At 37.8% G+C, this 61372-nt stretch overlaps 3 protein-coding genes across 8 annotated transcripts; all 3 read right to left on the minus strand.

The window, feature by feature from the left end:
* Positions 1-1779: 1779 nt before the first annotated feature.
* Positions 1780-22035, minus strand: LOC129922929 (uncharacterized). Of its 2 annotated transcripts, none has more exons than XM_056011172.1 (6): positions 21898-22035; positions 16924-17086; positions 15005-15143; positions 10530-10667; positions 6644-6710; positions 1780-2691 (listed from the first exon to the last, which is right to left on the minus strand). In XM_056011172.1, the coding sequence occupies exons 2-6, from the start codon at positions 17020-17022 to the stop codon at positions 2589-2591; spliced, it is 546 nt and encodes a 181-aa protein (XP_055867147.1). In that variant the 5' UTR covers positions 17023-17086; positions 21898-22035; the 3' UTR covers positions 1780-2588. The 2 variants fall into 2 exon arrangements, with proteins under 2 accessions (XP_055867147.1, XP_055867146.1); XM_056011171.1 differs by having other exon boundaries at positions 16924-17126; positions 21898-22025.
* A 4531-nt stretch (positions 22036-26566) lies between these two features.
* LOC106067198 (uncharacterized) lies at positions 26567-46449 on the minus strand. 3 transcript variants are annotated; one of them, XM_056011652.1, is made up of 8 exons: positions 46285-46449; positions 45823-45899; positions 41225-41344; positions 40516-40597; positions 37992-38129; positions 37042-37123; positions 35108-35214; positions 26567-27293 (listed from the first exon to the last, which is right to left on the minus strand). In XM_056011652.1, exons 3-8 carry the CDS (start codon positions 41324-41326, stop codon positions 27214-27216), a joined length of 591 nt encoding a protein of 196 aa, XP_055867627.1. In that variant the 5' UTR covers positions 41327-41344; positions 45823-45899; positions 46285-46449; the 3' UTR covers positions 26567-27213. The 3 variants fall into 3 exon arrangements, with proteins under 3 accessions (XP_055867627.1, XP_055867628.1, XP_055867629.1); XM_056011653.1 differs by lacking the exon at positions 45823-45899; XM_056011654.1 differs by lacking the exons at positions 45823-45899; positions 46285-46449 and having other exon boundaries at positions 41221-41344.
* Positions 46450-48788: 2339 nt separating this feature from the next.
* LOC129922861 (uncharacterized) lies at positions 48789-59188 on the minus strand. Of its 3 annotated transcripts, none has more exons than XM_056010735.1 (7): positions 59033-59188; positions 56632-56743; positions 55794-55872; positions 54213-54350; positions 53075-53147; positions 52073-52227; positions 48789-48912 (listed from the first exon to the last, which is right to left on the minus strand). In XM_056010735.1, exons 2-6 carry the CDS (start codon positions 56737-56739, stop codon positions 52122-52124), a joined length of 504 nt encoding a protein of 167 aa, XP_055866710.1. In that variant the 5' UTR covers positions 56740-56743; positions 59033-59188; the 3' UTR covers positions 48789-48912; positions 52073-52121. The 3 variants fall into 3 exon arrangements, with proteins under 3 accessions (XP_055866710.1, XP_055866709.1, XP_055866707.1); XM_056010734.1 differs by having other exon boundaries at positions 52096-52227; positions 56632-56757; XM_056010732.1 differs by having other exon boundaries at positions 56632-56757; positions 59033-59186.
* Between the last annotated feature and the right edge of the window lie 2184 nt (positions 59189-61372).

The raw sequence follows: 61372 nt of genomic DNA on the forward strand, positions 1-61372 counted from the left end.
CACGTGGCTAAATGTTGTTTGTTTACGATTGGTGAATGAGGTCCATTGATGAAACTACACTTAATATAAGCTTTCTTGTTGTTTTTGTTGTTGTTTTATTTTATATATTTTGCTTGTTTAAAAAATAAGTTTATTTAAGTTAAATTTGTCTATAATGTAATGAAAGAAGTAACGAAGAAGTTATTGAAGTTTTTTTAAACTTTTTGTAAGTTACAGCGATTCAGTTGTCTACCAGCAGTTTGGTGCTAAAAGTGAAAATACTAGTGTCAGAAGAAGAAAAAAAAAGAAAAATGTATCCCATCAGTTTGAAAAGTGAAAGAATTTTACAACATTTCGTTGTTAGAAGAATCTTAAAACTAATACTAAATCAGCATCTTTGGACTCAGGAGAAACAAAAACACGTTATTACACTCTGGCATCCTGCAGTCTACCGACCGCTTCTCTTGCATCATTCACAGTACATAGCCAGCAACCAATCTCTAACGTCTTCGCACTGTCACCATAGAAACACACACACAGAGAGACATCATAACTTAAAATAATTAGAATTTTGATGATGACAATTTATCTATAAATCCTACCTCAGTCCAGCCCAGCCCCACACACACACACACAGTGCAAACCACTCTGATAAGTATTAAACTCTTGTTCAATTGAAAAACATAAAAGAGGAAGCTTTAGGTCTAGATGATAGCCCTGAAAAGAGAACATGACAAGATCTGCTAAAGTGCAGCTAAAGGAACCACTACACGGGTACATTGGAGGCAATGGCCTTGAGAATTCGCAAGTCAATTTTATTATTTCCGTTTCCGTTTCGAGAAAAGCCTAGAAAGGTAAATCTCTCATGTTCGTTATATCATCTGTTCGTTTATTTTGATTCTTGGGTCTAACTCGGACTTTTCTGGAGCTTCTTTAACAACATACAAGCAGAGAAGACAATGACATTGGCTATCGACTATGTAATGATGTAAAGCTATTCTCTCTACGTGCAAGAATATTGCAACTTTTTATTTTCTATGTATACTAAGTTAGTAAAATGAGTAATACAAAAAAAAGGTGACAAAACGTAATAAGGGGATTAAGTCCATATTTACATCACATTTCTCATTGAGTAGCATTTTCCTTTATTCTCGATATCAAACAGAGTAATTAATCACTTATAATTAACAAATTAATGGGTAAAAATTTTTATAGATCCATATCTTGTCAGGTACATTGAATAATGGCGCAAGTTTCAACTTGATCTCAGTCTGGTAAGTGGAAAACTTTTGTACTAGGTAGACAGACAAGCTTTGAGCCAGGTAGACAGACAAGCTTTGTACCAGGTAGACAGACAAGCTTTGTACCAGGTAAACAGATAAGCTTTGTACCAGGTAGACAGACAAGCTTTGTACCAGACGGACAGACAAGCTTTGTACCAGGTAAACAGACAAGCTTTGTACCAGACAGACAGACAAGCTTTGTACCAGGTAAACAGACAAGCTTTGTACCAGGTAGACAGACAAGCTTTGTACCAGGTAGACAGACAAGCTTTGTACCAGGTAAACAGATAAGCTTTGTACCAGGTAGACAGATATGCTTTGTACCAGGTAGACAGACAAGCTTTGTACCAGGTAAACAGACAAGCTTTGTACAAGACAGACAAACAAGCTTTGTTCCAGGTAGACAGATACAATTTGTACCAGACAGATAAGCTTTGTACCAGGTAGACAGGCAAGCTTTGTACCAGGTAGACAGACAAGCTTTGTAAAAAGTACAAGGAAAAAAAAACAACAACTGTTTCTACTGTTATGCATTTTATTTTCACTATGACAAAATTACATTGTTATATTTTATCATCACAGAAAATATGTTCATGTTTGTTATAGCAATACAATATAAGAAGTAAACATTTGGTTAAGTGCAGTATGAGAAGTAAACAATATCATTAAGTATTGTAAAGCCCTGTGGAACGCTTGTTAGACTTCCAAAAAAAACTAACCACTTATAGAACTAACCATTGAAGTATCATGAGTACACATTGACGCTAATAGCCTGAAAGTACAATTAGCGTACAAGTTAACTCTTTCTCTCCTAACTGAAAACACCAACGTTGATTTGACCCATTGAAGTAAATTAATTTTTAATTAATTAATTAATTTTTTATTTTATAAACTTTAATTAGTGTTTGATATAAAGTACATGCATTCTTATATAATTATATATCTAATATAACATTCCATAATTATATACAATAAAAAGTTATTGAAGTTTAATCATAACAGGGAAGCGAAACACTAATGCGTAAAATGAATAATTCAGCCTGAACGAAGAAATAATTACGGAGAGAAAGAGTTAATTTGTTTTAAGTTTAAATAGTAAACATTCAATCCATTTTGTCAATCAAGTTTTGTGATTTGTTCATTCCTAGCAATTGCAATAACTCCTTAAAGATTATTGTCCTTGAACTCGTAAGGTCAAACGAAACCATTACTTTGGTACACACTGATTCTTTAAAAGCATATGATAAACATTTGAGATAGAAACTGCAAAATACAACATACATGCGCTCAATGTGTAGATAAAGGTCTCTGCAGGCATGCAGAACTTTAAAAGCCCGGGTAGTCGTACGGATCTATAGTAAAGCTTAGTCCAGATAATGCAAACATTGATAGGAAAGAAGTCAATAGAAAGTAGTAGCCGGAGACAATGCTGTAAGAAGAAAAACATTGAAAACAATTTTAGAAAGAAACACAATACCTCCTTTATACAACTTATAGAGCGATAAGTTTTCTCTAATTAATGTTAGATAAAAGAACAATAAAAGATTTTTTACACAAATTCTTCTCATCTCCCCCCCCCCAGAAAGAAACATACTAAAGAGAATTTATAGATGTACTCAACTTTAGAATATTCCAAAGATAGACCTTTGTCTATGATCTAGACCAGTGTTTCTCAAACTGTGTGCCGCGGCACACGAAGATTTGCAGGTGTGCCGCGGGAGTTTTTAGAACGCCACAAGTGCAGCGTTACACAGGTCTGCCTACTATTAATTTTTTTTTTACATTGCGATGACATCCCCATTTGCAATGATCAGTAATAGAAGTGGAGCGCTCCATAGTGACAGAAAGGGTTGTTAGCTCTTCAGGTTATGGCGTCCACTATACAAATATTATTATAAATGTAGGCCGCCTTAGCAGACTCACGTCAGTTCTTGAATTGGTAACGATAATAATGTGATAGTAAATGTTATTGTTTAGTCAGGCCCGTCCTTTCATTGTAACCCAGTAACAAACATTGCTGGCATGTTGAAAGAATGTGCTAATAAACAGATAGGGGGCGGGGTAATTGAATGCCTTTTAGGCCTATATATATGGACGATCTAACTTGAATAAAGCAGCAGTTAAACTTTAAACAGACAAGAAATGGTTTGTTAGTCTCTACTAGCCTACTATTACAAATAATAAGCGATGTGTTTCATGTAAATTGTTTAGGTGAATTTTAATAATAACAAATTATCAATAAGCATTATTCATTGTTATCCATGGAGAAATACGTTAGCAAGAATGAAACTGCGCAAGCGTTAAATGAAATGCAAGGAACCAAACGAAGGTACAAAGAAGATTACATCGGATATGGTTTCATATCTTCTGGACCTGAAGATTCTCCATTGCCATTCTGTCTGATCTGCAATGCAACTCTGTCGAATGAGGCGCTTGTTCCAAGCAAATTGAAGAGACACTTGGAAACGAAACATCCAGCTGTAAAAGTGCAACCGAGGAAATACTTCGAAAACATCAGGGCTCAACAAAATAAAAAAGCTAAGAAACTTACGAACTACCTAAAGCTGCAAGAAAAGGGATTGATTGCAAGTTATAAGGTTGCTCATGTATTAGCAAAACCTAAGAAAGCACACACAGAGGCTGAATCAGTCATTGCACCAGCTTTAGCAATAGTTGTTGAAACTATCCTTGGACCCGATGCCGCCGAAAAAGTTAAAAAAGTTCCTTTGTCAAATGATACTATCTCGCGCAGAATTGAAGACTTATCGTCAGATTTACAAGATCAAACATGCCAACACTTCGATGTGACTGACGATGAAGTGTCTCTGCTGTGGTCTCTTCAAGTTGATGAATCCACTGACGTTAGCGGCAAGCCCAGCTGCTAGCTTTTATTCGGTTCATAAAGGATGAAAAATGTGTCAACGAATTCTTATTTTGCAAAGACTTACCAACTACGACCAAAGGCGAAGATATTTTCAAAGTGGTGAACGAAAACATTTTGCTATTCAAACTACAGTGAAAAAACTATGTCAGCGTTTGCACCGATGGCTGTCTTTCCATGCAGGGAAATAGAAAAGAAAATCCAAATGTATTAGTTGTTCACTGCATGATCCACAGAGAAGCTCTTTCCTTCAAATCTTTGCCGAAAGATTTTATGTTCTGGATCAAGTGATTGTAGTTGTAAACTTTATCAAATGTCGACCGGTTGCATCCCGACTTTTCTCTCAGCTCTGTGAAGCAATGGATTCAGACTACAAATGCCTCCTGTATCATACCAACGTTCGTTGGCTCTCCAGGGGAAAAGTGTTAAAGCGTGTCGTCCAACTCAAGGCCGAGTTGATGTCATTCTTGGAGGCTGAAAAAAAAGACTTTGGATTTTCTATTCATGACGAGATCTGGTGGGTTAAGGTGACATTTCTCTCTGATTTATTTGATAAATTCATTGAATTTAAGTCTTCAAGGACCATCGGAAACCATCATCACTGCATCCTCAAAACTGAAGTCATTTGGGGAAAATTGTCTTTGTGGCATAGTATGATCCTAAAAGGAGTCTTCGACTGCTTTCCTACTTACAATGAATGAGCTTCAAATGAAGAAATCACCTCCGAAATTCTGGACACTTTGACACACCTGCAGTCAGCATTGCAGCATTACTTTCCAACAGTTGGAAGTAATGAATATGGATGGGTCAGCTATCCATTTGGAAACAATGAAGCTACAAATCTGACAACTGAAGAAGCAGAGCAGCTCATAGATTTAAAAAACGATGCAGTTCTTAAGTCAAGTTTTGCCGAGAAAAGCCTGGATGTTTTTTTGGATTTTAATCAACAAGTTATATCCTGCAATCAGTTTAAAAGCAATCAAAATAATTCTTCCATTAGCATCTTCATGGTTTTGTAAGTTTGGATTTTCAGCACTGACTGAAATCAAGTCTAAGAAAAGAGAGAGACTTCTTACAATAGACGATGAAATGCAAGTTTGTTTGTCGGCTCTGGAGCCTCGATTAGATCGAATTTGATCTCAAAAACAGGCACACCTTTCACATTAAATGTAATACTTAAAAACATTTAAAATCTTTTTTCTTTTTTATTATAAAACAACTGTTTCTCTTCGTGGTGTGCCGCGAAATTTTTGTAGTTTTTTTACTGTGCCGCCAGACAAAAAAGTTTGAGAAACACTGATCTAGACTTAGAAGGCGATGCGCTAAATTTTCCTCAATATTAAATTTCATAAATCTACTCAGCTTTTAAATGAATGCGGAAATACCCGAAGACGTTTAGTCCGTTCAAGAAAAAAATAGTTTCTAGTTCTCTATACAAATTTAAACTTATTTCTTTTTATAATGTGAAAAATTATAACGGTCAAACCAGAGTTTTGCCAGTGTAGCCAACGAGCTAGTATTTTTTACCAACGAAACGGTATGCATCTAATGTGAAAAGACGCATTTACAGCCGTGTGTTTAACTAAGCTAGATACTTCATTGTACTTATTATATCTTGACTTTTTTCTAGACTCCATCTCGTCATTGAGACTAAACGTTTTCTTCATCTTTGAATCTTCTACAGTCAGTCTATTGAACCATTATCATCGCCTAAGATGTATACCTCTTCATGCTTGAACAACGGACTTCATGATAGGAAATATGCGTGTGCTATTCAGCAGTGCTAATACCAAGGCCAAGAGGCATGGGTGCTGAGCGGTAAAGCGCTAGGCTTCCGAACTGGGGACCGGGGTTTGAATCCTGGTCAAGACTGGGATTTCTAATTTTGGTATCTTCGGGCGCCTTTGAGTCCACCCAGCTCTAATCATTACATGACATTAGTTGGGGAAAAGTAAAGGCGGTTGGTTGTGTGCTGGCCACATAACCGTAGTCCACAAAAAGAGATGTCCTTTACTTCATCTGCCCTATAGACCAAAAGGTTTGAAAGGGGAACTTTACTTTTTTTATTTACCAGGGCTGGCCTTAAATCGTATGCCGCCGAAGCCCCGCACTTTCATAGGACCCAATTTGGAACAAGTTTGGCAAATCTTGCTATTGACCGTGATATGTAGAAAACTGAACTTTGATGATATAATGTATGACCTCACTACATGAAAGACTCGTAAAACTTGAACATGATTTTGTAATTAGTAGAGAATAAATAAAATATAAAGACAAATTTATTTTCTAATACAAAATCAAAACTTTCAAGTATTATCCTTATCCCTACTCAGACTGGGCCCAGCGAAATCCGTTTCGCATTTGTTAAAGGCCGGCCCTGGCTAATACGCAATCAATATTCAGTAGTGTTAATACTCAATCTTTATTTAGCAGTGCAGCACGCAACTAAGTGAGTGTAAACCTATAACTAAAAGGATAATAAAGTGTAAGATGAACTCACTGTGTAAACTCACTGAGTGGAGAGACTTTAGTTGGAAAGAGGATCAGAACAGTCGTGCCTAATACCCCTAAAAATGATTTTTAAGAAAACTTTGTGAACATCGAGACTTCAAAAAACGAGACACAAGAACAAATATTTTAAACAATTTTTTTTTATGATTGTTAGTTCAAAGTTTGTTGTTGTTGTTTTTTTTTACTGGGTATTGATGAGGCTGAAAATAAACTTGCGAGTTTCAAATATATATTTAGTGATGGGCAAAAATAACTAAAAAGTTGCCAACTTTTAGTTTAACTAAAAAAAAATTAGTTAAGGCCAAAGTTTAATTTTTTTTTAAAGTCTAGTTAAAACCCTAGTTTAATTTTTTTTTTTTTTTTTTTTTTTTTTTTAGTTACAAACTAAAAAGTTTAATTACAAATTTTACAAACTTTTTTAACATACATATCAATAAATATTTAGATCGATGTAATTTGGAGAACATATATAATGAATAATGGAGAGGAGAATAAACTAGAGGGTGCACAGGTCACTAGAAAGCCTTTTGACCTTTACCCTATAATGGTCGCTATTCCCGCCATTCAAGGTATTTGAAAGGCGAGAAAAATAATCGTGTTCATTATATTTCTAACAAGTTTCGCTGCTTGATAAATTCTGATAGTTCCTTGCTTCTATAGATCTACATTTTGCTGCTTTTTATTAAACACCAGTGTGTTGCTGTATAGCTGCAGGCAAAGAATTTTGCTTTACTATAGATCTAAAAGAAATGTTCACTCTTTTTATTTTAAAACTTTTTTTAGTCTAGTGACGTCTAGACTTGTCTATTAGTATTAGCCTATTACTACTATTAGATATATAGTCATAATAATCTATATTTAATTATTTTAGTCTTAAGTAGAGTCTAGCTTTTAGTAGTCTTAGTCTTCGATCTAGATTCTAGATGTAAATTTAAAATTATAAGTCAATAATATAGATCTATTAATTAAAATCTATATTACTTTTCTTTATTAGACTAGATCTATTAGGTTAGAGATTCTACTTTTCTAGAATTAGAGTCTAGATTAGATCTAGATATATCTAGATTACTTATTATACTAACACCTAAGTGTTCTAAGATGCATAGATGATAGACATATAATGACTATAACTAATAATAGTCGTCACTATACTAGATTTCTAGATCTAATACTAAATTAACTAAATCTAGACTAGATCTACATCTACTTCTATTATAATTATACTTATATGTACTTAGATCTACTAGATCTAGTATTATCTACTAGAGTATATATAGAATTATAAATCTAAATACCCATATCTAGTTATAATCATAATTATAATATAATCTAAAATCTCTAGATCTTGAGTAACTAAGATATCTACAAGACTATATCTAGATTTTAGATCTAGTAGTAGTAGTAGTAACTAGTATTTCTTAGATTATTTTTAGATTAAAATATTAATTATTTGATCTAGGTCTAGTAGCTAGATCTATTTCTAGATCCAGATTATATTTCTGATCTTTTCGTTTGTAGAAGATATTAGATCCACAATATTCTAGAATCTAGAGTTAGTTAGAGAGTCAACATGCATTACTTCTAAAGGTAACTTATATTAGAACTTTTACTTCTAATTTCTTTCTATAATAGTATTATTCTAGTGATTCTATTAAGATCTACATCTAACCCATAAAGACATTTAAATCTTTTTTCATGTGCACAAATAAATGTTTATTACATTTTGCTAAAGAGATTGGTTGTGCATTATATTTTTCATGTTCCGTCCTTAAAAAAAGGTCAAAATAGTTAGTAAAAGTTTAACTAAAGTTTATTAGTTTAGTTTAACCATTTTTTTTTTCAATTTGTGATTAACTAAAAGTTTAATTACTTTTTTTTAGTTCAAACTTAGTTTTAGTTTAACTAAAAAAAATTAATTTAGTTCCCATCACTATATATATTGTGGGATGCTTGGTCGAGAGTCTAAGTACACGAACTTGGCTAGGCCTGGATACCCCACTCGATCAGAGATGTGTTTACTGAGCACCTAAAGACAGCACGGAAAACCTTCTCTTAGATACCCCCTCCCATTGGTCCACAAATGAGCTTGCTATAAGCATGAAAGTAGAGCTATTTTAAAGCTATAATTTATTTATTTTATATATATATATATATATATATATATATATATATATATATATATATATATATATATATATATATATATATATTGTTATGACATGATTAGGAAGTAGTTAGGAATTAGTTATTTTTTTCCGGAATAGGGTAAAGTTTTAATTAGCGACAAGTGACGTGACAGATCTTTAAAAAAGAAGAACGCTCTAAACGACGCTAGAAGGAGGACGCTTGTTGTAGAGTAGTAGACTTGAGTACGACATTATTGACATCGGACGATTCCCGTTTTGAGTATTAAACATATTTGTAGAACAACATATCAGCGTCGACTACATATTTGATTGTTTCGGCCTTTCGCCGGTGTTACTGAAGTGTTGAGTTCAGCGTTACATACAGTCAGATCTACACTAGACAGATTGTCAAGAATCAACACCGCGCAGAGGTCTTAACAATATATATATATATATATATATATATATATATATATATATATATATATATATATATATATATATATATATATATATATATATATATATATATATATATATATATATATATATAAAATTTTATCAACCCGATTCCACAAAGTAATAAGTGCGTATCACAAACCCGTGAAATCTTTAATGGTCTTTCGCTCAATAAATGGCTTTACATGCCAGAGATAGTCTAATCGGCATATCAGTCGAGAAATAAATGTAATAGACATATGCTAAAAGATATACTAAGTAGTTTTACGCTCAATAGATTGAATCAATGGACTTATACTCAACAGATAGATTATATGGACTCAAATACAACGGGTAAGTTCAATGTTTAACTGATCAGGGGATAAATTCAATGGCCTTACACTTAAGGGATAAATTCAATGGCCTTACTCTCGAGTGATAAATTTAATAGCATTTTACTGGAATGTAACAATAAACTGACACTCAAGTGATAAATTAAATGGCCTTTCACTAGAATGAGATTGAATTGCCTTAAGGGATAAATTCAATGGATTTACACTGGATAGAAAACAAATGGCCTTACACTCATGGAATAAATTCAATGGCTTTACACTCGATAGAAATTGAATGGCCTTACAATCAACGTCTCAAGTAATAAATTCAATGGCTTTACGCTGGATATAAATTTAACAGCCTTGCACTAGATAGATAAATTCAATTCTCATACAACCAAATAAAACTTTTCCAGCAAACAAATGAAACAAAATCAAAGCTCTAAGATTAACCCAGGGCCTGACTCTACAACCAGAGACATGAAACAAAATCAAAGCTCTAAGATTAACCCAGGGCCTGACTCTACAACCAGAGACATGAAACAAAATCAAAGCTCTAAGATTAACCCAGGGCCTGACTCTACAACCAGAGACATGAAACAAAATCAATGCTCTAAGATTAACCCAGGGCCTGACTCTACAACCAGAGACATGAAACAAAATCAAAGCTCTAAGATTAACCCAGGGCCTGACTCTACAACCAGAGACATGAAACAAAATCAAAGCTCTAAGATTAACCCAGGGCCTGACTCTACAACCAGAGACATGAAACAAAATCAATGCTCTAAGATTAACCCAGGGCCTGACTCTACAACCAGAGACATGAAACAAAATCAATGCTCTAAGATTAACCCAGGGCCTGACTCTACAACCAGAGACATGAAACAAAATCAAAGCTCTAAGATTAACCCAGGGACTGACTCTACAACCAGAGACATGAAACAAAAAAAAAGAAAAGTCAGAGATTTCCAGAGCTTACCTGGCACAGCGTAGCCTATAACGAAAAGTTCGAAGCGTCTAAACGTATCAAGGCACAGCGCCAGCAAATTTAGCAAAATGACGATTAGGACAATCCCACTTAATATCAGCATAAATACAAAGCATAATGTTCGCCATTCTGAAATGTATATGGCAATAATGATCCGGCATGTAAATGAAGAGTTCAGTTAATAGGTGTTAGAAATTTTTGTTTTGTTATGGTAATGTCGTCTTAGAATATTTTTTTCATTAATTCTACTTTTTTTATTTAGTCTGTGGAGGTTTCCCATGGGTGTGAGACCCTAGGACCGTAAATATCGCGTGTCTCACTGCTAATTATTCTTGCCAAAACATTAAAAGTCATTTCACACAGAGAGATACAAAGATAAGTCTCTTCTGTTTTATAATAGTAATTATATATCGCTATTTTCATTAAGAACGGAGGCGCGGTGGCTGAGCGATAAAGCGCTAGGTTTCTGAACTGGGGGTCCCAAGTTTGAATCCTGGTGAAAATTAGGATATTTTAGTTTCGGGATCTATGGACGCCTCTGAGTCCAATTAGCTCAAATGGTTACCTGGCATTAGTTGGGGAAACGTAAAGACGGTTGGTCGTTGTGCTGGCCAAATGACACCCTCGTTAACCGTAGTGCACATAAACAGATGACGTTTACATCATCTTCCTTATAGACCACAAGGTCTGAAAGCGAAACTTTACTTTTTTTCTTTTATCACTAAGAACATGTGTCTAACTTAGCATCATATGTAACAATATATGATTATAGCAGTAGCCAACAGACTATACGCTTTGCCACACTCAAACATCACATGTAACAATATATGATTATAGCAGTAGCTAACAGACTATACGCTTTGCCACACTCAAACATCACATGTAACAATATATGATTATAGCAGTAGCTAACAGACTATACGCTTTGCCACACTCAAACATCACATGTAACAATATATTGTTACGAATCTCACTATCCAGGCTCTCTGCAAACTGCACCATACACCACCAACTTAAAGAACTTGACAACTCAGGGCTCCAAAGTAACGTAAAGGTTTAATGTCCATAAATAACAGCCAATACTGTACAATTGGCAGCACGTAGAACAGAACAAATAGCTCTGCGATAACAAATATCTCTCCGATAACACCGTTCCGCCGTATCAAGTCTTGCACTGGCCTCTCCGTCTCGTTCCGGGCTTGCACTGGGTTCAACAGTTCAGGACTGACTTCACACACTTGGGCTTGTTGTGTCGGACTCGATCACAGACCAAGATCAAGACGCCGTTCGTCTCAACTGTACTTGATAGTACTCCGCACTGAACCGTCGTAATGCTCCGTACAGAACCACACCGCTGAACTGTGCTGTAGTCGACCGTGTTCTGAACTCTTGTCGTGAACCTCCTTTCTGAACCTCTGCCGTCAACCTTCTGTCGTGAACCGTCTTGACTGCGATAACTCCGCTCTTATATATGGTCCCTACTGGCCTTCTCGAACCGGACAGAACGCCGCTCGACGTTTCTAGGTGGTCAGATGACTACAACTCTCGTGACGCTTCTGAGCTCTGTTCACGACGTCGATCCTTCCCGGACCGCCGTCGATCCTTCCCGAACCGCCGTGTTGACACTCGTCTCGGCTGACCGTCTAACTCGTCACGGTTGACCGCTCGTCTAGCGCTGGCCTGGGGCGATTTGCGTCGACTGACTACACTCACACCACTACCCCCATCTGTGCCACCACCAGGTTTATAACAATATGATTATAGCAGTAGCCAACAGACTATACGCTTTGCCACACTTAAACATCAGATGTAACAATATATGATTATAGCAGTAGCCAACAGACTATACGCTTTGCCACACTCAAACATCACATGTAACAATATATGATTATAGCAGTAGCCAACAGACTATACGCTTTGCCATACTCAAACATCACATGTAACAATATATGATTATAGCAGTAGCCAACAGACTATACGCTTTGCCACACTCAAACATCACATGTAACAATATATGATTATAGCAGTAGCCAACAGACTATACGCTTTGCCACACTCAAACATCAGATGTGAAGTTTACATCAGAAAGTTAGATTGATTTAATTGCTAGGTGTACAAAAAAATTTCTTGTTTCTTTTTTACAAAGCTTATGACAACTCACGCTCTTCTGTCGGTCTGTCTGTCAGTCTGTCTGTCGATAAAACAATGTACACGTTATTGCTCCAACACTCCAAACTTCGCATAGTTATCCATGGTCCAAGACAATACACACATCGATTAAATAAATAAACAAATTCGTTAATTAATTAGTGGTAATTAATTTATTTTGTTTAATTTAGAAAAGGGAAGAATAAGCCTTGCAATATTAAGATATATGCCAGTGATTGTGCGATTCTTTCCCTTGTATACACTTTGCGCTTTTTTTTTGTTTTAATATTTTTTAAAATACCTTGCCTGATGTTTTTTTGTGATCGGTCTGTATCAAGCTAATGAGGGTGGTAGCCTTAGGTTAAGTTCTTCGAATTGGGAAGTAAGAAATCATTAAAGCACACCTAAAGTCACGTTTGCTTGCTGACAACGTTATACCTTGTTAGCTATCTGGCCACATTATGATCCAGCTTCATAGTAGAGAAAGCTTGAAAAGCTCAAATGTTGTCTTTTGAAATTCCGAGGAAAAAATAAACATGCGGTAGTGCGCAATGCCCCTTAAGTCAGAAGCATTCGGCATCCCAGGTATGTCGTAACTGAAATCATGAGGCACGGCTTCCTCTTTCTCCTTAGTGAGGCACTGTAATTCAAAGTCAGGTCTGAGGCATGTAAAGTGTGTCTCCACTGTATACTCAAGTGAATGTACGTGCACCTGCTGAGTATGGAAGAAAGGCTCTTTAACCATGTTCCATTCGTCACACCGTTTTTAGCGAGGGTAGTGACGGCCCTGCCACGGATCGTGCCGGTACTTCATAGGCACATGGAGCGTCCCTTCTTAGGCTCGGCCTCCTGCCTTCAATAAGAGAATGAGCTTCTGACGATGGCTTAAGTAGTCGTTTCTCATGGAAGTGGGAGTGATTACAGGATCATCTAGTAGATGGAGGCCTCCAGAAAGAAGCCTTCACCGAGTCAAGTTGGTCATTAAATGGAATGATCGTCAATTGACACTTCTGTGAAACGGACCAAGGCCAATCGTTATTGTAGACATTAACACAAACGCTCAAAGTGGTAACGTGTGGTCAGTGAAAACCAATAGCTTGGTGTCACGTCACAGGTCTGTGTTCAGGCTTACTATCACAATTGGTCTCGACTGGACAATGGGCTATAACAGTATCTTAGGGAGCGGGGGGGGGGGGGGGTGGGCATATAAATTTACGACGTCACGGAGGATTTCTCCGCAAAAAAAATCTTCAAGACCAATAGGACTTGGCCAGGCCTGCCCCGCTGCTCGTAGTTTGAAGATTACTGGGCTATAACATTTTGTTTAGAACTGGGTAGCTTTTATCACGGGAGGCCAGGTCAGTGTGTCTCATGTTTTCGACATGAGAACCTCGTTACTTTTCTGACATTCTTTGGACGATGTAGAAGGTAAACAGAAAGACCAACTAGCTTTATGCTCCTGGGGTCATATATCAGTTCCGGATTGGGCGAAACGCGTAATGCATCATTTTGTCAACAGAGATGACCTCTACTATACTATTTGAAGACTGAGATGCCCTCTACTAATTAGCAACTGCGATGCCCTCTGCTAGTTGCCAACAGCGATACCTTCTACTACTTGAAGACTGATATGCCCTCTACTACTTGAAGACTGATATGCCCTCTACTACTTGACAAGAAAGATGCCCTCTACTACTTTATAAGAAAGATGCCCTCTACTAATTGACAAATGTGATGCCCTCTACTAATCAACATTTGCGATGCCCTCTACAAATTGACAACTGCGATGCCCTCTGCTACTTGACAAGAGACATGCCTTCTACTACTCGAAGACTGAGATGCCCTCTACTACTTGACAAGAAAGATGCCCTCTGCTACTTGCCAACAGAGATGCCCTCTACTAATTGACAAGAAAGATGCCCTCTGTTACTTGCCAACAGAGATGCCCTCTACTAATTGACTTTTGTGATGCCCTCTACTACTTGACAAGAAAGATGCCCTCTGCTACTTGCCAACAGAGATGCCCTCTACTAATTGACAAGAAAGATGCCCTCTGTTACTTGCCAACAGAGATGCCCTCTACTAATTGACTTTTGTGATGCCCTCTACTAATTGACAACTGCGATGCGCTCTGCTACTTGACAAGAGAGATGCCTTCTACTACCCTCTGTTAATTGGTAACCAGGATGCCCTCTGCTACTTGACAACCTGGATGCCCTTTTACTAGTTAACAACAGCAATGCACTCTCTTACTAAACAAGTGAGATACCTTGTGCTAATTGACAACTTAAGTTGAAACAATAGACTAGACAACATACCTGACATGTTGGAATCGTGGGCACATCGCCACTTGTTTTCTTTCGATAATGGTATATTTAATGAAGAACAGTCAAAGCTCACTGACATGTAGATAGTATTATTATCTTTCCAAGGATTTATGCTGACATAAAAATCAGGCTTGAAAAGAAACAGAGAAACAAACATTATTTTAAAATTTAAAAATGCCCTATTTTTAAATATACATATTGTTTTAAGAAGAGTTTGTGTTTTCATCAAAACTCAGAAGCGATTCTCCACTAAGTCCGCTTTTTTTTTTGGGGGGGGGGGTAAACAATGCCAGTAGAAATACAGGCTTTCAAATAAAGAGAATTTCCTTCAGCTCAAAGAAAGCTAATTTTTAAAAGAAAATCTTTATCAGATTGAAAGGCAAAAATTCACAGAAAGCGTAAATTTCTGGTCTTGTTCCAAAAACTCAAAATGGGTTTATGTTCATGAAACATAGAGGCTGCATGGTACTTAAGTAAACTGGAGATATAAAGAGTTATTACACATCGTCAATGGAACCAACATCACGATTGTCACATTTGGCAATTGAAAACGAAATTCTAACAGAGATTATCTTGAAAATATGACTACTTTATTTCTCTTGGTCAGAAAAGGAACAAAGAAAGGTAAATATAGTGTGAGTTGTTTCTGTATGGCTTTTTGGTTGTTGAGTTTATGAATATATCTTGTTTCTAGATTTTGTACCATTTAAACCAAGTGATCAAAGCTCTCGACAAACTCAGCAACATTATGTTCAAGTTACTTCAGTTCTCTAAGTCGAAATTAAAAAAAAAAACATATTTTCTAATACTGTTTTTTTTTTTTGGGGGGGGTTAAACTCTTGGATTCTAAAACCCTGTGATCCTGTGCTCAAATCTCGTTGAAGACTGAGATATCGGTTTCCAGAATTTATATGGCGCCCCAGAGTCCACCCAACTCTAATTGGTACCTGACTTTAGTTGGGGAAAGTAAATACGGTTGGTCTTTGTGCTTGCCATATGACACCCTGCTCGTCAACGGTGGCGACAGAAACAGATGACCTTAACATCATCTGCCCTATAGATCGCAAGGTCTGAAAAGGAATCTTTTAATACTGTCTTTAACTTGTTTAATTATACAATTCAATTTAATTAACCAATATTTGAGAATTGTCATTCAGTGTTTAAAGATTATTTTATTTGTATTTTTTCACAATTGTAACATGTAACAATCAAAGTCATGGCGACATTCTTCTATGCTTGATCCTCTTGGATGCTAACTACAGAACTGGAGAGGACGATTGTAAGGAAGTGCTATAGAAATATCTTAGGTATTACCTCTATAGACCGCATCACAAATGAGTAGACTCGAAACAGTATCACAATAGCAATTAGAACCCACGATGACCAGCTCACCACTGTCAAAAACGCAAACTTGCACTGTACGGCCATCTTACTCTGGGCTCGCAAAAACCCTCCTTCGGTGAACAGTACCAGTAAAAAAAGAAGAAAAGGCAGACAGAGAAAGCGATGGAAAGACAATATCGAATAATGTCATTGAAACAGATTCTATTTAAGGCAAAAGACAGAGGGGAATGGAGAAAGACGGTTGACAGATCATGCGTGGTGCCCTTAAGGATATTTTGAACTTTATTTCTTCCACTTTCCATTATCGGATCAAGATGAAACATGAATCTATAAATAAATTAACAAATTAATTAAACAAATAGTGTTATTTAATTAAATTTGTTTGATATCAAAATAGGAAATAAATCTTACCGTATTGATATATATGGCTTAAAAGTGGATTTTTTTCCAGATAGATGGGCTTTGTTGTTTTTATTTTTTGTATGTATAGTTATATTTGATGTGTTTTTACTCACGATAGCAAGCAGAGAAAAGAAGCCTATACACTAGATCGATTGGATACTCACAGGATAAGTTTTGGTAATTGGTACGATCCACCCCATTGCCAGCGATATGATAACTAGGCCGATTAAAAACATGTTCAATAAGGTAGCGTATAGACTCATCCTTATGTGGCTTTTGTGGCTTATCTGAAACAAGTAGACACCTGATCCATACTTTGTGATTTATCTGAAACATGTAGACATCTAATCAATACTTGGTGGTTTATCTGAAAAAAGGAACCTCTTATCAATACTTGGTGATCTATATATATATATATAACAAGTAAACATTAGTTCAATACTTGGTAGTTTATCTGTAACAAGTAGACATCTGATTAATACTTAGTAGTTTTTCTGAAACACGTAGACATCTAATCAATACTTGATGGTGAAAGTGCAAAAGTGTCTGGTGATTACAGATGCTCATTCTGTTAGCTCTAACAGAAGGCAGGAGAGCCGCTGGTCTTCCACAGGGAATACGGAGAAATGTGACATGCAGCTACTCAAAATCGACACTAACAGCTGAGAAAAGTGGCACTGGATAGATTCACAAAGAGAGAAAGCAGAAAGGAACGGCACCGTATTGCAGATGTCATTCACACTGAACTAGACAGAAGAGAGAAAGTGCAACAGCATCTGGTAATTACAAAAGCCTAATCTGTGACCCGCAGCTCTGTATCAAGGATTTGCCTCTTTTGCAGAGATTTAGTGAGGGAGGTATGATGCCCCGGTCGCCACACTCAGAGGGTCGCCAAAAGATTTCAAAGTCAAGTATGATTTTCTTGAAATTTTCAATGAAAAACAAAACTAACCAGAAACATGTTAAATAAGATGTAATTATCTTATTCGCTTCTGTATCAGTCTTAGAAATTATCGTTATGCTAATTGTAATTTTATAAGAGGCTTCAACTCGCGTTAAATCGAATGTATTCACCAGTGTTGGATACAATGTGCTGCGTTCTTTTTATCACAATTTGTCAAAAGGGATCATGTTTTCAATGAAAAATCTTTTTTTTTAATCAAAATCAGATTATAGATTACAATTTAGTGAGTAAATTGTTACAACATAGTTCAATAAAATAATTAGATAGACAAATTTTAAATAAGTCTTGTCGCTACATCTAGATCTACAATCGACATAGAATAATGCAAGAGCTCCTTTTTTGTGTGTGTTGTTTTTTTTTAGATTTTCAGGCCATCGTTTCTTTAACCGGGATGCTCCCCTCCCCTAATCCCCAGGGTGCTGACGAAGTTGGTTATATTTTATTCAAGAACACAAAAACTATCTAAAGTTTAAATTTCTTGTGAGTGACTTCACATCGTTCAGTTGACACCTCCGTGCATTCCATAGAACACAGACACAAAAGACCTTTCTGAATAAGAGTTAAATCTTTCGATCTAACCCTTTGCGAACGTCCATGCTCGCGTGTGCGTGTGTGTGTATCTTATTATTGCTGCCCGACTAGTTATGGGAGATTTCAATCATCTTTCGTTAGCTTAACTCTTGCTAACATATATTTAATATATTAATTGTCCCACACGGCACGATAAAACCTTGGACATGTGTTATAGCAACATAAAAATGGCCTACACATCTCGATCGTTATTTCCCCTCGGAGAGTCGGACCTCACAATGATCCATCTTACATCCACGTACAAACCGGTTTTAAAAACAACAAAACCTAAAGTACAGTCCATCCAGTCATGGTCTGACGACAATGTGTTACAGCTACAAAGTAGTCTGTGGCAAACAGATTGGGACATGTTTGTAAACAACTGCCCAGACAGATGAACTTACCACAACTGTTAATTTTTACATCCAGTTCTGGGAAAACATGATTGTACCAAAGAAGAAAATTAAACATTCAGTAGAAATAGACCCTGGATGACCAACATTAAAAATTAACATTCTGTCGTCATCGAGAAGTACATAGTAGTCTATTTATAAAGCGCTGGTTATGAGTGTCTGTTTTTTTCGTGTGTGAATGTCGTTCCTATGTGCATCCATATTGTGCATCTATAGTGGTATTGTACAGTAGTTACGCTGAGGTTGTCAATTGTACTCAAACCGAATTTCCATTTGATTGGATCAATAAAAGTTATCTTATCTTATCTTATTACGTATCAACCCATCCCGAGCTCTCTACATTTAACTTTGTCCTTTCTTGCTTAGAGTAAAGTGTGGTATGGACCAATAGATAATGAATTTCGGAAGCTTACAATGCAGGACAACGCTTGGTCCCGTTGCTTACTCGCTGGATAAGGGAGGGGATGTGTGAATATGTTTTTCTATTTGGGAGGGGGGTGGAGTAAGCTACTATTAAAAGTTTCAGAATTATTGTTTTAGTTTTAATCTTGATTTTCAACGTGAGAAAAAGATTTATGTTTCAAGATATATTTATAACAAATATTGCAACTCTTGGATTTTACTTGTCTACAGTAACTTCTATTTCATTGAAACATTAATTGTACACTAAATAAGAACAATCCTTTTTTTTTTGTTTCATGATTCTTAGTTGAATTCAGATATGTAATCAGGCATATAGAAGTGTACACTACTGTATGGTAGTGAATCATGGACCACCTACGCAAAGCAAGAGAGAAAACTGAACTCATTCCATTTGCGATGTCTCCGTAGGATCTTGACAATCACTTGGAAAGAAAAAGTGTGCAATACTGAGATCCTTGCACGAACAGGTATTCCCAGCATCTTTACAGCCCTCAGACAATGCCGCTTGCTCTGGCTTGGACAAGTTCTCCGAATGGAGGACAAACGCATGGACAACTCGCGACTGGCTCAAGAAAAAACTGGTCGCCCCACCTCCGTTACATAGATGTAATAAAACGGGACCTCAAATTAGTGAACATCCATACTGACCATTGGGAAGACATAACTCTAGACCGTACCAGATGGAGAGAGACAGTGACCAAGAAAGCTATGGATAGAGAAAGAACATGGGCCTCAGCCCTGGAAGAAAAACGGACAATGCGAAAAATGGCCAGCTCGTCTACCACCAAAGCAAAAGCCACCTTAACCTGCGATATTTGTGGACGGGAGTGTCTCTCCAAAATAGGGCTCCACAGCCACAAGAGGAAGTGTGCGAGATGAACCATATTCTCTTTATGACCGAAGGAGGCCAGTGATGAGAAGTGTAATATTATCATAGTAGTGTGATCTACAGTGTATTACTGAAATATGATTTTTTTTCTTCTTAAATTGAAGATGCAACTTGAGAGTGCATTTCACTATATCTCCAAAAAAAAGATTCTTTGACTAAAACATTTCTGTTGGTAAAAACAATATCTACATACCTTAAACCATTTGTTCTCGGCGAGAAATAATAGGAATCAAAAGAAAAATTCCGAATGTTTATGTCCCTTGATTTCTGACAGTGAACTCCAGAAGATAAATAAACTCATTTTGAGATTGTGGTGATAGGTATGACTAGTTAGTGGCGTTTCCATGACTATAAAGGTATGAATAAGGATCAAACGTAACTACAAGTTGAGACAATGTTTTCACCATTTGTAGCCCACCAGCTAGAGTCTATACATTTCTTTTACTTTGATATAGAGGAAGATTCTGTATAATCATATACCATAAGCCAGTTAATATCTTATCTTATATAATACAGACGTTACTTCAAAATATATGACAAACGCACTGTACTTTTCATTCATCTAGTAATGCATGTTAACCAATAACCTAAATTCTGCCAAGTCACTGGTTTTCCTGGCTAGCTCAGGCAACCAATTCCATGCTATAATAGCGCTAGGGAAGAAGGAGCCTTTGTACAAATTTGTCCTAGCATATCTTTGTGTCTTTCTGAGTATTTTATTAAATTTTGTTTTGTATTTGAAGATTATGGTTCAGTGTTTTATGTATAATTTCTCCTTTACTTTTAAGTCTTCTGTCCCAATATTAATTGCAAGACCATCTGAATTTTTTTTTTTATCGATTTGAAAAAAGTGAACCACAAATAAATACAACGGAGCTTCAGTGTTCTTTTTTTGCATGAAAAATAGTCTAGTATTTTTTAGAAGCAAAATTATTGTAGATATTTTAATTAGGTAATACATTCTACGCTCATTGGAAAAAAAAGGGGGGGGCAACAAAGTCCCGGGCGCCAACTATGTTCACTATGTCTCTGCTCTTTTGTGACGCGAGAAATTGCAAAGGGAAAAGATTATCTCTCGAGACGTAAAATGCCACAAAAAGGGGGGAGGGAATTAAGTTGGGCGACTGTATATTGTATCAAATCTAAATAGTGACAAGATAAATGGGTTCACAGACAAACGATTTAAAATTAAATTGATTCATCCGACAAATGGTTCACACGATCCGTGGCAGTGATTCCGCCGGACAAAATAGATCTAGATCATAGACTTATATATACTACTCTAGAATGGACATGGAGATTTTTTAGCACTACAAAAAATTTGAAAATGTTTTTAGAAAGTTGGATCAAAGCGTTGTTTTGTATATATATATATCAGTCGCGGATAAGAATTTATTTCCGGTTTCCAGTCTAGTATAATATTATAATCATAGACATAAATAAATATAGACTGGCCAATTAAAGAGTTTTATGAAACGAAAATTTGTGACTAGCAATTTTGTGTACTTTATTATAAAGCATTTATGAGCAGTATAAAAGTTAAGTATTCATATCTATACACACCCATATATATTGTAAATAAGGAGGCAACTAGTTTTGTTTAATCTCTAAGAATGAAGATCATGCAACTTTTCATATTTCGGAAATCCGAATACAATAGATATACATGTTTTCAAGTTACATGAAGTTACTTCCTTTTTCCAGTCTATATTTATTTATGTCTATGATTATAATAAATAAGTCAATGTCTAGATCTTTATAAGCCAGAAGTTTGATTGGTTAATAACTTAATAGAGGCTATTTGAGTTGACTGCTTTTGAAAACATTCCATTGGTAGCAGAGAGCCTAGACAGATGAATACATCTAATGAGAAACAGACCTGCAAACCCTTTAATTCTGAAGCAAAAGAAAGTCTTCCTGTTGTCTAGACTAAAGATTCTACATCTATTTCGAAGTACTTGACAGTTTATTGTGTTTACATTTGGTTGTGCTTTGTTCGTGCACGTGATGAACTTGTTGAACACTTACTGATTTGCACAACTTCAGCTACGCATCTTTAGGCCATAGCCGAGTTGCCAAGCGCAAGGCTTCCGAACCTGGAGTCTCGGGTTCGAAACTCGGTGAAGGATGCGATTTTTAATTTCGTCGAGTTTTTTAGGGCGCTCTCCTGAGTCCTCTCAACTCGAATGGGTACGTGACTTTGGTTAGGGAAAGTAAAAGGCGGTTGGTAGTGGTGCTGGCCACGTGACACCCTGCTCGTTAACTGTTGAGCAAAGAAACAGATGACCTTAACATCATCTGCCGGTCTGAAAGGGGAACTTTACTGGGTTACTATAGCACTAGATCTAATATAAAAACTCATGTCTTTAGTAAATGTATATAATAAACGCAAGGGCCCTGATTGATATACTGACTGACTCACCTATCATTACATCTCCCAATTGCCGTAGACAAAAATTACGAAAATTTAAGCTGTTCATGATTGGAACTATAGCGGTTAAATTAACCTAAAAAGGTTGTTTTTTTTTGCACACTTGAATTTTAATAATTCGATCTGCACAAAAGTTGAAATAACCTCGATACTAAGACGCTTTTAACACCTGATTAAAAAATGATTACTCTTGCCCTGGATGTGGCAAAATATAAAGGTCACAGCTGCGTCTACGCAGTCACAGGAAATACTGCAATACTGCATTTCTCATTTATCTTCGGACTCGAAGACAAGCCTTATTATGATTTTAAAAAAATGGACGGGGTAGCGAGCGATAGAGAGCTGACAGGCATGAAGTGGGAGTGTTGGAGAGGTCGATTGAAAGGGAACTGTTTCAATTAAAAGTAGCATATGCTGCGCCGGCTACGCCCGTTGATTTATTTCTAGGCTCTATATCGTTTATTATGACCGGAACGCCCCCTTCTCTTCTCTTTTTTTTTATTAAACAGTATACATTTTAACGATCAACTTAACATATTATTTAGCCCGCCTCTGTTACAATGAGATTTTCGGGCCCGCTCTCACTTTCCTTTTCTCTCTCTCTCTCTCTCTCTCTCTCTCTCTCTCTGGAGATTTTGTGATTTTTTACCTGTGCATCGTAATTTCTCCCACATAGACTTCTGACTTGATTTGGTGAGACCCACTTTACAATGCGCTCCCACCGCCCCGACACTTACACGCACTCATATTTTGGGCCCGTTCATTTTAATAGCACTTTTACTTATCCTTCCCCCCCCCCCTCTTTGCCAACAACAAAAAGTGAGTCCTTATTACACATTTAAAAAATAATAATAATTCTTCAAATTGTGTAAGATGCAAGTTTTAAAAATACGATCAAAACTGCTCGCCTCCAGCAACAAATTAGTTTCCTTCCTACGGAAATACGACTCCGATGCAACCCCTCTAAACCTACACAATGCTGATGTCAATGTCGGTTTGGACGACGTAGGGCATGAGATTCGCCAATGGGAGGAAAAAACAATCCACGGAAAATTTCCGGCTTCATTACACGGGGACAACATCGACAAGGCTGCTTCCTTAACATGGCTCAAAGCAGGTCATCTCTACCCTGAAACAGAAGGCTTTGTTACAGCAATACAGGACAGAGTAATCAGGACAAAAAATTACGAGAAGCATATCCTGAAACTCAATGTTGTCGACAAATGCCGAAAATGTGGAAATGTGGGCGAGTCGATTGAACACATTATGGCAGGATGTCCAGCCCTATCAGAATCAGCCTACATGGGTCGCCATAACCAAGTTGCAAAGTTAATACACCAACACCTGGCTTTGACGTACAAATTGATCGGTAAGGACACTCCCCCTTATTATAAATACTCTCCGCAAGAGGTTCTCGAGTCTACTGAACATCTGCTGTACTGGGATAGGCCTATTCTGACCCACAAAACGGTAGATTTCAATCGCCCGGATCTGTTGTTCATCGATAAAAAAGAAAAAAACCGCTACCATTATCGATATCGCTGTACCACTGTCTCATAATTTAAGAAAAACTGAGATAGAAAAACAAAGAAAATATGGGAACCTAGGCTTGGAGATTAAGCGTCTATGGAAATTGTCCAAAATAACAATATACCCCATTGTTATATCAACCGAGGGGATAATAACAACTGACCTCACAGACACCTTCAAGGCCCTTAACATTCCTAGGAACATCTTCGTTGCCTGTCAGAGGGCGGTACTGCTGCAGACCTGCCACATCACCAGAAAATTCCTCAGTGGAAACTGTTAAAGGGACTACGATGAATTTTGTTTCTCTTTAGCGAAACTCGACCCTGGCAGCGCCAGAGAATGACTACTCGTTCATTTCTAACAAAATAATAATCTTTTTTATCCGTAAGGAAATTTGTCTTACAATTTGTGCATTCCAACAAAAAAAAAACATTATAACTATAAGAAACCAAAGTGTACATTCACACCAGACTCACTCATAATTTACATGTGACAAAGTTTATACCAGATTGTTCTTATTTAATGATTTGATTGTCAGGGGAACAAAAGAGTGTTTGTGTCTGTTTGTCTTTGCTATCAGTGTCTTGTATCTCTTTTGTGATGGTAAAATCACAAAATCCTGACACAAAGGGTGATTCTTTATTTCGAGGATCTTGTTAGCTTTTTTATAGATGTTTGTCTCAAACAACTGCCCAAATGGGGTTTGTTTTTTGCCAATGATTTTGCCAGCAGCATTTAGGCTTCTATTAAGTTTATTTTTATTTTTAATGCTCAGATTGCCATACCAGGCAGTGATATTGAAACTTAAAATATTGCAGATGTGAGCGTGATAAAACATAGCCAAGCCCTTTTCGCTAACATTAAACGAGGACAGTTTTCTTAGTAATCGTAATCTTTGCTGCCCTTTTATGCTGATATAATCAGTATTTGCAGTAAAATTTAGTTTATTGTCTAGATAGTACCAAGGTATTTAAAGGTTTGCACAATTTCAATAGTCTCTCCAGCTACAGAAACAATATCATTTTCCTTCTTGTCCCTACGAAAATCGATTATCATTTCTTTGTTGTTTTTTTTTACATTTAATAATAAAAAATTGTCTTTACAGTATTCTTCAATGTGTTCTAATTCTTTGAAATACTCATTTACGTCTGAGCTCTCTGAGAGCAGGGCAAGAAGAGCCGCATCATCAGCGAATTTTGTGAAGGAGCAACAAGAACTATCGGATTGAAAATCATTGGTGTACAAAATGAAACACAATGGCGATGTCACAGCCCCCTGAGGCGCCCCTGTGTTTACTATGCGTTCATTAGCTATAACATTGTTTACCCTAACCCTCTGAGCTCTCTGGGTCAAAAATTCATTAGCCCATAGTATTATGTATGGACTAATCTGCAACGCTTTCATCTTTTCAATGAGTAAATGAAGTTGTATAGTGTTAAAAGCTGATGAGAAATCAATAAAGAACAATCTTACATAAGTGTTCGGTAAGTCCAGATGTTTGTAGACACAGTTTAAAATATTTAGGATGGCATCGTCTACACCTTTACCCTTTTGGTAAGCAAATTGTAAAGGGTCTAACTTATTACAAAGATCATTCAGAAGAAACATTTTAACCAATTTTTCTAAACATTTAGACACAATGGAAGTAAATGAAACAGGTCTATAGTCATTCATTTCCTTCGGTATGGAAACCTTTGGCACAGGTACAATTATAGATGACTTCCACACAGGTGGTATCTCATGGTTTAGTAATGAAGTAGAAAAAATATCTTGGAAAGGTTCAGTTAGTTGTTCAGCACATTCTTTTAAGATTCGCCCTTTTATTCCATCAGGCCCACCAGCTTTCATTTGGGTTGACGTTTTTGAAAATGTTACCAACTTGCTCTCTAGTAATCGCTAATTCTAAACAGTTGTTAACATTGACATCCTCAAGGGCTTTGAGTTTTAGATAATTAAAATCTTTCGTGTCGAAGCGACAATAGAAATCATTTAACTCGTTGGCCAATGTTTTTTCGTCTCTTGTAGCAAGATTATTTTTAATTTTGACTTGTGCTCCTGCCATTTTGTTCATAATGCCCCTTGTCTACATTTCTCTTGGTATTTTGTTCTCTACACAAAAGAAATATCAATTTGGTTTAATTAATTGTAAACGCTTATTTAACCCATTTGGAATGTAGCGAAATGACAATATATCGAGATTTACCTTTTCAATGCTATTAGAATTAGTTGTTGTATGTTTGTTTGCTTGCTTTTACAGTGTTAAAAAGTACCATTCCCTGCTCTCTCTTTCTCTCTCTCTCTCTCTCTCTGTCTTTCTCTTTTTCAGACAGACAGACAGACAGACAGAAAGACAGATAGATAGATAGATAGATAGATAGATAGATAGATAGATAGATGGATGGATGGATGGATGGATGGACGGACGGACGGACGGACAGACAGACAGACAGACAGACAGACAGACAGATAGATAGATAGATAGATAGATAGATAGATAGATAGATAGATAGATAGATAGATAGATAGATAGATAGATAGATAGATAGATAGTGTAAGAAAGTTTAGAAATATGAAGGAATAATTGTTTCCATAATAAAAATGTTTATTCATCAAACTTTAGTAGGTGAAATCACGTTTCCAAATTTTTAATTTTCTTAAATTATGCAATAATCTGCTCACTACTGTAAAACCAAAAAAAAGACTAAAATTCTATTTCAGGGTCCTAAGAGCTTAGAAATAATTTCGTCCAGGAAATAAGCGATGGGAAGACAACTTATTTAAAGGAATGGACGGGCCTGTCATTGAGGGACATTCTGTCCAAGACAAAAGACAGAGAGGAATGGAGAAGTGTGGTCAACAGATCTTTTGTGATGCCCCAACGGTCCAACAGACTAAGCCATAGGTGGAGGTGAAGGTGAATCTGTGTTTACCCTTAAATCAAGGATCAGACAAAACATAGATTTCATTTGAGGAAAAACACACAAAAAAAAATTAGCTCAACCAGCAAATTGGATATTTTGTTATCACTACTAATTTGTTACATTCAATTCAATCAAACAGCAATGTCGGAACAATGAAAAATGAAACACAGTCAGCAAAATCCACGATTCTCTGCTGTGTTTGAACCAAGCGGAGGATTTACAGAAAGATTGTAAGGGCGACAATAAAACATGGTCCCAAGGTGGCTACACAGCCATATCACGTGCTTAGTTGTAGCTTGATGTAAAACAAAGATTATAAATCTTCTAGATCTGTTTGCTGTTGATCGATGTTACTAGTCATAGTCGTAATCTCTATCTCACTTGGAGGTGGGTCTGAAAAATTATATTTTCAAACAATATTAGTACTACTCCACGTGTCACGATGTAACTTCACTTCGTAGAATGCAGTTAGTACCTACGTGTTACGGTGTTACTAAATTACATGTTACGGTGTTACTAGATTGCATGTTACGTGTTACTAGATTGCGTGTAACGGTGTTACTAAATTGCTTGTTACGGTGTTACTAGATTACATGTTACGGTGTTACTAGATTGCATGTTACGGTGTTACTAGATTGCATGTTACAGTGTCACTAGATTGCGTGTTACGGTGTTACTAGATTGCATGTTACGGTGTTACTAGATTGCGTGCTACGGTGTTACTAGATTTCATGATACGGTGTTACTAGATTGCATGTTACGGTGTTACTAGATTGCATAATACAGTGTCTCTAGATTGCGTGTTACGGTGTTACTAGATTGCGTGTTACTGTGTTACTAGATTGCATGTTACAGTGTCACTAGATTGCATGTTACGGTGTCACTAGATTGCATGTTACGGTGTTACTAGATTGCATGTTACGGTGTCACAAGATTGCGTGTTACTGTGTTACTAGATTGCATGTTACGGTGTTGCTAGATTGCATGTTACGGTGTACTAGATTGCAAGTTACGGTGTTACTAGATTGCATGTTACGGTGTTACTAGATTGTATGTTACAGTGTTACTAGATTGCATGTTACGGTGTTACTAGATTGCATGTTACAGTGTCACTAGATTGCATGTTGCGGTGTTACTAGATTGCTTGTTACGGTGTTACTAGATTGCATGTTACGGTGTTACTAGATTGCGTGTTACGTGTTACTAGATTGCGTGTTACGGTGTTACTAGATTGCGTGTTACTGTGTTACGTGTTACTAGATTGCGTGTTACGGTGTTACTAGATTGCGTGTTACTGTGTTACTAGATTGCGTGTTACGTGTTACTAGATTGCGTGTTACGGTGTTACTAGATTGCATGTTACGGTGTTGCTAGATTGCATGTTACGATGTTATTAGGTTGCATGTTACAGTGTTACTAGATTGCATGTTACAGTGTCACTAGATTGCATGTTACGGTGTTACTAGATTGCATATTACAGTGTTACTAGATTGCATGTTACGGTGTTACTAAATTGCATGTTACGGTGTTACTAGATTGCATGTTACAGTGTCACTAGATTGCATGTTACGGTGTCACTAGATTGCATGTTACGGTGTTACTAGATTGCATGTTACGGTGTTACTAGATTGCATGTTACGGTGTTACTAGATTGCATGTTACGGTGTTACTAATTTGCATGTTACGGTGTTACTAGTTTGCATGTTACGGTGTTACTAGATTGCGTGTTACGGTGTTACTAGATTGCGTGTTACGGTGTTACTAGATTGCGTGTTACTGTGCTACATCAATACGTGTCACGCCTTTACTAAACTTTTTGTCACGGTGCTACTTCACAGCATTTCACGAGGCTACTTTACTACTTGTCACGTTGTTTACATACTACGTGTCACGTTGTTTACATACTACGTGTCACGGAGTAAAATTTTACAGTTTATCAAGGTGTAGCTAGACTAAATGTCACGCTGTTACTGCACTCCTTGCTGAGGTGTTATCAGACCATGTTTTGCTGTTACCAGATTTGGTTCACGAATTTAATTAAAAAAAAACAACTACGTGTTACAGTTTTTCTAGTTTTCGTGTCACGCTGTTCCTAGATGACGTGGACACATAGACCACGTTTCACTGTGTTACTAGACTATGTGTCACGGTGTTACAAGACTATATGTTACGGTGTTACTTATCAATGTGTCTCTGCTTTGATATCCTACTTTTCATTATGGTTCTACAATATTTTAAACTCCGACATACTTTCCAGCTGTCTCCCTTATCTTTACAAGAACAATAAATAATACTACTTAAAGCTATTAAGGGCAGTTAGGAAAAAAGTCTCAAGGCGATATGATAACATAACAGACACGAGAATCACAAACTAATTTAAAATAGTTTGGAACAAATAGGTCTTAATGTTCTTCGTGAATTAAGTGTAGCATGTTTTTTTTTTGCCTGAGCTCAAAGGGAGTGAGTTCCAAACCTTTGGTCCATACACTGAGAAAGCCCACAAATCAAATATTTTGAGGGAGAAACGTGACATGACTAGAAGCTGAGTCTATGGAGCAGCGCATGGCTCTCTGGGGGGACAAATCTAGAAGCTATGAGTCTATGGAGCAGCGCATGGCTCTCTGGGGGACAAGTCTAGAAGCTATGAGTCTATGGAGCAGCGCATGGCTCTCTGGGGGGACAAATCTAGAAGCTTTGAGTCTATGGAGCAGGAATGGCTCTCTGGGGGGACAAATCTAGAAGCTTTGAGTCTATGGAGCAGGAATGGCTCTCTGGGGGGACAAATCTAGAAGCTATGAGTCTATGGAGCAGGAATGGCTCTCTGGGGGGACAAATCTAGAAGCTATGAGTCTATGGAGCAGGAATGGCTCTCTGGGGGGACAAATCTAGAAGCTATGAGTCTATGGAGCAGCGCATTGCTCTCTAGGGGACAAGTCTAGAAGCTATGAGTCTATGGAGCAGCGCATGGCTCTCTGGGAGGACAAATCTAGAAGCTATGAGTCTATGGAGCAGCGCATGGCTCTCTGGGGGGACAAATCTAGAAGCTATGAGTCTATGGAGCAGCACATGGCTCTCTAGGGGGACAAATCTAGAAGCTATGAGTCTATGGAGCAGCGCATGGCTCTCTGGGGGACAAGTCTAGAAGCTATGAGTCTATGGAGCAGCGCATGGCTCTCTGGGGGACAAGTCTAGAAGCTATGAGTCTATGGAGCAGCGCATGGCTCTCTGGTGGGACAAATCTAGAAGCTTTGAGTCTATGGAGCAGGAATGGCTCTCTGGTGGGACAAATCTAGAAGCTTTGAGTCTATGGAGCAGGAATGGCTCTATGGGGGGACAAATCTAGAAGCTTTGAGTCTATGGAGCAGCGCATGGCTCTCTGGGGGACAAGTCTAGAAGCTATGAGTCTATGAAGCAGGAATGGCTCTCTGGGGGGACAAATCTAGAAGCTATGAGTCTATGGAGCAGCGCATGGCTCTCTGGGGGACAAATCTAGAAACTATGAGTCTATGGAGCAGTGCATGGCTCTCTGGGGGACAAGTCTAGAAGCTTTGAGTCTATGGAGCAGGAATGGCTCTCTGGGGGGACAAATCTAGAAGCTATGAGTCTATGGAGCAGGAATGGCTCTCTAGGGGGACAAATCTAGAAGCTATGAGTCTATGGAGCAGCGCATGGCTCTCTGGGGGACAAGTCTAGAAGCTATGAGTCTATGGAGCAGCGCATGGCTGTCTGGGGGGACAAATCTAGAAGCTTTGAGTCTATGGAGCAGCGCATGGCTCTCTAGGGGAACAAATCTAGAAGCTATGAGTCTATGGAGCAGCGCATGGCTCTCTAGGGGGACACATCTAGAAGCTATGAGTCTATGGAGCAGCGCATGGCTCTCTGTGGGGACAAATCTAGAAGCTATGAGTCTATGGAGCAGCGCATGGCTCTCTAGGGGAACAAATCTAGAAGCTTTGAGTCTATGGAGCAGGAATGGCTCTCTGGGGGGACAAATCTAGAAGCTATGAGTCTATGGAGCAGCGCATGGCTCTCTGGGGGACAAATCTAGAAGCTATGAGTCTATGGAGCAGCGCATGGCTCTCTGGGGGACAAGTCTAGAAGCTATGAGTCTATGGAGCAGCGCATGGCTCTCTGGGGGGACAAATCTAGAAGCTTTGAGTCTATGGAGCAGGAATGGCTCTCTGGGGGGACAAATCTAGAAGCTTTGAGTCTATGGAGCAGGAATGGCTCTCTGGGGGGACAAATCTAGAAGCTATGAGTCTATGGAGCAGGAATGGCTCTCTGGGGGGTTAAATCTAGAAGCTATGAGTCTATGGAGCAGGAATGGCTCTCTGGGGGGACAAATCTAGAAGCTATGAGTCTATGGAGCAGCGCATGGCTCTCTAGGGGACAAGTCTAGAAGCTATGAGTCTATGGAGCAGCGCATGGCTCTCTGGGAGGACAAATCTAGAAGCTATGAGTCTATGGAGCAGCGCATGGCTCTCTGGGGGGACAAATCTAGAAGCTATGAGTCTATGGAGCAGCACATGGCTCTCTAGGGGGACAAATCTAGAAGCTATGAGTCTATGGAGCAGCGCATGGCTCTCTGGGGGACAAGTCTAGAAGCTTTGAGTCTATGGATCAGGAATGGCTCTCTGGGGGACAAGTCTAGAAGCTATGAGTCTATGGAGCAGCGCATGGCTCTCTGGAGGACAAGTCTAGAAGCTATGAGTCTATGGAGCAGGAAAGGCTCTCTGGGGGGACAAATCTAGAAGCTATGAGTCTATGGAGCAGGAATGGCTCTCTAGGGGGACAAATCTAGAAGCTATGAGTCTATGGAGCAGCGCATGGCTCTCTGGGGGACAAGTCTAGAAGCTATGAGTCTATGGAGCAGCGCATGGCTCTCTGGGGGGACAAATCTAGAAGCTTTGAGTCTATGGAGCAGCGCATGGCTCTCTAGGGGGACAAATCTAGAAGCTATGAGTCTATGGAGCAGCGCATGGCTCTCTGGGGGACAAGTCTAGAAGCTATGAGTCTATGGAGCAGGAATGGCTCTCTGGGGGGACAAATCTAGAAGCTATGAGTCTATGGAGCAGGAATGGCTCTCTAGGGGGACAAATCTAGAAGCTATGAGTCTATGGAGCAGCGCATGTCTCTCTGGGGGACAAGTCTAGAAGCTATGATTCTATGGAGCAGCGCATGGCTCTCTGGGGGGACAAATCTAGAAGCATTGAGTCTATGGAGCAGCGCATGGCTCTCTAGGGGGACAAATCTAGAAGCTATGAGTCTATGGAGCAGTGCATGGCTCTCTGGGGGACAAGTCTAGAAGCTTTGAGTCTATGGAGCAGGAATGGCTCTGTAGGGGGACAAGTCTAGAAGCTATGATTCTATGGAGCAGCGCATGGCTCTCTGGGGGGACAAATCTAGAAGCATTGAGTCTATGGAGCAGCGCATGGCTCTCTAGGGGGACAAATCTAGAAGCTATGAGTCTATGGAGCAGTGCATGGCTCTCTGGGGGACAAGTCTAGAAGCTTTGAGTCTATGGAGCAGGAATGGCTCTGTAGGGGGACAAGTCTAGAAGCTATGAGTCTATGAAGCAGCGCATGGCTCTCTGGGGGGACAAATCTAGAAGCTTTGAGTCTATGGAGCAGGAATGGCTCTCTAGGGGGACAAATCTAGAAGCTTTGAGTCTATGGAGCAGGAATGGCTCTCTGGGGGACAAGTCTAGAAGCTATGAGTCTATGGAGCAGCGCATGGCTCTCTGGGGGACAAGTCTAGAAGCTATGAGTCTATGGAGCAGGAATGGCTCTCTGGGGGGACAAATCTAGAAGCTATGAGTCTATGGAGCAGGAATGGCTCTCTGGGGGGACAAATCTAGAAGCTATGAGTCTATGGAGCAGCGCATGGCTCTCTGGGGGACAAGTCTAGAAGCTATGAGTCTATGGAGCAGCGCATGGCTCTCTGGGGGGACAAATCTAGAAGCTTTGAGTCTATGGAGCAGCGCATGGCTCTCTAGGGGGACAAATCTAGAAGCTATGAGTCTATGGAGCAGCGCATGGCTCTCTAGGGGGACACATCTAGAAGCTATGAGTCTATGGAGCAGCGCATGGCTCTCTGGGGGGACAAATCTAGAAGCTTTGAGTCTATGGAGCAGGAATGGCTCTCTGGGGGGACAAATCTAGAAGCTATGAGTCTATGGAGCAGCGCATGGCTCTCTGGGGGACAAATCTAGAAGCTATGAGTCTATGGAGCAGCGCATGGCTCTCTGGGGGGACAAATCTAGAAGCTATGAGTCTATGGAGCAGCGCATGGCTCTCTGGGGGGACAAATTTAGAAGCTATGAGTCTATGGAGCAGCGCATGGCTCTCTGGGGGGGACAAATCTAGAAGCTATGAGTCTATGGAGCAGCGCATGGCTCTCTGGGGGGACAAATCTAGAAGCTATGAGTCTATGGAGCAGCGCTTGGCTCTCTCTAGGGGGACAAATCTAGAAGCTTTGAGTCTATGGAGCAGCGCATGGCTCTCTGGGGGGACAAATCTAGAAGCTTTGAGTCTATGGAGCAGCGCATGGCTCTCTGGGGGACAAATCTAGAAGCTATGAGTCTATGGAGCAGCGCATTGCTCTCTGGGGGACAAATCTAGAAGCTATGAGTCTATGGAGCAGCGCATGGCTCTCTGGGGGACAAATCTAGAAGCTATGAGTCTATGGAGCAGCGCATGGCTCTCTGGGGGACACATCTAGAAACTACGAGTTTATGGAGCAGCGCATGGCTCTCTGGGGGACACATCTAGAAGCTATGAGTCTATGGAGCAGCGCATGGCTCTCTGGAGGACAAATCTAGAGGCTATGAGTCTATGGAGCAGCGCATGGCTCTCTGGGGGGACACATGCAGGGATCAGCTCACGAAGATGCAAGGGCGTTTCTTTGTTGTAAATGCACTGGGGACTAAATGTGGCCACATGGTGGTTGATTGTCATCGCATATACCTGCTAGCACGTAATTGTAGCAGTCAATGTGGAAGAGTAGGAGTTTTTAGTTGACTGATGTTAGACATAGTCTATATACTGCTGTTTTTTTTGTTGCCAGATGCGACACCTCTGGTGGAACTGGAATCGTGAGTCATCGGCAAAAAAGTGTTATATATGGCTGTATGATATGGGTTCTGTAAGGTTATTATTGCCTGGGTGGGTTGATAATGGAAATAAGCATTCCACAACCTATAATAAAATGTTTCCAATGGCATGTGTGTCAAATAGCATCTTACATCAAGTCCAACTCCTGGCCTTCACGTGTGACTCAGATATTTTGTTGTGACGGAACTGTTATCACTGACAGGAGCAGGCGTGTAACTGGCGCCTAATGCAGAAAGCTTCGGGACTCGTTAGCCTTAGATGGCTACCCACCTATTTGAAATATCAAAAAAATTTCGGGAAAGGATTTTATCCCCTGACCAGAATGGGTATCTGACTCTTAACCGATCACCCAGTCAGAAGACAAAGTGATCATCTATTCACACCAGTCTTTCATGAGACTCCTTGAGCCAGCGCCTCAGGTTCCTCCGAAGTCAACTATCCTTACTCCTATCAAGTTCCGGAGGCGCGGTGGCTGAGCGGTAAAGCGCTTGGCTTCCGAACTGGTGTACCGGGCGAATCCTGGTGAATTTCTGAATATTTGGGTGCTAACAACTTAATTGGGTAAAAGTAAAGGTGGTTGGTTGTTGTGCTGGCCACATCGTTGAAGTAATCCTGTCTTTTGGTTTGTGATGCGGTCCTGGGGCGTAGCTAGGAATTTTCCATCGTTTGGGGCCCTGGAGGGCGGCTTGATTTCTTTTCGGGGAGGGGGCTGCATTTTGAGTAATATATAATTTTTGATGTAAAAAACACTCATTAGGGGGCCCCCCTCAAGTGGGGGCCCGGTGTTATTTTTAATATCTCCCCCTCCCCACTCCTTTCCCATTTTAGCTACGCCACTGATGCGGTCTTTGAATGTGCATCACAGACCGTATTAAAATATAACTCCAGCATCAAAATGATTATTCTTAACTAAGTCTAAGTAAGTCTAAGCCTTAGTAAAGTCTAAGTGAGTCTAGGTCTAAGTAAGTCTAAGTTTAAGTAAGTCTAAGTTGTCAAGACATCCGCACATTCCTAATACTTCCGGTCACTAAATTTTGGACTCTGTCAAGACTATTTCTTGTGTCACGACTTGACAAGAAAGTTGACTATAGTTACCTGGTAAAAATTTAGGATATCTCTGATAGTTCATATAGTAGCACTGACCAATGAGGGTAAACATCAAGAAAACAGCGCCCATGAAGGTGTAGTAGCCATTGCTCATCCTAGCCAATAACAAACAAAACAATTTCACAGACTGGGGTTATATTTATACTTGAATTAAAAACCTTATGTTTATGGGAAGCGTGGTCGAGAGAAGGGGGTTCGAGGTTCGACACCCGACTCGGGCAGAGTTGAGTTTACTGAGCGCCTTAAAGGCAGCACGGAAAACCAACTCTTAGACACCTCCTCCCCCCACTGGTCCACAAATGAGATTGGACCAAAAGCGCTCTGAGCATAATATGAACATGAAAGTAGCGTTACATACAAGCTATAATTAATATTAACATGTCTATTTCCAATTTATTGTTTAAATTCGTTAACCCTTAAAGTGCTGAGCTGTTTTACAATGAGTGCATGCCAAATGGAATTACAATTGTGATGTTTAGAGGCTAATTTACCACACGCATTTTAAGGGTTAAACGATGATTTACAGACATAATGTCCAAACAATGCCATAACATCTAATTGGTGGATTTATTTATTTTTTTATTTATTTATTTTTTTTTTGGGGGGGGGGGGTATCTCCTCTTTGTTTAGAATTCTAGTTTTAGAATCCGGTTAACATTTTTTTAAAGAAATGTTATATCATAAGAGAGAAAATGAAGGGAAATCGATATGCAGAAATGCGGTGGCTCTATTATGAAAACTAAAGATAACGTAGATCGGAAGGGATTCCTAAATAAATCGACAAAAGTAATGTCAAGGACGCCATACTCAAAGAACAATGTTACCGGCTTAGTAAAAAGTGTGCTACAATTGAAGGCATTAAACATTCGATATTCTACAGTGCTAAAATAGGCTGAGCAATGGCTAAGCGGTAAAGCGCTTGGCTTCCCAACCGGGATCCTGGGTTCCAAGACTGGGATTTTTTATTTCGGGCTCTTTGGGCGCCTCTGAGTTAATTCCTTTACATCATCTTTACTTTTACTTTTACTATTGGGATCATTTTAAAATTAATGTTTCTTGGTTACACTGTAGTTATACTGTTTCAACTTTACTTTGATACAACTTTATAGTGATACAACTTTGTACTGATACAACTTTACTCTGATACGCTTTTATACTGTTACTACTTTATACTGTTACAACTTTATACTGTTACAACTTTACTCTGATACAACTTAGTACTGTTACAACTTTACTCTGATAGAACTTTATACTGTCACAACTTTACTCTGGTACAACTTTATACTGTTACAACTTTACTCTGGTACAACTTTATACTGTTACTAATTTACTCTGGTACAACTTTATACTGTTACAAATTTACTCTGGTACAACGTTATACTGTTACAAATTTACTCTGATACAACGTTATACTGATGCAACTGAACTTTCTATCTTTAACTTGACTCTTAACAACTCGTGGACCCGCAGTTGCCCAATGACCCGCAGTTGCCCAATGACCCGCAGTTGCCCAAAGACCCGCAGTTGCCCAAAGACCCGCAGTTGCCCAATGACCCGCAGTTGCCCAATGACCCGCAGTTGCCCAATGACCCGCAGTTGCCCAAAGACCCGCAGTTGCCCAAAGACCCGCAGTTGCCCAATGACCCGCAGTTGCCCAATGACCCGCAACACGTCCAATACCCCGACTAACTCACTCCAAAAGCTCCAGTTAAATCGACAGGAGGGCGCGGTAAATCTGTTTTAATTTATAAAATGGTTTAATTTAATAATTTATACACCTTGAATTAGCACGGGTCCTATGAAAGTGCGGGGGCCAACTGCGGTTGCATAGGCTGCAGTGGCTTAAGGCCGGCCCTGCAAAATAGCGGCGTATGCTACTCCGCCGGTCGACTAGTTTACCATATTTCATTGCAATTATTTACCATGTTTGCAGATATCCAAAAGTGGTACCAGGGACCTCGACTTTGATGGGGAATATAATGAGAACGACCACACCTAAAATCCCTGTAGAAGAATCACGTAATTAAATCAATACCATAAAACTACAGCAAGATTCTAATCGGTATTTGTCTTTCATTGGATTTGGGGTTCGTTGTTTGTTGTTGTTATTTTTGTTTGTTTTTTTTTTTGGACGACAATCTTTCGTTGTCCCCTTTAAATCGCAAATATTCATTGAATGAAAAAAAAAATATCCTTCAACGTATGTTACAAGGTGACTCCTACACATATGACTCCCTTAGATCTACATGTGACTACCAAACATCTGCGTCGTGACTGACCATGATGACTCCCAAAGTTCACTTCACTGTGACCAAAAAGTAGTGGCTGAGCGGTAAAGGGCTTGGCCCTCGAACCGGAGAGTCCCGGGATTGAATTGTGGTGGAAAAAACTGGGATAAATTAATTTGTGCTGGCCGCATGACACCCTCGTTAACGGTGGGCCACAGAAACAGATGACCTTTCTGCACTATAGACCGAATGGTCTGAGAGAGAAACTTTTTATTTGTTCTGACTAGAGGAATTTAAATATTGTTTCACTAATTTTTTTTATTAATGGATCTCCTCTGGGAACCAAAACCACTTCCGGAAATATCCACCCCATTACCTATAAAATGCTTCCAAATGCCTCAAATAGCCTCTGACAATCAGTCCAGCTCCTGGCCTGAACGCGTGGCTCAGATATTGGGCTGTTATCTCTTTGCAGTTAAAGAAAAGTTATGGAAAATTAGTTTAACTAATAGTTTTATTATTCAAATGAGCTCGGAAGGGCCCGCGTGGGCGTTTAAGACTGTGTGTGGTTGTGTTTAAGACTGTGTGTGGTTGTGGTTGTATCTGTGTGCGCAGGTTAATAGGAAGGGGTAAGAAACTCAAACCTGAGACGCCATATAAAATGGCGAAGACTCGTGTATATCTCATGGAAATAAAGAATGCGGCGATAATGTTGAACAAGATGTTTATCAGAAGTATGACCAGCATGGCGATGACCAGGGCCTGCATCGTCGTTTGCCAGACTGTCAGACATAAAGTAACTTTCAGACTTGGAAAGTGACTGGGATGTTTAGAACATACAGACATGGAAAGTGACTGGGATGTTTAGAATATACAGACTTGGAAAGTGACTGGGATGTTTAGAACATACAGACTTGGAAAGTGACTGGGATGTTTAGAATATACAGACTTGGAAAGTGACTGGGATGTTTAGAACATACAGACGTGGAAAGTGGCTGGGATGTTTAGAACATACAGACGTGGAAAGTGACTGGGATGTTTAGAACATACAGACGTGGAAAGTGACTGGGATGTTTAGAACATACAGACATGGAAAGTGACTGGGATGTTTAGAACATACAGACATGGAAAGTGACTGGGATGTTTAGAACATACAGACGTGGAAAGTGACTGGGATGTTTAGAATATACAGACGTGGAAAGTGACTGGGATGTTTAGAATATACAGACGTGGAAAGTGACTGGGATGTTTAGAACATACAGACGTGGAAAGTGACTGGGATGTTTAGAACATACAGACATGGAAAGTGACTGGGATGTTTAGATCATACAGACGTGGAAAGTGACTGGGATGTTTAGAATATACAGACGTGGAAAGTGACTGGGATGTTTAGAATATACAGACTTGGAAAGTGACTAGGATATCTTGGAAAGTGACTAGGATATCTTGGAAAGTGACTAGGATATCTTGGAAAGTGACTAGGATATCTTGGAAAGTGACTAGGATATCTTGGAAAGTGACTAGGATGTCTTGGAAAGTGACTGGGATATCTTGGAAAGTGATAGGACAGAGACAGGACGTAAAGAAACACCTACAAGTAATATATAATATAAATCTTATAATAATATAATATAATATAATATAATATAATATAATATAATATAATATAATATAATATAATATAATATAATATAATATAATATAATATAATATAATATAATATAATATAATTAATATAATATTGTTGTAACCCTATTGGCGGCGCGATAGAGTTAACTGTACGATCAGCTGACATGTGACGCAGACCAGAAAGACGGTGTGCAATGTCGATGGACAAGGAACTGTACTGGTATGAGCTTTGCACGCAAATATGACCCGTCTTATGGTCATCTGATGATAAGCCTGCGTGGACCAGAGACACAGAGTGTGTAAGGCACCTATATTATATAGGCGTTACTTCAAAAAAAAAAATAAAGATGACTATGTCCTACGCGTGTTCCTATAACAATCTAGTCATGCATGTTAACCATTGACTTAAATTTTGCTTAATAGCACTAGGCAAGAAGGAGCATTTGTAAACATTCATCCTAGAATATGGAAAGAGGAATGTGCCTTTAACTGTGTGTCTTTCTGAGTATTTTATTAGGTTTGATAGATTGTGTTTTTGTATTTGAAGATTACGGTTCAGTGTTTCAGTAATTGTTACATTCCTTTAAATCTTCTATCCTGAAGGCTTTCTAAATTTTGTGATTTTACTAAAGGTGTTAATCTAGTCAAATGTGAATATTCGTTTATTATGCTTTATTTTGTGTCTGTTCCAGTTTAAAAAAAAAAAAAAAGCTTATCTAATGGGAAGAACTCCTCCCTTACGCTATATCAGTAATGCCTGGGAGTGCATGAGGCGCCCTGACCGCACTTCCCCGTGGTGGAGGCTGAGCAAGCTATTATAGCACAGTGCAGGACAGGCAACAGTTCTGTTGGCTCATATTTTTCACGGAAAATTTCAATTAACGGTGTCCCCGCTGCATGGAAGAAGAGGAAACTGTGCCTCATATTCTGTTTGACTGCCCCAGACTTGCTGATCTCCGTCTCGACAGGTCTGGGAAACCAAAATCTCTCGACCTGTATCGTGACATGTATGCACTACGCACTACATCAGGGTTTCTGTCCAGGGCTTTTGCAAGAGAGATTTGAGCCTCTCAAGACCTCACTCAAATGGAGTTTGACGATGATGATCTGTAATGTAGACGTTATTTTCCTTACTCGATATCAAACGCAATAATTAATTACCAATTGTTAATTGAATAATAAGTTTGTTTTTTTTTTAATTCATTCATGTTTTGTTAGGAACCATTAATAACTGTTTCAAGTATCAACTTGATTGAAGAATGCGTGTGGGAGAAGTAACGGTAATTATTTAAGGGGACCTAACTCTACTAATTTAGTCATATCTGTGAATGCTGAAGGATTAATCTCCCTTGTTGATATCATAATAATTAATTGGTTAATGTCTTTTATTGATTCCTGTCTTCTCTACGCCTATGAATAGTTACGCAAAAGTTTCAATTTGATATGAAAATTTGCATTTGAGAAAGAACATCAATGTATTATTTTACCAGACAGACAAATAGACAGACAGAGCGAGTTGTGAAAAGGACAAAAACAAACCGTTGGTAAAGGCATAAAGCTTGCATGGATTTGAGCCTTGGCAGATGGACATAAAATAAACAGTCTTGTAGACCTTACTAATCTGTATCATAACATAAAAACAACAAAAAAAACATTTTAAAAAACACTTTAAAAAACAACAACAATACCTTCACTATCTAGCTTATAATAATATCAAAATTTATTTTAAATATATATATTTTTTAATTAGCTCAAATCCGGTGTCTAACTCGTAATTATGCCACAGCTTTTTGAACGAACGATTCTACCAATCAGGCCAGCGGGCATTCTCTAATAAAGTAATTATTTATTGGTAACTTTGATACATGTATCTGATTTAGAACTTTTAAGACAGTGGCATAGCTAGGCTGGGGGGAGGAGGGGGGGAAGGAATATGAAAATTCCCCCCCCCCCGGACTTCCACTTGAGGGGGGCCCCCAAATTAGTGCTTTTTTTTACATTAAATATTAAATGTTACGCAAAATGCAGGGGCCTCAAAAGAGGTCAAGCTCCACGGGCCCATAAATGAGGGTTTTTTTTTTTACATTAAATATTAAATATTACGCTAAATGCAGGGGCCACAAAAGAGGTCAAGCCCCCAGGGCCCCTAAATGAATGTAGATTCCTAGCTACGGCCCTATCTTAAGATCTAGTCTAGATCTGTTGTCTTAAATCAGAGTAAAGACAAAAAGTTTGGAATCTCACTAACGGCTGAGGACTGAGACCATTTGCCAGACGTTAACGAGTAGCTCAAAGCCGCCACCAGGAGGACAATCAATGTTGAAGTGAAGATCCTAGCAATCAAACCCATACATCAAGTGGCCTTGACCTACACAAGCAAAAAAAAAATAATAATAATGCTCAGAGACTATTCCTCGTTTTTGAAGTTGATGTCGTTTTTTGTAATAGCGATTATTTTCATCTTATCTTATATAATACAGACGTTACTTCAAAAAAGAAGATGATTACGTATTACGCGTCATGCATTTAGTCTTATCTTATATAATACAGACGTTTGGCATCTTAATATTTAATGAAATAAAGATAAAAAAATGCTTGTTACGCCAATGTATAAATATACTCAGAGTGTAGAAAATTAAAGTTTGGTAATATAGATCCAGACTTTAAAAAATAACAAGGTTACAAAGACAGTTTGTGTGGAAACACAAACTCAAAATCGGCCCCCGAAGTGGTCCACAGAGGCAGGCTTCAATATTTTCAGAAAGAACATCCAAATGAAATTATATCAAAGACAAATGACATAAGAATGGAGAAAGAAGGTTGACAGATCTTTCGTAGTGCCCCAACGGTCCAGCAGATCAAAGGATAGGTGAAAGTGAATGTAAAGTAAGATGTAAACCTGGCCTAACTAGTTCCCCTTTCAGACCTTGTGGGCAGGGGATGTAAAGTTCATCTGTCCTACGGTTAACGAGGGTGTCATATAGCCAGCAAAACGACCAACCGCCTTTACTTTTCCCCAACTAATGTCAGGTACCCATTAGAGCTGGGTGGACTCAGAGGCGCCCAAATATTCCGAAGTTGAAAATCCCAGTCTTCTACAGGATTCGAATCCGCACCCCCGGTTCGGAGGCCAAGCGCTTTACCGCTCAGCTACCGCGCCTCCCCTGGCCTAACTGAAGTCTTATAATTGATGTAATTGTTTTGAAAAGGCTCAATCTCTCTCTTATTCGAATCCTCGAGAAAAAAAATTTCCGCGCAAAGGTTACCTTGTTTGACAAAAAAATCTACAACCGTTTGCATAAATGTGTTTAAAATATGGAAAACGGTCGTCTCCCCTAAGAGAGAGCATGGCTTCAAGTGTTTGAGTGTTTAATAGTTAATAGTTGTAAAAGTGGTGTATTTTTATGAAAAAACTGCTTGCTTAGATTTTTCGCTTTCAGAAAAGAAAAAAAGTACCTTCGCACCAGAACTTTGAATGGTCTAAAATATTGTGATGTCGGATTTTCACTATTTTTTCTAGTTGACGAGATCGTAACGGGACGGACGGAAAGATGGACAGACATTTCACACAAAACAAATAGCGTCTTTTTCCTTTCGGGGGCGCTAAAAAATAGACCGAAAGCTTTAATACTGGATTTAGTTAGAGACATAGTATTGATAATGTGTATTAATGAATTGTATAAGTACTATGTATAAATATTAATTTTTAAAATTCTAATGAATACCCACTGACAAACTTTGCGTTCACAATAAAAAGACACAAGCCAAATATTTAATTTTAAGATGATTATATTTGGAAAAATTATAACAGTCAAACTAGAAGTTTCCCTGTATCAAATAGCCAATATTTTCCCCAAAGATTTACATTATTCTTCTTCTTTTAGCCAGCTTTATTGCTGCTGAGCTGTCAGCTCTTTTGCAGACTGTGCCAAGGAAAAATAGTGTGCTATTTTCTTCAGTTGTTTAGCACTGCCATACAGAGTGTTGGTTATGTTGGGCTGTAGTGGTAGTAGGGTCTGCCAAAGGTTGATTAGGAAGGGGCATTCAAAGAGGATATGGTTTACGGTTTCATAAGGGTGGGCACAGTGTCTACAAAGGGGGGAGTTGTGTGGAATTTATTTTGTTCAGATGGTAATTTAACAGAGGTGTGTGTCCTGTTCTTAGTTGGAAGATTGTAGATGACTCTTTGCAGGGGAGGAAATTAATACTATCCAGTTTGTTAGGCATGTTCATTTCTTTGTACATGGCTCTGCCTGTGTTTCCTGTTGCCCATTGGTTGAGCCACTCCTCTTTGTGATTGTTGACTAACATTGACCCTTAGGGTGAGGTAGTTAACAGGTCTATCTGGTTGTTCCATAGATGACCTTGCCTTTGATAGCTTATCTGCCTTTTCATTTCCCATGATGCCAATGTGTCCAAGGATCCTCTGTAGTGTGCTATTGATATTTAATCTGGATATCATCTGATTGATTATCACAATTAATGTTGTCAACTCTCTTGGGCTGTTTGAGGTGCTGCTGTTAAGTGCTTGCAGAGTTGATTAGAAGTCTATAAAGACAACAATATCTGATGGTGATTGCACTCCTTCATATAATTTCTTCTCCACTGTCTGTAATGCTATGGTAATTGCCTCAATTTCGGCTTGGAAGTTAGATGCAGTAATCGCCACAGGATGCACTTATTTCAAAGTGTTTATTTTTTGGGGAAGACCAGGAAGGCACCAACTCCAACTTTGATGGTGACTTTGAAGGCCGATCCGTCGGTATATATATGGATAGTTGTTTTTGGATAGCTTTCAATTGTTTCGAACGTGCCTACTTTGAGCTCCTGTGGATTTGATTAATTTGTTATGGTATTATTTAGCAAATGTGTTTTAATGGTTAGTTGTTTGTAGTTAAGTCCGGGCGTTATGTTTAAAAACCTGGTAATTTTTTCTGTTATTGGGTAGGTGGTGTTTTAGGGCTAGTTCGTCTGTAAGTTGGTTCAGAGTTTTATGGGTTTTTTTTCGGTTGTTTTTCCTATTTCTCTGTGTTAGTAATTTATTAAGATGATCGTCCTCCAACCTTCTGTATCTCTCAATAGCTTCTAATGCTGCTCTGTTGCGCCTTAACTTAAGAGGTTCAATATTGGGGTCTATTTCACAGGCTGCTGTGGGAGTAGTTCTCATACCTCCACTGATTAGACTCAAGGCTTGGTTTTGGATTGTGACTAATGATGATTGATAGGTTTTGTTCGCAGATTACTTGTATGTAGAGAAAGTTATCCATTACAGATCTGACATATCCAGTGTATAACTGTCATAAGGTTTTCTTTTTTTACATAAACTGTTACATTTCTATGAAAATCGTAATAATAGTTTGAAATTGGCAATTTTTATTTATTTTTATTTTCTCACGGCCATAAAAATCCAGAACGTCTGAAGCCAAGTTTCTAGTTCTGGCTCAGAATGAAGGGAAGCGTTGAAAGGAGAGTTTATCACAGGAAAAAAAATAGGTTGGACTGAGGTTTCACCACTTAGAAGGCAGGTTGGACTGAGGTTTCGCCACTTAGAAGGCAGGTTGGACTGAGGTTTCACCACTTAGAAGGCAGGTTGGACTGAGGTTTCACCACTTAGAAGGCAGGTTGGACTGAGGTTTCACCACTTAGAAGGCAGGTTGGACTGAGGTTTCACCACTTAGAAGGCAGGTTGGACTGAGGTTTCGCCACTTAGAAGGCAGGTTGGACTGAGGTTTCACCACTTAGAAGGCAGGTTGGACTGAGGTTTCGCCACTTAGAAGGCAGGTTGGACTGAGGTTTCACCACTTAGAAGGCAGGTTGGACTGAGGTTTCACCACTTAGAAGGCAGGTTGGACTGAGGTTTCACCACTTAGAAGGCAGGTTGGACTGAGGTTTCACCACTTAGAAGGCAGGTTGGACTGAGGTTTCACTACTTAGAAGGCAGGTTGGATGGAGTATCTACCACAGAAACAATCAATAGAAAAAAATAATACATTTTTAAAAAAAAGCTTATATAAGGCGTCAAAGAACCGCTAATTACTGCCATTTATCTTCAATTTTCAAAGTTTAGCTCCCTTTATGTTATATAAAACAAAATTAATTAAATAGTACTAATTATAATTGGTTAATTTTTGAATTGATACGCGTATTGTCTTTGAATATGAATAATTATCCAAAATTTCACCTAGATCCGAGATTGGGAAGTGGGAGAAAAAAAGGTCTAAACATAATAAGGGGATTAAATCGATATATACATCGACATCTATCATTAAGCAGCATTTATTCCCCTTATTTCGAACTCAAACAAAATAATTAATCACCTACAAGTAATTAACAAATCAATTTTAAAATTTTTCTAATCGCACAGATTTATTATGTCTAGGTCAATAGTGCATATAATTATAACATTTATCCAAACTAATTGATACAATTACACTTAATAAAATAAATTTTTTAAAAGATTTTTTTATTGTTTTTGTTTTAAATATAGACAAAGATAAAGGCACATTTCTCGTTCCATATGCTAGGACTAATTTGTACAAATGCTCCTTTTTCCCTAGTGTTATTAGAGCATGGAATGCCTGAGCCAGCCAGGAGAACCAGTGACTTGGCAGAATTTAGGTCATTTGTTAACATGCATGACTAGATGGGTGACACGTATGAGGTAATCATCTTCCTTTTTTGAAGTAACGTCTGTATTTTATATGATAAGATAAGACTTTAGATCTAATACTAAGTTTGAGGTGTGACATGCGCTTCTAGATAAATAATGATATTTATACTAGTCATATCTAAACAAATCAATATTGCTCTAGATATACATGCATATTCTAGACTTAAAAACTTAACTGCTTTTTAAGATGCCTGGATTCTAAATGCGTCTCTACACGAGCATTTAAAACTACGAGACTCTTCAGGACAGAAGACTGAAAAGTAAAGTAGCAATAGTACATAAAACAAGGAACCATAACTTACAAATACTTATAAATATAAATACATAAACACAACCTAAGAAAATACCAAGAAAGACACAAAGATAAAGGCACATTTCTTAAACGAAATGCTAGAAAAAAAATTGTTCAAGAGCTTCTTCTTCCCTAGATCATGGGATGTTGCCTTAGTCAACCAGGAAAACCAGTGAATTAGCAGAGGTTCAATCTTTAAGTAACATCCAATATTAGATAAACACACTTAGATCTAATTATCTTTAAAATGAACGTCTGTCTAGTCCTGATTAGATCTAGCCTCACACCGAATTGACAATGTATAGAACAATATCACAAGCTCTATTATCATTTGTTAGTCACATACCTAATGCGAATTTCGTGGTGAACAAAACAATGAATACTTCTGATGTATATAAGAATTTTGATCTAGTGTTAAATGCAGAACTACATCTTAAATATTTGTTGTCATTTGAAAATGTAAAACTCTTTATGTCAGGAACTTTAGATGTGCGATCGAAAGTATTGCACATTAAGTTTAGTGCGCAAATCAAACGAACTATTGGAGCACAGACCTATGTATATAAAACGGAAACAAGTTCTTATACGCGATTGATCAACTCACAGATCTATATATATAATAGATTGTTATGTATTAATCACAGAACTATATATTAACTCCAATTCATGAAATAAAGCCATTTCCTGTTAATGTTCATTAAGATACAAATTCAAAATCCTAGATTGAAATAATTATGTCTATTGATTTTAGTCATCCTGTTTATATTTAAATAGTTTGATTTTGTTTTTATGTTTCTAAAAATTGCAAAATAATAATTATGAGGCGAGAATGCTCTTATTTTCAATGTTTAATTACTAGATCTAGATCTAAACATTAAATTGTATGTTACATAGATAAGGGTTGAAAAAAACAACTTCTTATAAGTAATTTACAAAACAACGCCTTGTTTCAACTTATTAAAAAGTTTTTCACATTTTTTGTAGTGTTAAAAGATCTCCATGACCAGTCTAGATATAATAAATATAGGTCTGTGGTCCAGTCTAGATATAATATATATAGGTATGTGGTCCAGTCTAGATATATTATATATAGGTCTGTGATCCAGTCTAGATATAATATATATAAGTCTGTTGTCCAGTCTAGATATAATATATATATATAGGTCTGTGATCCAATCTAGAAATAATATATATAAGTCTGACGTTATATAAATATATAGGTCTGTGTATTGGAGATTTTCATGCATACCGGAAAGATTATTTATAGCTTACTTTTTAGGTGTATCCGTTATAATAAAAAAAAAGGAAGTGTGGATAAGCTAGATCAGCAGTTCTCAACCATCTAAGATCGGCGACCCCTTTTTACAATCCCTCACTCAGCCGCAACCCCCCTCCCTAAATAAAACAATAGAAGAATAGACAATAACCATCCATATTTTCGATGGTCTTAGGCGACCGATTGCAAATCGTCAATCGACCCCCAAGTGAGTTGCGACCCTCAAGTTGAGAACCCCTGAGCTAAATAATAACTTTTTTAAATGATGATCATTGTTGTGCCCCTCTAAGTTATTGCTACAGAAACGGCAAACTTGACACATAAAGACAAATCTTTCTGGAGACAGTTGCCGCCCAATGCGCCGGAAGGACCTAAGTCTAAGTAAGTCTAATTCATGAGTCTAAGCTCCTCCGTTGGTGGCACGAAATAATGTCAGTATGAAGGAGGTATTAAACTTGTACTATAAGACACAAACTAGAGCAGTGAGCTTCATAACAAACAAGTCTTCACACTAGATCAGACTGACACATTTTATTAAAATCATTCAATTTAAAAACCTTTCGGGAGAGAAGACTAAAAAGTAAAGCAACAATTAGACATTGAACACTGAACCATAATTTTCAAATACAAAAACAAAACCTAACAAAATAATCAGAAAGACACGAAGGTTAAGGCACTTTTCTTGTTCCATATGCGTACAAATACTCCTCCTTCCCTAGTGCTATTAGAGCATGGAATGGGTTGCTTGAATCAGCCAGAAAAACCAACGACTTGGCAGCGTTTAAGTCATTGATTCAACATGCATAACTAGATTGATCTAAGGACACGCGTAGGACGTAATCATCTACTTTTTCAAGTGATGTCTGTATTTTATAAGATAAGATAAGACTTCACACTAAATTAAAAGTGCCACCAAATAGCCATATTTATAATTAAGCAGACAAGTGATATTGATATCGAGGCTTGTTGAAACTTTCGGCAATCACTTAAAACAAAAAAAAAAACAAAAAAATACTATGAAGAGCTTCTTTGGTCTATCCAGTGTGCATATTAAAGGGAGCTATGTTGTTTTTTTTGTTTATTTTGTTGTTGTTGTTGTCTTTTTTTTTAAATACTTTTTTGAACTTTTAGTTGCTTTTTTTGGTAGCTAATTTTTTGTTTCTTATATCTTGGAAACACAAAAACTCAATTTAGTACCTTTGACATTGTTTCGTTTGTCGCGAAAACCTCCTATATTCATCTCCCTTGTCATCTATGTTGCGTACTTTTTTTTTTCTACACGAGAATGCATGACGTCATGATTATTATAATGAGTAGAGGACTAGGTTAAGTCCCTTGCTCTTACTGTGGTAGGAAACAGAAACCTCTGGAGAGTGTCCATTAAATACGAGCTTGCGCCCTGGACCTTAGTCTATCTGACAAATTCTTACAAATGAACTTCTCTATCTATCTATCTCTCTCTATTTTTCTCTCTCTCTCCACACACACAGAGAGAAAGAGAGAAGCTCGAAAAACAGACTAGTATACAGAAAAAAAGAGATAAAGAAATCCAAATCAAGTAATTAACAGTTGCTATGTTACATAAATATTTTTATTTCTTTCAAAATACAGCCTCAGTCCAAAGTTATATCATTGCGTCATAGCGTGTAGGTCTTAACACTTCCCTTCACAAGTTTCTAATCCACTAGGCTGATAGAGCTGAGGAAGGAGAATGAAAATAGATGTGTACATAGATGTACACATGTACAAGTAAAGTGCCCCGTTCAGACCTTGCGGTCTAAACGGCAGACGATTTAAAGTAAGTAGGAATTTATATATATATATATATATATATATATATATATATATATATATATATATATATATATATATATATTGGACAATGGTTATGCTTGCTCTGGATGTGGCAAAATATGTAGGTCACAGCTGGGACTGCGCAGCCACGGGAAATACGGCATTCCTCACTAATCTTCGGACTCGAATACAAGCCTTATTATATATATATCTACAGTGCTTTTTTGTAAAAAAAAAAAAATAGGTGCCGGTACTCATTGTTTAGGTGCGGTACTCAGAGATGGATCGCCTAACCTTTAACTACAAATATATTAATAATAAACGTTAAATACAAGAAAAGTTATAATTTTTCCCCACATTGAAAAAGGGGCCAGTACGCCGTACCGTCACAAAAAAGCCCTGTATATAGATATATTGATAGATGGATAGATATATAATGGGCGCCCGCAGGATTCTTTGCAGGGGAAGGGGGGTGCAAGTCGCCACTCATGGCTCAAAGTCGTAACTGCAACTTTTTTTTATTACAAAGACTATTAAAGAAAAGAAATAGTGCACCACGCCACCCATACTTGTGAACAAACTATTTACTGTACACTTTGGAAAGCTTATCTGTGCGGTCTGTGCATCCCGACGGTTGATCTAACAAAAAATACAAACGCTACCAAAACTGTCAGTAACTATACGACTGAATTGCTTCTAGTCTCGATGGACAAGCCGGCGATGAACGCTTATCTGCAGTGTTGATATTTTTCATAATGTTGCAGCTCTTGCATCATTTTAGGATGTAGACAAAACAAATTGAACTGAGCATTTTTATTGCTTGAAAAGTGAAAAGTTAATGAAGAAACTAACGAACAAAGTTACGTTTTGTAAAGCGTGTTCTGTAATAACTCCCAAAATCCAAACAAATCTTTTTTTCGGTGTGTCTATCGACTACAAATTCTCGGTAGCACCAACTCAATACCAAGTTTATCTTCCAGCAGTCTCGCCTTCCTCAAGATGCCATCCTTGAAGTGTTCCTCAACATGGCCAAGCTGGTATTTATGTCATTAATGTGACTGCTGATGTGCTGTTAAGCGGCCACTTATGCTAAGATAGACAGACTGCAACATCACGGAAACTGATTCATGAAAAGATGAATAATTGGCAATTAAAAGACGAATCAGAAACAAATGAGACGCAGGCACAGATTACGCATATGCAGTTTTTCAGGTTTTACTTACAGCCGTTATTTTAAAATACGCCAAACAGTCAAAAGATCTTCTCAAAGTTGTGACTTATCGCGCGAAGGAATTCGTATTTCTCAGTCCATTGTGTCTCACTCAAAAGAGGTAAATTTAGCATCAATGCTCTCGCTTGGGACTGTTATGGAAGAAATAGATAATCTACTGGATGACACCGACAACATTACGTATATCTGAAATGGCATTCAGGTCAATAATAACAAATTTAAGTCTGCGGGACTCGCAACGGACAATGTCTGCTTTAGGATATTTATCACGAATCCTTGCATGAACACAGTTTTGAATACTAACCATCACGGGGCAGCCATCGTAGCCTTGGCGGAGTAGTTTGTTCATGTGAAAAACGAACTTAATGTATTCGCTGATAATGAAATTAGACACAGACAGTGCGTCTCTCTAAACAACAATGACAAAACCAATGAATTTTTATCGAGTACCATCGCCATCAACCAATCCAACGCTCAAACACATCTGTTCAGTGCCGGAGATATCTGCATTTTATTAACGAAATACCAAGAAGACGCAATTAATTCAAACTGCTGCTTGTGTATTTTGGTTTCTTGCTGTTGCCAGTGCTCCGTCGATACAAATCAACGTTTTGACTCGGGTGGTATGGGAAGAATTTTTTTTTATATCTCTTCCATCACAAACTGGTGGACGTGTTTAACCTGCTATTTTATTGAGCGCTAACACTGACCGCAACTCGCAAGACATAAATACATTTACCAAGATGACTTCACTCTTCAAACTTGTTCAAAGAAACTTTCCCATATATCAAATCAAGACAGCTGGCAATGTTTTTTTTACTCCAAGACAAAAAAAAATATTTTTATCATATTCTTGGTCTTTACTAAATATAACGATAACTATTAATTATGTGCAAATGAAAACAATTCGTTACGACTAACGTGCCATAGGGAGTTGAATTGTAAGCGTACATGGTCGGACATGAACTACAGATTAGCTTGTTACCGTTTATTACCACAATAGCTTATCCTTATTAACTTTATTTTAATGGAAGCACTACATGATTGATTTGAAGGTGTAAAAAACTGGCTAAAATTTGCCTATCCCAGAATTCAGAGGGATGCACGTGAATGGTCAGCCATCAATGCCTGATAAGCCTACGCTAGTCTACTACAACTGTACTTCAGTCACCAGTGGAAGCACTACTTGTTCCGATGCTACTTAGATTTTCATTGACCTGATAGTGCAAAAAAGTGGCTAGAAGTTGGCTACTCAGAATGCAGGGGGGTGCAAGTGCACCCACTTTCACCCCTTGCGGGCGCCCATGATAGATAAATAGAAAGATAGATAGACAGACAGACAGACAGACAGACAGACAGACAGACAGATAGATAGATAGATAGATAGATAGATAGATAGATAGATAGATAGATAGATAGATAGATAGATAGATAGACAGACAGACAGACAGACAGACAGACAGACAGACAGATAGATAGATAGATAGCTAGATAGATAGATAGATAGATAGATAGATAGATAGATAGATAGATAGATAGATAGATAGATAGATAGACTGATAGATAGATAGACAGATAGATAGATTTATTTATTTATTTATCTATTTATTTATATGAATTCATACTTATAGTATATTTACATTCCTACTTACTTTATATTTGATTGGTACCTACTCTATATTTAAATTCCTACTTACTTTACATTTGATTGGTAGCTACTGTATATTTAAATTCCTACTTACTGTATATTTAAATTCCTACTTACTTTACATTTGATTGGTAACTACTGTATATTTAAATTCCTACTTACTGTATATTTAAATTCCTACTTACTGTATATTTAAATTCCTTCTCACTGTATATCTGAATTCTTATTAACAGTTCATGAGATGTCGGGGTAAAGATCTGTATTGACTTGAAAGCATTCAATGGACAAAGCAATCAGCATGCAGTCTGCTATCATGAAGAAGAAATAGCCCCAGGACAATCTAGAGTAAATCAAACCAAACAATTAAGGTACAGTACATGTCATTCGTATCTCAATAAATATCACAGTAAGTATTTAATAATAATAATATTTATAGCGCGCTGTTAACAAACAAAATGTAGGCCCACGGCGCTGTGATAACATAGCAAACATAAACATGAGAGCTAAAATGACAAACTCATCTAAAAAAGTTGTATAACAGATAGGTCTTAATGTTCTTCTTAATTTAAATGTAGTGTAGCATGTTGTCTGAGATCAACGGGGAGTGAGTCCCAAACCTTTGGTCCGTGCACTTAAAAAGCCCTCTTACCGGGGTACACACAGCATGAACATAATTTAATGCAATCTTGGGGGGTAGGATGAGGGAGGAGGAGCTAGTTAGCTTTGGCTGATTTCCCACCTTGAAAAAAGGAAATCTTTAAACCCTAACCTTCGCGACTAAACCCAAAGATAGAAACATAGGATGTAATTATCTTGCATAGGATCAGTGACGTAGCTAGGAATTTTCCATCATTTGATTTAATGGGGTAATATTTAATATTAAATGTAAAAAAAAAATTCGAACACTCATTAAGGAGCCCGGGGGGGGGGTCAAATTCTCCCCCCCCCCTACCATAGCTACAACTCTGCATTAAACGTAATTATAATCTATTTTAAAGTAACGTCTGTAATCAATTAGATAAGATAAGAAAGGTTTCTGGAATCAGAAGAGAAAAACAGTCTTTGACCCTTAGGCAGCTTGCCTTCTGGCGTTAATACACTTCAACTTATGTGGTGTGAGGTGGGGGGGGTGGGTGTGTGCCGAAAACTAGCCCCCTTATTAATTAGAATGTACATTAATTTCTTACTGAATATTCCCAGCGGAAGAAATGTCCTTTATGTATGTTGGGTACATCAGTAATACCAAGAAACCCGAAAATGCTGTAGAGTATACAAAGAAATCATGTAAGGGAAATCATTACATGCACACATACACACATGAACATTCACTCTTGTAACACTTTGAATAAAACAAAGCTTTAAAAGTTTCTACATTCTAACGTATGCGATGTAAGTGTTGTCTTTATTAATATTATTCGATAGTTTCATGCATGACAAGAAAACTATAAATAGTTTTGTGATTATCCGGAATACGAACAAAACAAGTGTAGTTAAGCTATATTGTATTCTTTAATGTATTGTAACGAATCTAACTATTCAGGATCTCTGCAACCGCACTTATGTCTCCAAAGTAACGTAATTCTTATATGTCCCATAAATCAAAGCCTGTGTTATAGTACAGAATATGTGAGTTTATTTTAAAACAATGCATGCTATACTGGGAGTGACCCAGTCTTCTGATATAGAGATTATTTTATTGATCTGTTCAATAGTCGTTCACGCCGTCGTCTTTTTGTTTATTTGTGATGTTCCTTCAGAATTGAACATTATTACATCCCGCATTATAACTTCCCGCAGGACGACGGAAGATGGCGCCGGGCAGAATTCGTACCAGGGACCATCGAGCCGAGTGCATACTACCGGCACCTTCGACACGAAGGTCACGATTCTACACGACCAGGCCCAGGCACCCATCTGCTCGTCTGCTCACCGATGGATCAGTGATGAAAGATAAAAAATGGATATTTCTACGTGAAAAAAATAACAACTTAAATCACAGAGTTCTTCAACGGTCGATACCTCAGTTTTTTAAGGTCAATAAGTTGCTGTACCGAAGTACCGAAGCTTAGCGCCTGGCTTTCCAACCGGGAGCCCGGGTTCGAATCATGATGAGTCCACCCCAGCTCTAAAGGGTACCTCACATTAGTTGGGGAAAAGTAAAGGCGCTTGGTCGTTGTGCTGGCCACATGACACCCTCGCAAGGTCTAAAAGAGGAACTTTATTTTTTTTTTTACCGAACTACCTCTGATATTAGCATGTCATAGTTCTTCGATACATCTCGTGAGAAAAGAAAACGCAAAATAGGAAGAAAGAAAAAAAAATCACCTGCCATAGCATAGGAAAATCCATATATCACTGTGTTCCTGCATCCGTTAACACAAATCCCACTGATGTTAGGCAGTGTGTTCACGACCATGATAGCTAACATAATGTAGACTAGCCAATGAGCGATCAAGTGAGGTTCTGGGGGACAAAAAAATACCTCAGAAAAAACATGCAGTTAATTCATTACAAACAATTAGTTTTTAGCGAGAATTGGGGAAAAAATGGTTGAGAAAAAAAATGAATATCAATAGATGATTCATTTTTTAGCAAAACTCTGAGGAAAATTACCTCAGAAAAATATATGAAATTACGTTTTTTAAAATCACATTTATTGAAGTGAATGTTAATGCTATCGTTCAATACCAACTAATGCATACAACATTTTAAAAAGCAAGAAAATATTAAAATTGGATTGAATATCCTGGCAAGTCCGTTAACTTTGATTAGGCCAATGATAGAATATGCATCCTATGTTTGGGACCCCTCAACTCAAGAAAACATTAAGAAACAGAAAACACAAAATGGAGCAGTAAGATTCATAACAATTGAATATTTACATTTGATTAGAGAAGCACCTTAGTAAAATCATTAAATTTAGAGACCCTTCAGGACAGAAGACTTAAAAATAAAGTAGCAATTATACATAAAACACTGAACCATAATCTTCAAATACAAAAACAAAATCTAATAAAATACTCTGAAAGACACAAAGATAAAGAAGCATTCCTCGTCCCATATGCCACGACAAGTTTGTAAATACTCTCTCTTCCCTAGTGCTATTAGAGCATGAAATGGGTAGCTTGAGTCTGCTAGGAAAACCAATGACTTGGCAGAATTTAAGTCAGTGATTAACATGCATGACTAAATTGACCTAGGAACACGCGTAAGACTTAACCATTTTTTTTTTGTGTGTTTTTGCAGTAAAGTCTGTATTATAAAAGATAAGTCTTGACCTAAATGAATGATATACTTTTGTACTCTGACTCGTCTACATCATATATTTCTGTGCTCTGACTAATTTATATACATATAGTTCTGTGCCCCGAATAGTCTAGAACTATATATGTCTACTTCCCAGAAATAACTGTTCCAGACCAGATCATATATTTCTGTGCCTTGAATGGTCTAGATGTCGACTGTGCAAAGCTTTTCTGGTCGAAGTAGCTGGGAATGCACATTTGGGCTTTCGCCATCATATTTGATTTTTTTTTTGTCTAAATCTAGAAGATGATATCGTTTCTTTTGCCTCTAAGTTGAAAATAAGTATTTTTTTCGCCTCTAATTTGAAAATAAGTATCATTTTTTTCGCCTCTATGCACCTTTGGACTTTTGCCATTTTATTTTTTTTTTTCGTCTAAATCTAGGAAATAGTGTCGTTTCTTTCGCCTCTGAGTTGAAAATAGGTATCATTTATTTCGTCTGCAACTGGGAAATAAGTATCAATATGGAGAAATGGTCATGAAGATTTTGTAACTCCGAAGCCTTCAGTTAGGTACGTCGGATCTAATTACCAGGGGGGAAATATTAACCGTTTCATCTCTATACTATGCTTTCTAAATCACAGAGACGACGTCCACTTACTTGAAGCTGCACGGTACCTGTAACAGCCCGTGTCTGAGCATCTTATCATTAGACCTTCGCTGCTGTTTTGATTTCCCCTCTAGAAGTTTCAAACAAGCAAAACATTCATTGATCAAAAAAAAACTTTGAATTTAATGAGTTTATGAAACTGGCTTTAAACTAGTCTTCGAACTAATCAAACATTCATCTAACTGTAACCTATCATTGAGAGAAAGAGAGAGAGAAAGAGAGAGAGTGCAAGAGAGAGAGAGCGAGAGAGAGCGAGAGAGAGACATAGAGAGTTACTCCCCTTATTACGTTTTGACACGTTTATTTATTTAATTAACAATACACGAATCAATCAAAATATTAACCAAATAATTAATCATTTAGTACTAATTAATTATTTTTGTTTTATATGTAGCCGAAAGGGAGGTAAACCCCGTATGTATTTTTCGGATAAATTGCAACACTTAGCGGTTCCTTCCCTTAGATTAGTTTGCTTGATATGAAATGAAAGCATGCCAGATTTGAATCAGCAATCGTGTTAATCTTCGTCGGAATTCGAATCCTGAGATATTTGGTGCGAAAAGACAAAACTATAGCCAGATCTGTTGTTTTTTTTTTTTTTGGTCGTGTGGTATGCGCTCTGGACTGTTATCTCGATGTTGCCTGGTTCGAACCCCGCCAGCCGCCACAGTTCTTCTGGAGGTTTGGTCTAGTTTGTAAAAAAAAAAATCTTTAATTCGAAACCTGTGAAGCAGAACAAAAGTTGGCATGTAGTTAATGCCGCTGTAAATTAATTGCTTATATAGCCTATATATATATATATTTCTTTTAAGCAAAGAGGTATACTTACATAATACTTCACAACCCATGAAGGCGATGCTATGGACAGAATCAAAAAGATCCAAGCAAATATGAACAGCATCATTGTCAGCAGTTGAACAATCAAAACGCTGGCCATTATACTGAGTTGGATAGACTCCGAATGACAATATTCATAAAATAAACCCGTCATTAACGTAAATGTAATGAAACGATCAATATATTAAAAAAAAAAATTTAAAAAAAAAAGGTTATCTGAGGGGAAGAACTCCAAGTTTACAACAATATCACTCAAGTATGTAGAAGTTATTTCCTTTTTCGATAGCAAACAAAATTATTAATTACCAATAATTATTTGAGTAATTGGATAATTCTTCAATTATGTGCCAATGAATAATTCTCAACTTGATTCGAGAATGAGTGTGGGAGAAATAACGTGTACAAACTTTTTACCAGACAAAGTGAGTTGATATAAGCTTTGTAAAAAAACAGTGTTCTTATTTTATAGGAGGTTTATATGACAAACGTTATGGGGCCAATTGTTACGACACCACCCTCCATCCACATTAATGAAAACAAGAAAGATGTCGTAAACGAACTCTGCTACCTTGGATCTACAATTTAAGATGACCTGTCTCTAGAAGTAGTAGAAGATGAGATCAAAAAACGCATAGGGAAGGCTGCATCGACCTTAGCTAGACTCAGACTAAGAGTTTGAGAAAAACCGGGAGCTCACCACAGTGACCAAAATGGAGTCTTCAAGGCATGTATTTTGAGTGCGCTACTGTACAGCAGTGAGTCATGGACTACCTATGCAAAGCGAGACTTAGACTTAGACTTAGGTCCTCCCGCGCCGTTCGGCGCATTGGGCGGCAAGCTGTCTCCATATAGATCTGTCACTGGCAATGTCTGAAGCCTCCTCCCACCTGGTGTCCACCGTTCTGAGGTCCTCCATGAAGGTGTGTCGCCAAGTAATACGAGGACGTCCCTGTTTGCGCTTTCCTCGTTTTGGCTTCCATGTTATCGCAACTCTTGGTGTGCGTAGTTCATTTTGTCGTAGAACATGTCCCGCAAACCTCATGCGACGCTCAGTCACAACCTCACTAAGTGTTCGACTCCCAGTTCGGCATAGGATTTCCTTGTTTGAGACCCGGTCTTTGTAACTGACTCCCAAAATCCGTCTCAGCCATCTCTGTTGAGACACATTTAGTCTTTTCTCAATTTTGAGAGAGAGAGAAAACAAAATTCATTCCACTTTCGCTGCCTCCGAAGAATCTTGAAGATCACAGGGTAAGGGAGAGTGTGTGTGTAACACTGAGATGTTTGCTTGAAAGGATCTTCCCAGCATCTTCACAGTCGTAAACAACGACCAACGACGCCTGCGCTGGCTTGGTCATGTTTTGCCGTATGGAGGAGAATCGTATCCCGAAAGTCTTTACGGGTAAATCGCGACTGGCTCATGGAAAACTGGTCACCCCCACCTCCAGTATGTGGATGTAATCAAAAGTGATCTCAAAGCAGTGAATATTGATACTGGCTTTTGGGAAGAGATAGCCTTAGACCGCACTAGATGGAGAGAGATGGTGAATATTGATACTGGCTATTGGGAAGACATAGCCTTAGACCGCACTAGATGGAGAGAGATGGTGACCAAGATAGCTAAAGACAGTGAAAAAACATCGGCCTCAGCTCTGGAAAAAAAAGCGTGTCAAACGAAAAAATGGCAGGCTCCCTCTACCACCAAAGCGAAAGCCACCTTAACCTATATGTGGGCGGGACAGCCTCTCCAAAATGGCACTCCACAGTCACAAGAAAAAATGTTTGAGATGAACCATAGACTGAGGGAGGCCAACAATAATATAAATAAATGGACTTTAACTCTGTTATGCTACTCTTACATATATGCATCAGAGTAGGAAAGAAAGATCAAGCCCTATACATAATGCTCTGCTTTGGCATCATTTAGAAGACTTTATTTGGCTTTATTCTTTTAGAGTTACTTAGAAGATGCATCATTTAGATGATGATCATATCGGCATCATTTAGAAGATACTGCTTGTGTTCGGCCTTCGACCTCGCCTCTAGCTCTAGCATGAGCATGAGCATCTTTGGACAAGAACCATTTATAGCTTGAATCCCTCCCAGAGAAAAGAACAATTGTTCTGACAGGCAGATGGAGAAATTCCACAGGGCTTGCAGGTCCAAAAGTCATGACTCAACTCTAACAATTACAAAGATATAAGACAGGAAGCCCAATGAAAGTTTAATGAACTAAATACTAATGAGTCAAATGTTATTTTATGGACGAATTTCAATGAAAGGAATGTAGTATTAGATCTATATCATTTCCAAAGAAAGATTAATAAATGTAGATTAAGGTCTAAGTACCGTAAATGGCGTAAAACAAAAGTAAACTCTTTAAATAGGCCTACCATTGACTAGATGAAAAGTCAAAGCCTCAGATCTCGTATTAGTAATATAGATCTAGATCTAAGCGAAATAGGCCTATTATAAGCCTATATAATAAAACTATATCAAGAAACTTTGTTTTGTAAAAACACAAATCTCTTGAAAATGTTTCGTGTTCACATTCAATGCCGATATGTTTTTATGTCTAGTGCATTTTTTTTCATACTAAAAAGTTGTTTTAATAATAGCAATGCTTACAACATCAAAATTGAAAATAAACTAACTCAAAGAAAAGAACAAAATATGAACACTTTTGGTTGGAGATTAAGCGGCCATTCACTAAAATAACAATGTATTCATGGAACTATACTAATGGAACACCAGCTTCGAGTTTTTTACAAAGCCAAAGAGAGTCGAAGTGCCGTCGCGCATCATTTTCGCGCATGGTGCAATGTGGAGAAATCCATGATGATGCCAAAGAAGAGATTTACTCAGTCAGTCCCTTGCAATGGGTGTAAAACTTTCGTACGCTCTATTTGATTAGATGTGTAAAAACTTCATCCATTTTCTGACTATCTGATATAATAGATAAAATTTTCTCGAATAAGAGATCGTCACAAAAGTTATTTTTTTCGACCACCCTATAAAATGCCACATTTTTTCAAAAAAATAGAATCTAAATTCCGAAAATACAATCTTTCAGTGTTTCTGTGTTTGGTTTATTTACACTAAATCTGGATGAAGACCTGTCTACCGTTCCGCTAAATGCGTATTTGTTACGATATACTAAATTGCACGAAATAAAAATAAAAATAGGAGGCCTAATACAGTTTTGACACTCCAAGCTACGCATTTCTAATCGTTTTTTTATTATTATTATCGAAAGGACTAGGCTATAGGCATACACGTCTCGTGGGAAACAAATAAAAAGTTCATCTCGGTAATACAATTGTAGCCTAAATAAAATGACCAAAAAAAAAAAAAAACTATAGCCTAATCTAAAATGTAATAGATCTAGAGCTAGATTTTCTTGGACGAATGAATTAAAATAAGTATAAATAATATGTCATATGAATCTGATAGATCTAAAACAAATACTGATAGAGTCAATTAATTATTAGAATTACTTGACTACCAACTGGGTATTTTTATTGCCAAAATACAATGTTTTTTATTTGCATTTATTAAAAACAACAACCAAAAATTAAGCGTTCTACGCAACTAGATCTAATATTAATAATATAGATTCTAGTTCTAGATCCAGAAAGCTACTTCTCTAATTCAGTTTTCTAGTTTAATTCTAGTTAGATCTAGATGTCTCGACCAGTAGATCTAAATCTAGCCAGAGTTTTTGTCATGGAATAGATCTATAAACCTGCAGCCGCCTACTGATCACGATATGACAGATACTATTGATGAGATACTCTCTCTACTTCTTTTATTACTATTATTACTGTCTTAGTGTCTATATAATATCTAGATCTAGTAATAGATCACAGTAAAACTCAATGTGTACTTCCGACTTTAGCTCAACAAATCTACTCCAAAGTATACTAGTAAAGTCACACAGTGTAAAGGATCATTATATATTCAAATAAAAAATGTATAGGCCTAAATGAATCGAATAATCAGTCACTAATTTGACTAATCTAAATTGTTATTTTTTAAATGGCAAGTGCTATTGATGACTTCTGACTTGTACACGAGTTGCAGACATTCTAGCTTTTATTTTGATGACATGTTACGATATATCAATGATATTTAGATAAACGCAAGTACCTAGAGGAACAGAGAGAAGGACCATTTAATATAAGGCAAAGGAGTAAGATGTTTATAATCCATCAAACTCACAGAGGACTTCTGTCATTTGTGACGGCATTTCATGCATTTACAGAAGCTACAAACTATGCTACAAAAATGATAGGCTTGTCTTTGATTCCTAAGACTTATGAGGAATGCTATCTTTCCAGAGGCTATTCAGCCCCAGCTGTGACCTACATATTATGCCACACTCAGCACAGGCATAACCATTGTCCACCTGTGGTAGAATCAGTTTTTTTTTTTTTTGCAGTCTACCCTCGGCAATTAATTTTCATTGGTGTATACCACACCTTTGTAAGTGACCTCCAGCTGTCTCGTTCTGAAGCTGTATGCAACCAGGTGCTCTCTTATTCTATGTCAGTTAAAGTAAGTTGGCGCGTAAGCTTGTCTTTAAAGCATTTCTGTGGTACCTCTTTACATGTATATGACATGTTAGGCAAATGGTTTAGCCTATCGGAATGCCATTTCGGAAAGTATAGGTGCTTAAAATGAAACTCCAAATATCTGGACTTCCAGTTACCAAGAAAATAAGCTTAGGTTTC

This window comes from Biomphalaria glabrata, chromosome 14 (genome assembly GCF_947242115.1).
Source record: "Biomphalaria glabrata chromosome 14, xgBioGlab47.1, whole genome shotgun sequence".
Taxonomy (NCBI): domain Eukaryota; kingdom Metazoa; phylum Mollusca; class Gastropoda; family Planorbidae; genus Biomphalaria; species Biomphalaria glabrata.

What these genes read in the sequence shown, in the direction of transcription:
- LOC129922929 (XM_056011172.1), bottom strand. Translation starts at nt 17,022, where the DNA reads ATGAGTCTATACGCTACCTTATTGAACATGTTTTTAATCGGCCTAGTT. An exon ending in CAATTACCAAAACTTATCCT is followed by an intron (nt 15,144 to 16,923) that starts GTGAGTATCCAA and finishes TTTCTTTTCAAG; the next exon opens with CCTGATTTTTATGTCAGCAT. An exon ending in CCACTCAGTGAGTTTACACA is followed by an intron (nt 2,692 to 6,643) that starts GTGAGTTCATCT and finishes TTCTTCTTACAG; the next exon opens with CATTGTCTCCGGCTACTACT.
- LOC129922861 (XM_056010734.1), bottom strand. An exon ending in CATGGGTTGTGAAGTATTAT is followed by an intron (nt 55,873 to 56,631) that starts GTAAGTATACCT and finishes TGAAACTTCTAG; the next exon opens with AGGGGAAATCAAAACAGCAG. An exon ending in ATTTTCCTATGCTATGGCAG is followed by an intron (nt 53,148 to 54,212) that starts GTGATTTTTTTT and finishes TATACTCTACAG; the next exon opens with CATTTTCGGGTTTCTTGGTA.
- LOC106067198 (XM_056011653.1), bottom strand. Translation starts at nt 41,326, where the DNA reads ATGGGTTTGATTGCTAGGATCTTCACTTCAACATTGATTGTCCTCCTG. An exon ending in CATTTTATATGGCGTCTCAG is followed by an intron (nt 37,124 to 37,991) that starts GTTTGAGTTTCT and finishes ATTCTTCTACAG; the next exon opens with GGATTTTAGGTGTGGTCGTT. An exon ending in TTTGGATATCTGCAAACATG is followed by an intron (nt 35,215 to 37,041) that starts GTAAATAATTGC and finishes GTTATTGGCTAG; the next exon opens with GATGAGCAATGGCTACTACA.